Source organism: Clupea harengus, chromosome 7 (assembly GCF_900700415.2).
Source record: "Clupea harengus chromosome 7, Ch_v2.0.2, whole genome shotgun sequence".
Lineage (NCBI taxonomy): Eukaryota > Metazoa > Chordata > Actinopteri > Clupeiformes > Clupeidae > Clupea > Clupea harengus.
In genome coordinates this window covers 17,485,455-17,557,543 of record NC_045158.1, presented here as the reverse complement: position 1 = coordinate 17,557,543, position 72,089 = coordinate 17,485,455, and the positions used below count along the sequence as shown (strand labels likewise).

The following is a 72,089-nucleotide window of genomic DNA, read 5'->3' as shown; positions in this document are numbered from 1 at the left end:
CAGGTGAGGCTCTGCCGAACTTTTCCCGAACAGCTAGCTGGTGGGACAGTTTGTAATTATATTTGTTTGTATGCCTATTGAATGATATATCAAATATAAACATTTAAAAAAACATAATATTTCTGATGTTCGTATTTTTCAAATTTCTCGCAGGCACATAGTTTTCGTTTAGCAGCTGATATGTCATGCTAAAACACCTCTTGTTTCGTTACTAATACATAATTAGGCGCACTTTACGCATCTTCTCCCATCTCTTTGCGACGAACACCCACCTTTCCCACACCCACTTGCCAGCAGCAGTAATCTGCGCTTTTACTCAGGTGCGCCTCCTTTGGAAATACGGTTTTATGTCTTTACCCGCTATTTTATGCCTGAAATGGGCGCAATCCTGTTAGTAAATGAGGCCCTTAGTGTTTCCACCTGAGGAATTGTGTGCTAGTTAGGTTCGAGCTGTGATGACTCAATTTAAAGAAATCGAATGTAATGCCAGCGCTTATTAAATAAGCACATGGTGCAGCCAGTGATATACTGTATGAAGGGATGTGTTAGTAGAGTTTATCACAGAAAGTTCAACAAATCTGAATCAGATGTAAAAAAGAAAAAGGGGGGATAGTGTTTTGTAGTTTGGGAAATTAGTCTTCTGGAAGATGGCCTCATGGTTTGGGATGTTAGGTTAATAGGCCCAGTTATAGTGTGTAAGCTATCGAGAACATCTGTAATAAAGGTAATCTAAAACAAACCAAGGTAATTTAACAAATTACTTCCTTCTGTTTTATTTGCATATTAATTAACATCCCAATTTAGGGTTGTAAATACATTCTAAGTTTGGCCTCAGATGTCAACGGCAGAGGGTTGTTTTCTTCCCAGACCACCGCCACACCAGTGCGGTACACTTGCAAATACGTGGGGTCACCCCAGCGCTCCACCCCAGAGTCACAACAGCTTCACTGGTGATCTAATGTCTAACCCTAAACCCAGGGTAGAGAGGCTGGGTGAATGAAGTCTGGATTCAGCATCTGTACATCTCAGTCATAACAGCTTAACTGATGATCTAAAGCCAACCAAAAACCCAGGGTAGAGTGTGTGAGTGAATGTGGTTTGGACTCTGTGCAGGAGGGTCATTGTGTCAGAGATGCTGTAGAAGGCCAGAGTTCCTGCCCCGTGATCCACATACACTCCTATTCTGGAGCTGCGTACTAGAGGGAGTTCAGTCTCTTTATCATCGTGTCTGAAAAAGGAGCTGGAGCTGAAGAGCTTCATACTCCAGGACTGATCATTACATCCAATCACACTCTTATTCTCTCTTGTCCTGCTGATGCTTTTATATGAGACTGCTATATCAACTGCATTCTCCCCACCCCACTCAACCTCCCAGTAGCAGCGTCCAGTCACACCCTCTCTACACAGCACCTGAGGCCACCCATCAAACCTCTCTGGATGATCAGGATATGACTGGAGCTCAGCTCTCCATTCCACCCTTCTGTTCCCCTCTGACAGATGGAGGTATTTGTCTGCTGTGTTTGTGTCCAGTGTGAAGTGACAGAAATCTGATGGAGAAGAAGCCAGGACAAATTTAGGTCTTTATGTTGGATGTGTGAGTGTGTGTGTGTGTGTGTGTGTATGTGTGTGTGGGGGGATAAGTGCATGCCTTACTTACACCGTAATAACACCTCTCTAGTCAGTGGTTCTGGAAAAACAGCCTGGACTTCAGACACGGCGACAGAAAACATTGCATTATAATCAATCAAACTCAGTAAGACGTGCATTATAACCAATTAAACTCTGTAAGAAGTGCATATATGAGAATAACAGCATGTTCATCTTTAAACCCCAACAGTAGAGATAAAAAAAACAGGTTAGGTTATGTCTTGAGTCTCTAACTGTTTAAATCCTAAAGGTCTCCAACCTCCCACTGATAAGTAAAGATGGAGATGCATTCATTCAAGAGTCGCTTATCTTCAATAGGATGGTAAGGGCATGTTTAGAAGTCCTTCAGTTTTTAACCATCTGAATCTGTTCATTAACATCAACTACAGAAGTAATGGGTGAAACCAGTTGGTTTAGTGCATATGCATTGGTATGTTTAGGTATGTGGATATGTTTATGTAAATCAACATAGAAATGCTTGTTTCTCAACCAGAACATTAAATTAATCTTCTATCTCCACCAGCTTCATTTTCTGTCGAGAAATGTGTGTGTGTCTGTTTGTGTGTGTGTGTGGGTGTTTTTATAAGAACCTGTTGTTTTATGTGGCATTGTGACTCTCCAGCTAGTTACATGATGTGCCCCCTTACCACTGATAAGATGGAGAAGAGCTTATGTAAGAGTCAATCAACTTCATTACTTGGACTGTAGCATGCTCTGGCTCACAAAAGCACTCACTACGCAGAATCTGCCTGCATTACTGCCATACTGTGTGTATTTATATAGCACCAATAACAATTGAAATAGTCTCTAGGCACTTTACAGAGCCCAGAGGATAAACCCCCTAAAGCGCTAAGGTGACTAAGGAGAGAAAACTCCCTTGGAAGAAACCTTGAGCAGCTTGAACACTTTTTTTTACAATCATTCACCATCCCAATGTATTCATTAATCCATCCCAAAGATAGAAGAAGCACTGTTAGTAACTACATGCATGAGCAGAGTAAACACACTGAAAGAATGTGACCAACCAGCTGATATCTTCATGACCTCCTGCTGGCAGAAATGTTCCAGCTGCCCCTCTAGTGTGGAGACAGATTTCTTCACAGCTTCAAAAGAGAGATTTTGGTTGATAGTGATGCTGGAAGAGTCTTTAGACTGAGGTGGGTCACTAACAGTCTGGGAAAACTGGAAACACAAGAGAGAGAGAGAGAGACTGGATATTGGGTATTTGTTAGCAGGGCTTTCACCATGAATATTATATCTGAAAGACACCCTTTAAGAATGACCCGATGAGGACACTTTAACATCCAAACGAGATAACATCATTATGTCAAAACATACCAAAACTAAAGTATACAATTATACCAAACATTTTGTAACTAACCATGCACCAACACCTACCTTGAGGAAATGGATGTGATCCTCTGTGTGTAAAAACTGCCCCAGCTTAGCATCTCTCCTCTTCAGCTCAGCAATCTCCTGCTCCAGTCGCTTCAGGAGTCCTTCAGCCCGACTCACCGCAGCCTTCTCCTGAGTTCTGATCAGCTCTTTCACCAGAGAGCGACTTCTCTCAATAGAGCGGATCATCTCAGTGAAGATCCTCTCACTGTCCTCCAGTGCTGTCTTTACAGAGCTCTGTTAGGAGACACACAAAGAGAAGGGGCCCATCTCAAGCAACCCACTCACTCAGCTCTTCTATACAGCCTTTTACCAACAGCATGTCACAGAGGAAGTTTAAAGTGACTCAGCATTACAGACTCCTCTCTGGCTGACTGCAACCAGCTGTCCTCCTCTCCTCTGGTCAGTGCTCACCTTGAGAGTCTCCACAGCCTTCCTCAGATCCTGCAGCTTATTCTCTCTCTCCTGGATTATCTGATGGCTTTTACTCTGGGTCTCTCCCAAGTGTGTCTATGTTGAAGAAATACATCACATCCACACTACACAGTTATAGTGGTACCATAGATGTATTATTAGTTTTCATGGCATTTATAGAAAGAATGAACCAGACAAAATACTGATAACTTATCATAATCACAATCAAAGTTTGTCTTGTGGAGTGGAATTGATCAAAATGAACCAATCCAACCCATCCTTACTTCCAGTCTAGTACCCTAATCACCAGGTCCCTGCTTATTGCCAGTTCAGCACCGTAATCACTGTGCTAATCTGAAAGGGTCTGGGCATCTTTGCCACAAACAGCATAGGGTGACCAGATGTACGAGTTTTCCAGAGACAGTTCCAGGTTTTAGTGGCCTGTCCTCGTTTTTAACTGTGAATTAAGAACAGACCGGAAAGCCCTAAAGACCAGGCAGCAGAGCAGAACTCTCGTGTTGTGCTTGTTTTGGCCAACAGAGGGGCTGGCTGCTCATTATAGCTGCTTCATATCACTCTTCTTCTTCTACTAACCACTTGCTCGCCTTGTTTGAGAGAAAACTGCTATGTAAAACTCAACCAGAAGTGTCATGTGAATCCACGACATCACCACAAACGTCTTCTCAAGCCAGGAGGTAACGCATGGGTTAAAGCAGGGGTGAGGTTACAGGATTTGGGAATCGTACTATCAGGTGATAGGTATCTAATTTGTATAGGCATTCGATCTAGTATACGTTACTGTTGGTGTCTCAGTTACAGTGTGTGTATTAGTCTGGTATTGTTGCCTGCCTGTCTTCTCTGTCTTGTATGTAGCTTACATAATTAAATACATTGTATTGAACCATAGTAGTTTGACAATTTTTGTTATGGGGTGTTCCATAGTTTAGCATTGCTTCATGGTAGGCTGTATGATTTTCTGACGCAGTCTACAAAGTTACTTAGTTCAAAATACATGAAACAGGAACTGCCCCACATTTTTATTTCATAAATTAAATACATTGGAGGTTGTAATGATATATTGACCACCGAATTGGAAATGTCGCCGCTTTTAATTTCAGAAATCTGGTCACTTTATGAGCACCTCTTATAATAAATTAATGTTGAATAAGACAAGTGTTACAAAATATCTGTTGAACATAAAACAGCCAATGTAGCAAAATGCTATTAGCCTACATATCAAGTGTAGTTTTGTAGTAGAAAATTCTCTGGTACCTATAATGTCGTGTTTTCAACATCATAATTTTTCTGGTAGTCATTTTCTGTCTCGCTCTATACCGGGACTCAAAAGGACGAGACGAGAGGCGGTGTCATTCCAATTGTACACCCAATAGCCATATGCTACTACGTAAGTGGAATACTCCACAAAGAGAACTCCTGTCCTTACCCGTTTCTCCTTATTCTCTGAAACGGTGTCATGGCCTTTCAGTTCATCCACAACGCGACACGTAAAAAGGTCCTGGTTACTTGAAATCGCATCTGCCATTCTTCTTAACTGCTCATAAACACTTCGCGAAGCTATTGCACAACTTTCCTCTTAGTTTCGTTTCTAATGAGTTTGACACACAGCTTGGAAATTACTTCCTTGTGTGAGGGTCAATGTGCAAACCGCCTTTTGTCATGGACAAAAAGTAACATGGATTGCTGTACGGACGATGTGATCTGTTAATGCTTATGAGAACACCACACATTCATAAGCCTTTCATTTCTTGAGATTTTTTTGAATATTTTAGTCTATCTAACGTATTGCTATTGGTAAACATAAACATATAAAAATGTGGGTTAATTTCGAACTAAGAAAGATTTTAAGTGCTTGCATACTGCGGGACACCGTCTGTTGGATATAAGCAGTAATGGTGCCATCTAGTGGAGTTCATTTGCAGTATAAATTAATTCAAAAGAATTTTACTGAAAAGCCTTTAATGCACTGTAGGATAGAGACCCCTCATGACTAATGTTTTTTCTCTGCTGAAATTGAATATATAAGAAAATAAATGGACGAAGGTGCAGAGTTGTTTTCTTCATGGATTTTTTATTTCTTTTTTAAGAGGAGGCTGCAGAGCATGTGTGTATGACTTGTGTGAGCGACAGAGGTTAGGCGACTCATTAAGGCAGAGGATCACCTAGTAGTGTCTAAAAGGGAAAACTGAGCATAACAGGACCACTGTAAGGATGCCATTGATCTGTCATAAGAGAATGCAAGTTTTGAAACTCCTCATATAAAGGGGTGAAATGCATATTATAGCAATGAGCAAGAGTCAGGTTTTCTCTTTGAAGTTTATTGCATCTCCTGTGGCTTCAGCATCATTATCTGGGATTCCAACAGAGAGACCTATACATGCATGCATACATGCATACATACAGTACCAGTCAAAAGTTTGGACACACCTTCTCATTTTTTTAGACGTTTTTTCTTTACTTTTATTATTTTCTACATTGTAGATTAATACTGAAGACATGTAAACTACGAAAGACCACATGGAATTATGTACTAAACAAAAAAAGTGTTATCTACAATGTAGAAAATAATAAAAGTAAAGAAAAAACTTCTCAAAAAATGAGAAGGTGTGTCCAAACTTTTGACTGGTACTGTACATACATGCATGCATGCATACATACATACAGCTTCAGAATATGACAGTATAAGCAGTTTTTCGTCGTTTTTTTTCCAGATGACAAATTTTCTAGGCTACCTTGTAATGCCCGATGACTGCGAGGAACTTTTATTTTGAAAAACGCGGAACTTTTAGTTTGATGACTGTAGCTGTCTGTCGCTATCATGCCAGGAAACTGACTAACGTAGCTCGTTACATTCAACATTTGTCAACACGTGAAACGGCCACCGTGAATTGACTTTGAACTGTTATATCGAAAACGATAAAACGTCACTGAAAACGATAAAATGTGCTGTAGATTACGTATAATAACTGTAAAGAGACCTAACGTTATCTCCATCGCGTGCTCTAACTTGTATTTCTGACTTGGGCAACTGTATGATGGCCAGTAACAGTGAGTGGCAGGTAGCAGGTCGGCGTAAAGGTGCCTCGGGTAAAAAGAAGAAAACACGGACTGTTGATCATCCAGTCGTCGAAGCTGGAGACAGCTATCGAGATCAGCGACGTGTCACGGAGTCTATGTGAGCAACACACATATAACTGTATTCAAAACGTCTCTCCAGTTCAGATAACAGCAGTATCCTGACTGCTGCTCAGACCTACACACATTCACACACAAACACATAGCTTACATGCACAAACCATAACTCCGTTTCAATACTCCATCTCTTCCCGCAGGAATGAACTGAGAGTAGAGGACTTCTGGTTAGAGTGGAAAGGCTAGTGATGTCTCTTGTCTCCATTTTTTTTCCCATGCATAGTCTAGCTACATTGGCTTGACCTAACCGCTAAATTGCCAGCCTGTTGTAGATGCTGAAATTGTCCCATGAAAGATTTATTTTTAGCAATCTCCATCTTGCTGTTTGCAGATCTTCTAGGACGGTTGTCCAGTGGGTCCTGTACAGGTCAGACAGGTGTCCAGAGTGAATGCCTACAGGACTGTGTGTGTTACGGTCTGGGCAGCTTTTCCACGTGTGTGTCTGCACGATATCAACTGGCCCTGCTGCTACTCCTGCTAGATGCTCTCAAGGTAGGCCATGTACAAAGCCAGCTAAGCTAACGCCTGGCATGCAGTCTGGGCCATGCACATGCTTGCAAACACAGCATGTCTTCCATGTCACTCACAAGCTTTTCTCTGTACAGATTCCAGTGGAGCGCTGCAGTGTGTATGATCCTGTGTTCTCTCCAACAGAGCGTGAGACACTTACAGCACTGGGCTTTACGGTTCTCACAGAAAATGAGGTAAACACACACAAATGCATGAAAACTGCAGGTGACACTCGTTTTATTGTTAAATTAATTTAATCTTTTTTGTTTGTTTGTTTGTTTAACATTTTAAGTGTTATTGTATTTACTGTCTTAAGATACTCTTCAGAGGAAGTCTCAGTAAAATCTGAATCTGTGTATATAAGTTGTACAGTTTTAAGGGGCTTTACAGACAGTGCTTGTGTGTGTGTTATTTCTTTTTTGTTTATCAACCCCTGTGTTTTGCATTGTGGATTATACCCGGACACTCATCCTGTTACATGTGTTTGTTTTAGGAAGGCAAGCGAGCTGTGCATCAGCCGACACTCTTCTACCTGATGCATTGTGGGAAGGCTCTGTATAACAACCTACTCTGGAAGAACTGGAGCTCTCAGACCCTGCCCAAACTCCTTGTCATTGGCAACAGTTTCCTTGGCATCCAAGAGAGGTATGTCCTTACTGATGGTGCCAAAAATTCCATACTGTCCAGGTTCAGGTCAACAATTTGGCTTGAGAATTCACAAGTTGTTGATTTCAAAAATATAAGCTGGGCTAAAGGGAACAATTCTTATGTTTTATAAGATCCCTTATTCCAGGTTGTTTGTAGTGCTGAGCAGAATCCTATTTAAAGCATTTAATGTAGAGCATCAACAAATGAACAGCAGTTTATTCTTAAATCTGCCACTTAAATTGCCATTTAAACTGTGTGTATGTGTGTGTGTGTCCATTTTCTCCATAGAACGCTGCAAAGGGAGCTTCAGAGAGACTATGCCTACCTGTCTACTGTATCCTTTCACTCAAAGAATACCAACATCAGCTTCTGCTTCTAGTTCTTTACTGTTAAAAAGCAAAGATCTAAAAAAGATCAGTTCTATCAATTCTATTATAACAATACTGGAAGACTTTTGCAGAGTAAGGGGATCACTAGTGATGCTTCATCTTGTAAGCTTTTATCTCTCACAGTTTCGCTACAGGGGTGTTTGTTACGCAGAATTGTGTTAGGACCTTGACTACTCCCACTGTTGCCAGGCGATGAGTGTGTGTGATGAGACGACACTGCCGTGCTCGCCACGGTTTTTGGATGTGTTCAACGACACGGCGCTGATCCACTTCTCCCCTCAGAGCCTCAGCAAGCTCCCAGAATCCACCTGGGCTGACCCAGAAGAGCCTCAGTACCAGCATTGCCAAGACCTGGAGATCATCAGGAGAGAGCAGAGATGACACGTGTGTGTGTGTGTGTGTGTACGCGCACACGCACATATTGAATTAGGAGGTGTGGGTGTGTGAGTGAGGGACAGGTGCATGTTTAAGAAAAAGAAAGTGTATGTGTGAGAGTGTATGTAATGGGACCTACTATGTGTGCCATCACTGGGGGGTTATTAGAGTATAAAACAATGTTATGTGAGAATATTATTGAAATAAATGTATTTGCACAGTAAGTTACCATGATGTCCTGTTCACTGATTTAATCAAAGTCATAGATTTTGACCATGGTGTAATAACTTCTATTGATATTTATATATGTTATGAAAACATTAAAACAAGAGGTATAAATTAAAGGATCATGTGGCAGTTATGTGAACAAATACTATTGGGGGCTGGGCGAGCGTAATGCAACAAATTAAATATTTGTTTTTATGTTTACACACCACTCCCGTGTTTGTTTCAGTTAGACTGAGCTAACCCCTTGTCTGCAAACAGATAATATCTACCAACCAGATATACCTACAACATTAATGTTAGTTTTTATTTCCCACACATTTTCCCTCTATCTCAGTAAATCCTATCAAATGGCAACTACCTTTTTCCCACAGTAATTTCGATAACCTTTTCAAACCTTTTCACAATGCAATAAAGGTAACATTTGATATGAAGCCAGGAATTGCCACCTGACCTTTAAAACCTGTCAGCAGATTATACTTTACACTACAGGGTGTGTACAGTGAGTTTTCAGTGATGCAGACACACAGTAATATGAATATTGGTATTTGAACATACTCCACCCTCAAAAGTCAAATTGGTCTTCTCTTCCCAAGTTGTCATTACAGTACCACAATCATCTCAGGGTAGGCTTGTCATTACATTTAATAGTTTCTCATACTACTACTGTTAGTATGACTACTACTACTTATAATAATGATAATACAAATGTCTATTTGGTAATTATGGGTACATGCAGACAAGCTGACAGATATTAGCAATTGTATTTGCTGACTTTTTTTCTGTGGTATAATAGCGATCTAATAACCTTACGTGAAGTTGGGGCAAGCACTAAATTAAGGCATTAAACATTTATAATGGATATGCCATTTATGTTCTATTTACAGATCAAATGTATCTACAGTAGAAATATTAGGCTTGATGTATTTTGTTTTTATTACTTGAGGTGCCACAGAAGATAAGTAACAGGTGGTGAATGTGTATCTGGACTGAAAATGGCATCATCAAAGGCGACATCACCAAATAGTAAGCTAAAAGTTCACCAACATTGCTAATATTGCATACAAAAACATTTACTTGTTGCTCTCTTTGGCTTCGTACTTCGGGTTTGCAGTTCTATGCAAAAGTTTGGGTGTATTTTGTTGGTTATTAAAATGAAAAGAAGTACAGTAAATACAAACCCAACAGGAAACAGACATCCAGGTGTTCAAGACGACTCCGACTTTATATTGTCTATTGTACTTTTTCTGGTAGGAGGTCAGAAAAATCACGACTTCCGAGTTGTCTGAAACACAGCAGTTAAGACTAACGTTAAGATTAACCTTTCAACTATTTTACAGAAAGCTAACATTAAATAATGATGACAACAGTTAGGAGAACGCACATTTTTGGGCCCATTTTTGGTAAAATGGGCCTGAGAAAAAGCTGGTAGGAGTAGCACAAATCTTAAGCGCCACATTAAGCCTTACCTAAACAAATTCCAGTGTATGGTTTTGTAGGTAGTAAGTTAATGTGTAATTCGTCTGATATGTAAAATGGTAGACCAAAATACCACAGGTATGTTAGTCTACTGCCTTTTTTTCTACAGTTATTCTGTTGGCATCCACCTGTGTGTGACTGACCAAGCCTCGGGTTACCGTCGATACGTGAGTGTGGCCAAAATGCTCTAAGACAGAGTGAGGGTTTACAGTTATATGGTTTATTAACCTCTTCAAAATATCCAGAAACCTGCTAAGCCTCTCAATAAGCAGAGGACAATAATCAGCAGTTTCTGAAAAAGAAAACCTGCTAGGCCTCTCTATAAGCAGAGGAAAACAGCATCAGCAGCAAAATTATGAACTTCAAGAGGGCAAAGGGGGATGGTTTTAAGCCCAAATCACTTTTAAATCTGCAATGCTGTTGATTACAGTAATGTTTGTCAGCTCACATGTCATTACATAAGAACTACATCAGAATGACAGATGAGGTCTAACGAAGCAATCTTTAAACGCTTTGTGATACCCTTTAAATGTAAGCTACCATGGCTGTCACTTGATAACATGGCACTAGGTCAGTCATTCCACCAATGAGGCCCCACTAATGAAAAGAGCCTTGCTTTCCATTTCTTGTTGTGGAGAAAAGACAAAGACAGAATGAAGAGTTCCTACTAGATCTCAATAAGGTGCACTGCACAAACTGGTTTTGAACATTGACTGATTCATATTTTAATAGCGTGTGTGTGTTCTCTGCCTATGTGTGCCAGAATGTCAGTGGGTCTTTGGTGTTAGAGAATCGCTGCTCTGCACCATTTTAGATGATATGTATTGCTAATCCATAAGGTGGTAGAAGAGGCAAACCTTGCTTTCGTAGGGCGAAGTGTTTGCATCAGTGACGTAACATAGTTACGACTGCCCAGGTGCAGGCTATTATGACGGGCCCTAGTCAGTGGCGTAAGGCAGTGGTTCCCAAACATTTTACAGTCTCGTACCCAATGTTTGTAACCGCCGCCGCCACGGCCCCTCCCCCTGCGCAGATATCCAGCCTACAACACTTAAAACTGCGACATTTTTAAGGTATGTCACTAACCGCCGCTGCCACGCCCCCTCCCCCTGCGCAGATATTTTTCTTGGACACGAAAAAACCCCGGCTACGGGCCCCCAAGACCCACGGGTCCAGGTGCAGCCGCACCTGCTGCACCCCTTATAGTTACGCCCAGTGGTGTATAAAGTACCCAAAAGCCATACTTGAGTAAAAGTAAAGATACCTTACTGGAAAATGACTGAAGTAAAAGTAAAAGTAACCTTTTAGAATACTACTTGAGTAAAAGTCTTAAAGTATCTGATCTTTACTGTTCCTGAAGTATCAAAAGTAATTTTCTGATCATAAATGTACTTAAGTATTGAAAGTAAAAGTACAAGTAAATGCTGTTAATAAAAAAGCAAAGGGTCAGAATTTAGAAGTTTATTCCAACTAGAATGAGCATACTTATAAACTGGGCCTTATTTGAACACAATTTGAACACAATAGGCAATACTAAAGCAGCACCGAAAGTAACAACCCAGTCATTACTTAAAACTGAAAAATATTTTGTTCATCTTCAAACAAAACGTCCCAAAAAGCCGTTAAATTTTTTTACATTTGAATCTTTGTAACATTTTGTGAATGGGCTCCTGAGTATCCCAAGATATGCATAAGGCACAACCTGAGAACAATAACCTGGCGATCTGATACAAAGCCATAGCATTACATCAGGATCATCAGTTTTACAAGCAAGTTATTGGTACAGTGACTGTGAAATACTTTCAGCAACATGCACACAGATCCCTTGAACAATAACGTTACTAGCAGCTATTTTGCTCCACACTGCTACGTTACTGTACTGTAGATTGACACCATCCTAGCTAGCTAGCTAGATACCTGGCCAGAGACGGAATAAAGAATAAGAATAAATAATCTTTGTATGTTATTAGCTAGCTTGAAATATTATATACAGATCTTACCCAGCGGTGAAAGAACATGACTAGTCTAAAAGGTTGTGCTGGTGGCATTTAATGAAGAGGTCATGTTGTTTCTCATTTTTTGATTAAGACCTGTGTGCTTTTGCTTCGATTATTGTTGTGTCCCCTTCGTTATTGATCCTAATGTTTTGGATATATCCTTCCACTGCATATTGCAGTCCATTTTGCCTTGATCTGGAGGATATCGCGGAGATATTACTCCAAAAAGAATCACTGACACGTAAAAAAGACGTAGCAACAGTAACTAAGCGGACAGGGCTTTTGCGAACGGTCAATAGCGCATTAACGTGCGCTAGGACCACTGATTCGCCAAACCTGCTTGCAGTCTGTGTTCTACCACGGTCCCCGACGTTGGTCTCGTCACTCTCATGATTATTTTTTTTTCTAAAGATGATTTGATTTTGTAACGAGTAACGAAGGTTTCAGGGGAAATGTATCGGAGTAAAAGTATCAGTTTTCTTTGCAAAATGTAGCGAAGTAAAAGTAAAAGTAAACAGAAATATAAGTAGTAAAGTAAAGTACAGATATCCAAAAAAACGACTTAAGTACAGTAACAAAGTATTTCTACTTCCGCCCCTGGTTTGCATCCACTTCATTGCATTTGGCAATGGCCGACTGCTGCTGCAGTTGCAACACATTTGCATTTTCGGGAACGCTTTAGAATAACCCTCGTTAATAAACCGTTTATGAAGCATTTATAAGGTATTGTCTAATTCATGAGTGAAATCATATATGTTAGCACATGTAACACCTCAGCTAATGCTTAATATAGGTCTTTAGAAATCATTTATTAATCATTAGTAAAGTGTTTTGCAGGGCTTGATCTAAAGCGGGCAGTGTCTATACTTTGTAAACATTTAGAAATGGGCCGTTACTTAGGGACATACCATTAGTAGACACTCCTGCAGCAAAGTCTCCAAAAAGATGTTAAACATATCAATAGCAAAAACACAAAACACAGCGTCGAGGAAATAAAGTGAAATATTTAATTGGGAAAAATACAAAAGTACAATCTTAAAAAGGACACAGGGACATAGGCCTATAGCCTACAGTGGTCGGCTAAAGTCTACACACAGTTTCAAAATGTCCACCCTTTGTTGCCTCACAGCCTGAAATTAAAACATATTACACATGCACACCAGTCACATGCAAAAAAAGCTACACTTTCTAAACCCCTGAACACCATGAAGAGAAGTCATCGAGTGATTGATGAATCGGTTCGTCTACCAGTAAGTAGCAAGTCAAGCTACTGTTCCTTAGTGAGCTGCAGTGGTTAGCTAGCTTAGAAAGTGTAGCTTTTTTTTGCATGTTACTGGGTGGGTGTAATATGTTTTAATTTCACTTTATTTCCTCGACGCTGTGTTGTGTGTTTTTGCCATTGATATGTTTAACATCTTAACGTCTGAGGTCATTTTTGAAGACTTTGCTGCAGGAGTGTCTACTAATGGTATGTCCCTAAGTAACAGGCCATTTATAAATGTTTATAAAGTATAGATAGTGCCCGCTTTAGATCAAGCCCTGCAAAACACTTTACGAATGATTAGTAAATGGTTTCTATAGGATGTCCCTCAGTAACGGGCCATTTATAAATGTTTAAAAAGTATAGATAGTGCCCGCTTTAGATCAAGCACTAGAAAAACACTTTACTAATGATTAATAAATGGTTTCTAAAGACCTATGTTAAGCGTCAACTGAGATATTGCTACATGTGCTAACATTTATGAATTCACTCATGAATTAGACAATAGCTAATGCATGATAAAGGTTATTCATATCGACCGATAAATGGTGAGTAGACCATTATCATATACTTTTTACAAATCATTAGTACATCATTTATAACTGGTTGATTTGTCATTTCTAAAGGATTTATTAAATATGAGCAGACCATTATCTTATACCTTATAAACAATCTTATAAACCATTAGAAAATAATTTTAAACATGTTCATAAATACATTACAACTCATTTATAAATAGTGAACTAACATTTATACATTTTGTAATAATGATTTGTAAATGATGAACAGACTATGAACAAATGCTTCATAAACGGTTTATTAACGAGGGTTATTCTAAAGCGTTACCGCATTTTCTTGTGGAAATGCATCTCTAGTCTACTGTATGTCCTTTCTCCTCTATCCTTGCTTTTCTTAACTCTACAGTGTCAAAAGCTGGTGAGGAACTGAATCTTGTCCTCCTGGGGAAGAGTGGGGTTGGGAAGAGCTCATGTGGGAACACCATTCTGGGGAGCGATGTCTTTCAGACCCGTCTTCCTTTATCCTCTAATCCTGTCACTCTGAAACCACAAATCGCCCGTGGAGTAGTCGACAGCACAAATGTGGTCGTCATCGACACCCCAGACCTGTTTGACTCCCAGCTTACCTACAGGGAGCTACAGAAACAGATGGGCTCCATCATCGCCCAGACATCTCCAGGGCCTTGTGTGTTCCTCTTGGTGCTTCCCCCAGTTGACGTTGGTCACAACTTTGAAGAGATGCTTGCATCTATCCGCAAGACTTTTAGAGAGAAGGCAATGGATTTCACCATTGCCCTTATCACACACAGTGACCACAAAGAGAGACCTGTTGACACAAGGGATTAGTGAAAAAATACACATTTTCGACAACACAAAACCTGAAGATCAAAAGCAAGTTATAGACCTTTTGTATAAAATAGATAGAATGCTAGAGAAGAATGAGGGTTTCCATCTCAGTCAGACCCTCAACACTAAACCAGCTATCAGGCCAAAACCTCAAGCAAAGTTTGCACAACAAATGGCTGGACACACTAAACAAAGACAAAAATCTGAGGAAGACAGATTGGAAACACCTCTTTGGTTTTCGGCAAACATTTCAGTGTGGCTTTGTGAGTTTCATGTATCGGTTTGGTTTTATAGCTTTATTAACAGATGTATGCCATATAGAATACCGGTATGTAGATAGATAGATAGATAGATGGATACTTTATTAATCCCGAGTGAAATTTAGGTCATCCAGTAGCTTATACACTTAACTTAACTCACAAACATACATACACAAATCACAGTAGAATCACAGTAGAAAAACAATACACATAGGGAGAACATGTTCACAGGGAGTGGGGTGTATACAGATATTATACAGATATTACAGTGTGCATTGGTTGTGTCAGTGTTGATGTTCACGAGGAAAGTAGTGCAAAGAGTGCAGAGAGATAGTGTTCATGTGCTTGTGTGGATAGTGCAAGGATTGAGTACTTGTGCTTGTGTGTGTGAGGATAGTGCAAAGTGATATAAATAGTACAGTCTGTGCAATGGGCTAGTATAGCCAGTAAAAGAGTAAAAAGATAAAAAGATGGACAGTGGGATGGAAAAATTAAGAGCTGAGAAGAGGAGGGGAGACTGAGGTAGACTCATGCAGAGAAGTCCATCTCCCTCCCCCTCCCCTTCTGCGTGGCGTTGTAGAGTTGTATTGCCCTGGGGACAAAGGACTTTCTCAGCCTGTCCGATGAGCATGACAGTGACAGGAGTCTGCCACTGAAAATGCTCCTCTGTCCGTTAAGAGTACTGTGTAGTGGGTGGTGGTCATTGTCCAAGATGGTCAGCAGTCTACTCAATGTCCTTTTCTCCGCCACTGATGTTAGGCAGTCCAGTTCCATGCCAACAACAGCTCCTGCCTTTCTCACCAGCCTGTCTAGTCGCCCTGCATCCCTCTTCTTCATGCTGCCTCCCCAGCACACCACAGCATAAAAAAGGACACTGGCAACAACAGACTGGTAAAACATGCGCAGGAGTTTGTTGCAGACATTGAAAGACCTCAGCCTTCTCAGGAAGTAGAGCCGGCTCTGACCCTTCCATAAGATGGCATCTATGTTGGCTGACCAGTCCAGTTTAATGTCCAGATGAACTCCTAAGTACTTGTAGGTTTTGACCACCTCCACACTGACACCCCCGATGGAGACTGGTAGCAGAGGAGGCTGAGACCTCCTAAAATCCACCACCATCTCCTTGGTCTTGGTGGCGTTCAGCTGCAGGTGGTTATGCCTACACCACAGCACAAAGTTGTCCACCAGGCTCCTGTACTCACCCTCCTGTCCATCCCTGATACACCCCACAACAGCAGAGTCATCAGAGAACTTCTGGATGTGGCACGACTCCGTGTTGTAGGTGAAGTCTGATGTGTACAGGGTAAACAGGACAGGTGAGAGCACAGTCCCCTGTGGAGCGCCGGTGCTGCACAACACAGTCTCAGATACGCATGTGTGTTGGCTGGAAGCTTGTAGGTTTTAGTGTTAACATTTAACAATCTGGTCCAAAAAAAAAACACTCCCTAGGGACAAATGAATGGGTTTCAGCTAACATTGCCTCTTACACCCCGTGCAGACGGACTCTAGTTTGTCTGGACCCGGTGAAGCCCGAGTCCGGATAGCCCTATCGTGCAGACGAACGCACTGTATCCGCACACTGTATCCGCACTCCCTCGAATCGGGGGTCCAAAGTGAGTAACCTCCGAATCCGATTGCTGTTGGTGTTCGTCTGCACGCTATCCGCATACCTAATCGGATTGCCCCACGTGATTGCATCATTAGACCAGCCAGAACAACGACACAACCTGCATTATTTAATAACGGAATGGGTTGCCATGGCGCAGTGAGTGTGGCAGCCAGTTATAACAGCTCTCCAGTTTAAAAAAAAAAAAATCTTCCTATTACCTTGCTCCTTTTCCACGTGAATTTCCCTAACTGGATTAATACAAATGTATCTATCTATCTGTTGTTAGGAAAGGGATGACATTAACAAGCCACACTTTAATCTATCACTGTTTAATCTATTTGCATCAGACCATTTTTCAAAAACCATTTTTTAAAAGTGTCAGCAATAGCCTATATGAGCAAATCTGACGTGAAAAGATTTTTTATTATAGATGGAAGTTTCAAAACAGATGAATGCTACGTTAGCTTTAGTCCTGTCAGACAACGATAGCGATAGCTACTAGCTAGCGTTAACGTTACTTCAGAGGTAGCCTACAGTACGTGAAGGACAAAGCCCTCAACAATAGCCTACATTTGTTGTTAGTAATAAAACCATGAAATTGGAAGCAATTGTAAACCATGAAACATCCAGGATCCACAGCACTTGCATTGTGGTCTCTCGTGCTCAAGCTCAGCATCTCCATAAAGCACAGGCATTTAAACAACTCAGACATGTCATGTTGCACTGTTCTAAACTCTTTATTATCAATAACAAATACAATTATTTTTCGCTTAACCTACAGTCTGCTCTTACCACTGATTTTATAAACCACCATAATGTGTTACTGTGCAGATCAAATGTAGGCTATGCGGCTAAGCTAAAGGTTGCTAGTTGGAGCTCAACTACTGTCATATGTTATTTTGATAGCATGCTCCTGTCTTCTTCTCCGTTTTCTTCAGTTGTCTGTAGCACCAAAGCGCCACCAACAGGCGTGGGGGATGTACTACAGCTGAGTCAATCGGATTCACTGGGTTCATGTGCACGCGATGTAAAAAGTGGGTAGGTGTGAAATAGGTGTGAAAACTGAACCCGGGTTCAGGCAAACTAGAGTCCGTCTGCATGGGGTCTTAGTCTCTAGAGTGTTGTGCATAGTAGTTACCAGAAAACTCTTAACTCACACCCGGTGGTTTCTTATGAAACGTTACAGCTCTAGCACCTAAAAATCGTATTTATTCTAAGTAACAGGTTGCAGCAATGAAATCCTTAGGTAATCAATGTATTCACTGTGTGTGTACTTCAGTTAAGTGTATGATTCTTGAGAGAACACTTGTGATCCCCATACGATATAGCTAACAATGGTTAGTTTCTGTTATTTTATACTGTTAGCAGAGGCATATTTTAGAGACATCATTTGTCTAAAGTCTATACGGAGATTACATGCACATGCGTTTTATTGAACAGAATTGAATGTGGGGTCTCTCAAACAGTTATTTAACTACCACGGACAATACTTTTTGTTTATTTTTATTTTCTCAGAGGAATTCGCTAATTTGCTAAATGCTAATCCGCAGCCTAGAAAATGATGACACGGCTTACACACTCTATAGCGAAAGTGAATTTTGTTGATATTTTTCATGTATGTACAGTATGTGTGTCTGTGTGTGTGTGTTTCTGTCTTTCACTCCCTTTCTCAATAGAAAAAAATCACACAGGTACTGCATTGCATGTTTAACACCTGTTTTAGTCTGTAATACTTTTTATCTACATATAAACAATTCTTACAAGAAAACATTTTCCTCTACCCTAGTGGACTGCGTGAGGCTGGTCCTGATTGGGAAGACTGGAGTTGGAAAGAGGGCCACAGGAAACACCATTCTTGGAAAACAAGAATTTAAGTCATCTGCTTTAATGGTGTCTGTTACAAAAAAAATTGAGAAAAAGACGGCAGTAATTGGTTCAAAAATGGTGCAGGTCATTGACACCCCAGGTCTGTTTGACACGGCTGTCTCCCATGAGAAGATCAGAGAGGAGATTGGGAAATGCATCACCATGTCCTCACCAGGGCCTCATGTGTTCCTGTTGATGCTCTCTGTGGGACGCTTCACCCAAGAGGAGAGAGAGACGGTGAAGATGATCCAGGAGATCTTTGGCGAGTACTCCAAAGCCTACACAATTGTCGGCTTCACTAGAGGTGAGCTTCTGAGGGAAGAAGGCATTGCCATTGAGAAGTACATTGAAAAAAGCCCAGCGATTTTGAGAGATCTGATTGAAGACTGTAGCGGTCGGTACCATATCTTCTGCAATAAGGACAAAGACACACAGGCGCAACAGCTCATGTCTCTCCTGGAGAAGATTGATAGAATGATTCAGCAAAATGGAGGAAGCTCCTACACCACTGCCATGTTTGAAGAGACAGAAGAGAAGATTCGAGCAAGAGAGATGAGACTCTTACAGCAAAAACTGGAAGAACTGGAGCAAGCAAATAAAAACGAAGATGTCTCATTTTTAGTCAGTGAAATATCCAAGATCAAGCTGGATCTGGAGAAGAAGTTCAGGAACTTGTGTGGCGAAGCTGTCAAGGAGAGGGACGAAGACATGAAGAGACTTGAAGAATTACAAGCCATCCTGGAGAAGAACCATGAGAAGAAAGTCGATGAAATAGATGGCAAAGTATTCACTGAGCTCGCTAGAAGTTGCGATAGTATTCGCAGACTAGCGGAGAAAGCTGAGGCTAAGGCCATGGCTATGAGCTTACAACACAATCAGCAGAAATGCACTATATCATAACAGTAGTGTGAGTAGTAGTACAGAGTAACAGTAGTCCTCCCATTAACAAATATGTTATACAGTGAACATTTTGAGCTCTCCTTTTGATAGTTGTTTCTTCTATAAGGCACTGATTATAAATTGATCCTGGTCCACACAATTAAAAGCCATGCTGTATATGGCGGGTAATGTTGTACTGTAAAATATCTGAGCTCCAAGATGCGCAGTAGGAACAAGATATCATATATATATATATATATATTAGTGCTGTCAGTTTAACACGTTATTAACGGCGTTAACAACGGCGTTAACGCAAACCCATTTTACGTTCTTTTTGGCCTCGCAAACTGTGTAGTAGGCTAACGTTACGGTTTGAGAGTGAATGGTGAGCGCCATACGGCGAAATGGATGATAAAAAGCTTCTGAATGGAAAGTTTACTTAAAAGTTGTGTTGTGCAAAAGAAGCAAGCTTCACTGTTGTCTGAAAATGTCAACAGGCAGCTGGCTGAAAGCAAAGAAGTAGTAGGCTTACCTTTTATTGGTAACCTAACTGTTACGGTTCATTATTTCTGAAATAAGAGGCCTGACTGCTATGTTACCAGCAAACTTGAAAAAAAAAAATACAATGTTAAGCCATGGTTTAACTGCACTATAGGCTGAGTCCTTGTTTACCTGAAATTTTATTTTGTACCGCCCTATTTGGCAATGTTGGTTTTCAATAAAATAAAACATTGGCATAAAGCAAGCCAATTCACTTTTCCATGTTGATAAGGGCATTAAAAAAAAAAAAATTATGGAAAAAATAAATAAATGAAGGGACATTTAGAATAGATAAAAATGTGCGATTAATCGCGATTCATTTTGAGTTAACTATGACATAAATGCGATTAATCGCGATTAAATATTTTAATCGTTTGACAGCACTAATATATATATATATATTCAGATAGGAAAGAAGAAAGAAAGAAAATGAAGGAAGGAAGCAGGACCCTAACTCTCTCTCTCAGTAACATCTAGTCAACATTTAACTAAAGCTGTCTGATTTGTCACACGACTATTTTAGATTTTAGGCGAATAGATGATTAAGCCTTGACTCATCAGACTAGCTGTTGACTTGACTCATCAGACACTGTTAACAACACACTTCTGTAGGCTGGAAGAGTAATCTATTGTAAGGTGGTTGTTACCTCTGTGCTCTACTATATTAACCATCCAACATTTACCTTTAATAGATATAATCTGTTTATTGGCTTATGTGTTGTGATCTGACAAATTGTTTAATAGAGATTGTTGACTGGATGTCAACAAAAAAATAACTTGCAGTAATGTTATTGGGTTTACGGGCTAATCATAACATTTTATTATACTGTATATGTTAAAATTTTGGTAATCACTCTTTGGTAATGTAATCACAGTTTACAAGTTTACACATACACAGTTTGCAGTGACTTTAAATGATACCTACATCAGGCTTCCTAAGGATTTTATAGCACATTTATAAGCACTGGGTAATTTTCTTTAAAAAGCAGTATATGTGTGAAGACCATATGTCAGTATTTGCAAGATGACAACATTTGTTAATAACATTGTACTGGAACAAGGGACACTCGCGTCATGGGTAAACTGTGTGTGATGATGAAATGTGTATCATACCCATAACATGAATAGTTCACGGTGTCATATCTTCCCTTGCTGTCAATGCTGTGTGATTTATTCCATTATACATCTTATGTGATTTTGCAATTACTGATGCAGGGTCTTACACAGGGATAAACACATACTGTATAAATAGTTTTTTGAAAATGTTACTCTGCGAATATGAACTATATATCAACTAAAATGTTCCCCATGCAATGATATGCTTGCTGACATTACATAATGTAGATATCACACAAATCGCCTCCTAGATTGCAGATGTTACTTTACAGTTAAGACACTATGATGTACCTCTCAGTAGGATTGCAGTGATGTACAACATCATCAACCTTCATAATCATAGGAGATTGTATTTTTTTCTCAAATTATTTGTATACTTTTTGTTTTGCATTATTTACTGGGATGGGTGGGGAACGTTTGTGTCGCCTAATTTTTTGTAATAAATCTGTGTGTTTATTGCACAAGTCACATGCAGTAGTTGTTGTTCAATAGCAATGTTGAGATGCATGGTTTGTGGGAAAGGAATGTGTCATTACTTGAGAGCAAATGGACAACAGAGGGAATTCCCGGGACAAAACCAAAACTCGCAGGGGTATAGCTGGAGATATATATATATATACAGTATATACAGTACAGATGTGGACAGATCATTAAAGTGTTCCTCTCATTGTTATTGGCACTGATTGACACACTGATTTCTGATCCGTAAGTGTACCTTCCTGTCTGACAGGAGACTGCACATGATAGTAAGTGTTTTGGCCACACCAGGTCACCAGTTGGTCCAGTGAGGGTGGTGTCACAAATTCCAGAAGTTTGACAGACTGATGGCTAGACGTGCAGCTGTTTGTAATACAGGGAGAAGAGTAGAGGGGAGGGAACACAGCCTTGTGGGGAACAGGTAATGATGGTTATGGGGTCAGAGCTAGGTGTGCTTCCCCAGCTTCATGTTCTGCCTCATGTGCTCCTAGCTTTACATTTGGTGAGACAGATGTATGGAACATGTACAGGCAGGTGTAATCCAGGTAGCGTGTTTGCAATTCAAGGTAAAGGTGTAGTCTAGGTAGCCTGTTAGCTTTTTATACATAACGCCCCTGTCAAAACTATTTTATAGAAGGTCAGTCACAATCTTGCAATGAAATCTGCATTCATCAAAATCTTGATAAGGTGTGAAAATCTTAAGGTTTTATCAAACAAGAAATTGCATTGACACTTTCTTAGATCACGTGAATTGATAAGCAAGTCAAGCACGGTCAACAAACTGAGATAAGATACATTTTCAGATTTGCATGTTAATCATAATCAGTAACAGCAGTGGCGCACTGTTAGGGCCTGCTAAGCTTTCTCTGAAGGTCTAACCATTTTCAAAATGTACATAATAATTGTTGAGAATTAAAGTAACAATATGTAACTTTTTTACCTTAAAATAACAGCTTGAAAAAAATTGTGCCGCTACAATTACTTTTAATATGGAGAATGGCCTCTCCGGGGTCTGTAGGGAAAATACTGCGGTATAAAAGATTTCTGGAGCCGCCCGGTCCTTTGTGTCTGAGCATGTGCGACTAGGATCGGGTAGTGACAGTAACTATCGGAACAGCTTTTACTCGTTGGCGAGAGCTGAAAGACACATTTGGATACAAGTTCGATTCAGAGCTAGCCATCTTTTCTTGACTGTGATAGCAAAGCTAGTTTGTCATAAACGAGGAAAGCAAATTTCAACAGATTTCGCAGCTAGGGGGAGCTACAAGCCAAAAACTACTTATTGCTGCTTTAAAAACTTTAAATAATTGTAAGAAGAGATTTTTTTGTGTGTCCCAATATTTTATTAATTACAGCCTGTCATGCACACGTGCAGTGACTCCATGGTAAGAAGATCCAGTTTGTTGATCCAGTGAGTTTCTTGTTCTCTAACCACCGTTGCAATCTCCGTTGTTACACTGGGGGTTAGACAATGACGCTATCGTGAAGCACACCCCTGGTCATACAGTTCTACTGGTACATAAACCAGGCGCAAGCCATCCCACTTCTGATACCATGTGCAGCAAAGGGGAGCAGTAACACCACCCGGTTTTGAACCATTTTCCTCATGACCAAAAAACATGGCATCAGGTTCTGCGGGTGGTATAGGATGCTGCCATTGGGTTAATTGATTTACAGTTTGACATTATGTCAGGTAACACTATGATAATCAAGCAACCAGTTTTGATTATGCTCTTTTTCTTCCATACAGAGTCAAGTGCTAGCAGATCCCCTTATCTGAACATTGTGCTCCTGGGGAAGAGTGGGGTTGGGAAGAGCTCGTGTGGGAACACCATCCTGGGGAGAGAGGCATTTGAGACTCGTGCCTCCTCATCCTCCGACCCTTTAACGCTGGGAAGTGAAATGTCCAGTGGCCATGTCAGAGGCAAACGTTTGGTCGTCATCGACACCCCTGATCTGTTTGGCTCCCAACTCACCCATGATGACTTGCAGAAAGAGATTGCAACCATTACCTCTCTGTCCTCCTCTGGTCCCTGTGTGTTCCTGTTGGTGATCACGCTAAGGGAAGTAGGCCCTGACCTTGAGGGAATGCTTGCTATTATCCAGGAAGCTTTTGGTGAGAAGGCAGTAGACTCCACTATGGCTCTAATCACCCTTAGTGGCGTGGATGAGAAGAATATCAGCTTGATAACCAAGAGAGCCAGTAAAAGGCTTCCTAAGCCACTGAGAGATAAGTTTGTCGTGTTGTTTAGGGATAACCGGCAAGATCAAGTTAGCAATCTACTGGAAAATATTGAGGCAATGTTAGAGAAAAACAAAAGCTTCTGTGAGACAGCCAATGAAAAGCCACCTGTAAAACCAAAATCCCAGGTAGTGAAGCTGTTCCAAGCAATGAAGACAGAGCTAGAGGACGGACCGAAACAAGAGAGGGAGAGCAGGGGAAACATCTGGAAGGAAGAAGAAGGAGAGATACGATGTCTTCAATTCTACAGATGTAAGTATTAATGCAGATTTGTTATGTGTGTAGTAGGGCTGGGTCGATTAATACAATTTCAATTCCGATTATGGCTTCCAACGATTATGAATCGATGTAATCAAGATCATTATGTTTCGCAATGATGCTCTCATTTTGTTTGTATTATAAGTCCAGCCCACCCCTTGTGCTCTGTTACAGTGGTGCACTTTCACTCCACCCTAAAGGCCGAAGTCACTAGCCATGCTGTGGCAAGTTTACCTCAGCTTGAGCCAAGATGACAGAAAGAGAGACTTTGAATTAGTAGTTTCAATGCTGAAATGAATGGTTTATTATTCATGACGAAACGTACTATTACGTTCGTAAGCGAGCTAAAGATACAGTTAATGCTAAAGGCCTAATCTACAGCCAGCCAGGAGTTATGTCAGTGAGTACTCTATCAGATAAAACACAATACTTGCACACGGAAGTATTAATTTAAGTCAATAAATTAAGTTAGTCCCAGACCTAGCGTCAGCATCTCATTTCAGTTTGGGTTGATGCAAAAACGATGGACTTTCCAGTATCATGTTGACGTCACAACCCCATATGGAAACATTACCTAAACCAGTAGCTTTTTTTGAAGTAGCGGTGCACCTCCATCAATAAGTGTAGGCATATGTCATCTTACAGCACTTATCTTTTCAACTGAGTATGAAAAAATCTCTCAGTGCACAGTACTAAGTAAATAAGTAAGACAGACAAGATATAGGTTAAGATATTATTATAATATATGAATATAACAGGTGACAGTTTGGGTTCTGTATGATACTGTGTATGCCATGGTACACAGGACACAAAACACTACTGCTGTTCTCTATTTCATTTAGTTTGTAAGAATAAACATTTTGGCATCAGGAGGACACATTCAGACTCAACAAAAGTGCAAGATATAAAACACAAACTACATGTGGCCTTTTCTTGTTTTGTAACAAAACTGCAATGAGATGCAGTTTGAATATATCACTAGAAATATTAAAGTAAAGCACCACTTAGTAAATCATGATACACATGATGTCTTCAATATGAAATTAAACCACAAGGATCAGGTCAGGGGACAAGAAACTGGAAACTCTTGTTCCCCTCCTCTTCTTTTGGCTCTCTTCTATCTAACTTGATGCCATGTCAACAATGGATTTTTTTGGCGTGTCATAGACGACATTATCTGATCTTGCACCTGCATACCTGATGAATACCACACCTTCCATTGTCATCATTGGAGCAAACCCAGCAGACAAATCACATTATTTTGATAGTCACAGTAATGGCCCTGTGTGTTTTTTGTGCATCTCCTTCTCACGCACATGCACGATACAGATAGACTCTGGCTTACACTCAAGCTCATACCTCCTATCCATGGACAGACACATGCCTGGGGAGATATGTCTTCGTTATCGATATATGACCTTCGATTAAATGAAAAAAGCAGAATATATTGGACAGATACACATCAGGGTATATTAATGTCAGGGTTATTTACACATCAGGGTAAATTAATCTCAGGGTTATTTACACATCAGGGTATATTAATCTCAGGGTTATTTACACATCAGGGTAATTTAATCTCAAGGTCTTGGGCTACAGGGTCCCCAGTACAACCTGGCAGATGAGGATTGATGACACTTCATTTCTAAGCGTGGTCCAGGCCACCCTGTTAACAGTCTCAGGCAGTGGAACACCTCTGGCCCTTACCTGCCACAGTCAGACTACACTGCATGTTAAATGTACAGTACATGTTGTTTGATCAAAGTTCACCTAAGAACTTTGTCAGCATTCTTTGACTCTTAACTTTCTTTGGACAGCAGACTCAATCAAATTGATCAAATTTTACCACAGTCATTAGTGTACTGCTAAATGACTGAAGAGCATTTAAGGACGAAAGAAGGGTGACACTAGTGGTTTGTGCAGAAGTGAGACCAGAAGAGAAGACATCCTCATCTCACGGTAGGCTTTGATTCTTGGTTGGAACCGTTTTATTAACTTAAGACACTAATATTACTGAGAGTATACACTTATTGTACATCCTGGTTACATTTAGCACAACTTCTATTGTAATGTCACTGCTAATAATATAATTGGTATTATAACTTTCTCTATAATTACCACTGCTGCTATTACTACTACTACTACTACTACTACTACTACTACTAATAATAATAATAATAATAATAACAATAACAACAAGCCAACATATTATTATTATTATTTATAATTTATTATTATTAATAATAATAATAATAATAATAATAATAGCAGTATTATTATTAGTAGTAGTAGCAGCAGTAGTAGTAGCAGCAGAAGTAGTAGCAGCAGTGGTAGTGGTAGTAGTAGTAGTAGTAGTAGTAGTAGTAGTAGTAGTAGTAGTAGTATGGATTTAATGTCAAAAGAAAACTGGCTATCCAGATAGTTAGTAAGTCATTTACTGTATATTTTTATGTATTTACAGCCATGTAAACTAAACTGTAATAAATGCAAACTGGCTTTTGCCTTTTGTGTTACAGAGGATACACATTTCTGAAGGGACGAGAAGCCATCTACATTACAGTAAGCTACATCTAGAAATACTAGTAGAAACTAATGTGTGTGTGTGTGTGTGTGTGTGTGTGTGTGTGTGTGTGTGTGTGTGTGTGTGTGTGTGTATATTATGTTATATAATTCACTTGTGTATGTGTTTGTGTGTGTGTTTGTAGGGCTTCAAAAAGACAACACGCAGAGAGGTACAGTTAAACATGTTTTTGACTGTATATTTGAGAGAGTATCTATGTTTTAACAACCAAACTGCAACGACACCTTCCTTCTGCGCCTAGTGGACTGCGTGAGGCTGGTCCTGATTGGAAAGAATGGAGTTGGAAAGAGTGCCACAGGAAACACCATCCTTGGAAAAGAAGAATTTAAGTCTGCTGGTTTGTCACGGTCTGTTACAAAAAAATGTAAGAAAAAAACAGGATGCATTGGTTCCAGACAGGTGCAGGTCATTGACACCCCAGGTCTGTTTGACACGACTGTCTCCAATGAGAAGATCAGAGAGGAGATTGGGAAATGCATCACCATGTCCTCACCAGGGCCTCATGTGTTCCTGTTGCTGCTCTCTGTGGGACGCTTCACCCAAGAGGAGAGAGAGACAGTGAAAATTATCCAGGAGATCTTTGGCAAGTACTCCAAAGCATACACAATGGTTGGCTTCACTAAGGGTGAGCTTCTGAGGGAAGAAGGCATTGGCATTAAGAAGTACATTGAAAAAAGCCCAGCTGTCTTGCAGGAACTGATTGAAGACTGTAGCGGTCGATACCATACACTTTGTAAAAGTAAAAGTAAATAATGTGAGACGAGGACAACGGGTTTCACTCTGCATGATCCTTTAAAAAAAAAAAAAACCTCCCAAACCTGTCTACAGACTCTCCTCTACAGAACAGGGTGTGTACACTCACAAATATTGATATATTGGTCTGCTCTTCCAGAGCTGATTATCAGTAGAGTGTCGGCAGACTGTAAGAGATGCTGTGAGATCAGAGAGAAGGCCTCTGTGAAGCTGCCATTTGGCCCCCTGGTCAGAGTTTGGAAATCTGAGTGTCCATTTTATGATTTTTATCATTTTCATGAGTGCATTCTGCCTTTCAGTGTCAGCAGACTTTAAAGGCAATCACCTTAAGGTAGGTTCATCATTTCTCATGACTTTCACAAAGTACCAGTGTAATTGTTTTTCTTTGGTGTAACACTTACCTCAGAATCACATTTAGTCCATTTGAGGAACACCATCAAATGTTTTGGGCTATTTTGGCGATATATGTTCTATTTACATATATGTACTGTACATTTAAGCTGAAGTACAAATGCCTGATCAAACTTTTCTGATATCAGTAACACAGAATATATACCACAGCAGGTCAATGTGTTTCTGAACGTCTAAAAGGCATCATCAGTAATTAGTTAGCAAAATCTTCCCCAACGTATTTCATGCAAAATAATAAATTAAAAACTGATTCACATTTTTCTACTTGCTCTGTTTAACTTGATATTTAAGGTTTATTTAGGAGAGTTTTGCAATTGTTGCATGTTTCACACAAATGTGTTTTAGCTACCACTGTGATATAGCCATGATATGTAATAGGGGTGGAAAGGTTCACAAATCTGATGGTTGGATACATTTCAGGATTCTTTTAGTTTGTAAGAATAAACGTTTTGGCATCAGGAGGACATATTCAAACTAAATAAAAGTGCACAATTAGGAGGAAAAGAAAGGCGTGGCCTTTTCTTGTTTTGTAACAAAGCTACATTGAGATGCAGTTGGAATATATCACTAGACACATGAAAGTAAAGCACCACTTATTAAATCATAATAAACATGATGTCTTCAACATGAAATTAAACCTGTCCCTTATATGGGTCTCCACAAGGGTCAGGGTCTGGGCACAAGAAACTGGAAACTCTTGTTCCCCTCTGTCAGAGACTTCAGGCGACACAAATACGTACCTCGGCAGAGTTTATTTGAAGCAGCCAGAACAGGGGGCACAAGGGAATAAACAGGGACAACCCAAAAGCTGATCACAGGCAGTGGACCAGAATGAACACATAGGAAAGGGAATAAACGCTCAGAAGATATAAATAACACAACGCTCAGAAGTTTAATGTCCAAAAAACAACAATCAGAAGTTAACGACAACAGGAAGGCAGTCTTAACACTTCCAGCACCAAGGCTGTTTTTTTACTCTGTTAGGTAATCTGCCATGCCTGATACTTTTGTATATTTCACCTAACTAAAAACCATGAGGCAAAAGTGTCATTTAATATTATATTCTAGAACACCCCAGCAATAGTCAAATGAGAGTAAAAGGAATGTAGTAAAAAAAGTTTTTTATTAAAATTGAATCTAAAGACACTAAAATTAAATCTAGTTTTAGAGGTGGTTCAGACTCAGTACAAAAACACATTGTAAATATTTTGGAAGTTTTCTTTTTTACTCTGAACCTTGTAAACGTAGGTGTTTTCTCCACAAAGGTGAGTTTAGCATTCAGAAAATGTGTGTGGTTTGAATAGTAATTATAAGTAAATTAAGAAGTGACACTTTTCTTCACCTTGACTACAATGCATATTGATGAGAGAGGTGTGAACCGCCCTGTTAGTGCCCCTCCCCATTATGGCCCACCTGTCAATGGTCCAGCTGTCAATGGCCCTGGAATGTCATTGTAGCTCTCTCCCCACAACCATCAGTTTTGAAAGTGCATACAAGAAAGTGCAAACAAGCCAGGTGCATAGAAGTAGGTGCATTTAATTAGGTGCATAAAAGTAGGTGCATATTAAATAATGAGTAGAAAAAAGTATAAAAAATAGTATAAAAAAGTATAGTATGAAAAAGGCCACTATAAGTACTACACATAACATAAAAACACACATGAGAGAAGTACTTCAGATAAAACACAGTATATAGGATACAATATATATAAAAAAATGTATATAAGAAGTATGTCAGAGGTAAAATGCAAAAAGCAGGGCAGGAGTGCAAAAGTGAATGTGCAATGTGCATTGTGCAATGTTATGAAATGAGTGCAGGGTACAAAAATATGGCCTATGGATGCCAAGCATCATAACAATTTCTCTCAGGGAGAACGCAAAGGTAGACATCGCATACTTTGCACATCCACGGGGTTTTGACCTTCTTTCCCTGAGTCTTGCAATATACACATACCTTGCGGTAAGCACGAGGCCCACAAAATGGCTTGTGAATGGGAACATTGCTAACATTTTTTACAGGAGTCTTTTCTGTTTTCACTGTCACAGAACACAGCTGAGCAGTGAGCTCCTCAAGGAAAGTCTTGTGGGTCATGCTGTCCTTCTGCATGTTCTGCATGAGTTCTCTGTGCAGAAGGTAGGCATTTGTGGCAGCAATGTCCAGGAAGTGAAGAAAGAGTTTCCTGTACCACTTCACAGTTCTGTGCTGTGTGGTGTAGTACTGGATTAACTGGTCTGATAAATCCACACCTCCCATGAACTTGTTGTACTCTACAACAGGTGTGGGGCATGGAAAGGATTGTGAGGACCAGACACCCTGTTTGGATTTCACCCTTCTCTTGGCTGTATCCCCAGTGTGGGCTGGATGGATGGTGGAACAGACAGACACCTCTCGTGAATCCATCCATTTCACAAACACAAGATAGCCATCCCTGATCCAGCGGAACGTTCCCCTAGGGGACTTCTTGCTCAGTGCATTGACTGCGGTGCGTGGGCACTCCTTTCGGAAGTCTCTGTATGTCCCACAAGCACCAAACTTATCAGCATACAAGTCATTGAAAAGCTTTGGGCTTGTGTAAAAATTGTCCATGTACACGTGGTATCCAGACCCCAAATAAGCTCTGTCAATCAGTGACATGACAGAGTTATAAGAGAGGCCTTGTCCTGTGGAGAAGTGGTTCTTTCCAGTGTATATAGAAAAGCCAAAGTGTACCCATTGCTGGAGTCTGCAAGCACAAACAACTTGAACCCCCACTTGGTTGGTTTGTCCTTCATGTACTGCCTCATAGTATGTCCTTTAGAAGCCACCATACGCTCATCCACCGCAATGGCCCTGCGGGGATGATAGAATGCCTTGCAGGCATTCTGTATGGTGTACATGAGGGGTTTGAGTCTGAACAGTTTGTCATGTGCTGAGGTTCCCCTCTTGGCATCATTCACCCTGTCCTCGCTTGGGTCACTCATGTGCACATTCCATGATATTGTTTGGTATCTGTTTCTTGCCATCACCTCTGCCACGAAAGGGATGGAGAAGATGGTGTTTCTCCTCCAGTAGTCAGATATATGATCCAGCTTGATCATGCACATGTAGAATACCAGTCCAATGTATCGGTAGAATTCATCCACTCCAACATCCACCCATCTGTACTTTGCACCTCTGGCTATGTTCCTAGCAGCTTGCTTGTTAGTGTTCTGGCAGAGGGTTTTCACAGCATCCTCTGAAAAGAAGAGTTTGAAGAGGTCCAGAGGAGTGTGGTTGTCTGCTGCATTCAGCTGCACACCAGGCTCCCTTGCAGGAAAAAACCTCAGTGTTGACGGCGTGGCATCATTGTCACCCTCTGACTTCCATGACAACAGATCTGGTTTAGGCTGACACCGTGCTCTTTTCCTTGGCGGTGTAGGTGCAATGTTCTCCACGTTTCTGTAATATAGTACATTAAAATAATCAGCAGTTGCTCTTTCATTTTATGTTCAGGCATTGTAACACATATGATTTTAGCTCTGTAATTACACCAGTTTCGATCACTAACACCTGCCTAGTTTCGATTCACACCTACCATAAGCGTCATAATAACACTAACGACTAACGACAACAATCGTTGATATGTGTAGCCTAATATCATTAACGCAACTCTGAGAATTAAATATGTATTCTACTATACAATAGTTTTAGCGGCATAAAGTTATTGAATCGCTATGCAAACAGTATAGCACTAATAACACATAATAACACTAACGACTAACGACAACAATCGTTGATATGTGTAGCCTAATATCATTAACGCAACTCTGAGAATTAAATATGTATTCTACTACACAATAGTTTTAGCGGCATAAAGTTATTGAATCGCTATGCAAACAGTATAGCACTAATAACACATAATAACACTAACGACTAACGACAACAATCGTTGATATGTGTAGCCTAATATCAGTAACGCAACTCTGAGAATTAAATATGTATTCTACTATACAATAGTTTTAGCGGCATAAAGTTATTGAATCGCTATGCAAACAGTAGCACACTAAAATATTCCATTCAACTCAGAGCATAATGACATGCGTTTTACTCCTATAAGTTAATCAACAGCATTCTTTACAAGAGCTAGTCAAACGAATACAACTTACTCAACACGAATATCCTCAGCGGGGTCAAGACGAAGCTCAAAGTGCATGTGTTCATCTTCCATATCGTCACCACTTTCATCCGAGGACGTGGTTTCCTCCTCACTGACCAGGTCCTCCTGGATTTGGCGCAGAGCTTCGGCAGCAGAGATCCGTTTCGCCATGGTGCATCTCCTCAGTCCGTATGTAAACAATCTTACATGCTGCCTTGTTTATACGGAAAAACGGGGCGTTTTCTCACGTTTTCCTGCTTCGTCATTACCCTATAGCGATCGGCGATTTACCATGATCTTATCATATGAATAGCCCTAATTTGCTAATGGGAGGGCCATCACCGGTTGCTTTCACACTCAGAGAGAGAAATATGCAAGGCTTTAGCTCCATTCTCTTTACAAAGTGCTCATTTATTTATTTGTTCCAAACTGCATATATTTGAAAACTAGAAGATTCAGGGTTTCTCAGGGTGTTGGTTTTATGTTTGTAGGACAAAAACTCGCGGAGATTTTTAATTATATTTATAAAAAAAACAAAAAGTTCCCCACGGGGCACCTTGGGGCTTGAAGAGTTAAACGCGCAAACTGGGGAACGAACACTGGAACTTCGAAACACGGAAACTAGGAGTCGGAGTAGTAGACGGAAACAAACGCCGGGAGCGAATAGCCTGAGTCTTGGGGAATAAAGTAATTTTAGAAACGAGGGCAGATGAGGAAGTGAGGAGTTTGAATAGTGGAGTCTGTGACAGGTGTCTGTGACTCGTGTTCTGGTGATTAGGAATGTGACGGAGCTGGGTGAGTTGTGGTCGGAGGGGGCGTGACAGGCAGCGCTGGCGTGACACCCTCCTCTTCGTTTTGCTCTCTATTATTAACTTGATGCCATCTCAACAATGCATTGTTCAGTGGCGCAAACCCATCAGACACAACACGTTCTTTTGATAGTCACAGTGATGGCCCCATTTGTTCTATGTGTATCTCTTTCTCACGCACATGCACGGCACAGATAGACTCTGGCTTACACTCAAACTCATACCCCCTATCCATGCATAGGAACATGCCTGGAGAGATGTTGTAAAAACACCATCATCACTGTTGAGCTGAATTGTTTCATTTTCTCTCCATCATTGTTTTCATTATCGATATGTGAACTTCAATTAAACGAGGAATGCAGAATTTATTGGACTGATAATATCTCATCGGCCCTAAGAGCCCTGTGTTTATGTCTAGTCATTTCACATCACTTTATAGGATAGGAATTGAAGGCAATAAATATGTGTTTGTTTGTGTCCTGAAGAACAAATAAGAGTGGATGCAGAGATGGTTTGAGATCATTGCAAACAGTATGGTGTCAAGCTTATATTTGCCCCATGTAAAACCTTTCACACATTTTGTTGATGTATACAGCATATATTCCAAACAAGGATTTGCAGTTGTAGAGAAATACAGAAATGGATCACCTGAGCAGAAATGAGTTTGCCTATGTCGAGCCATCTAACGTCACTATACAGCATAGGAATCGAAGACAATGAATATATGTGTTTGTTTTGTTCATTTCAGCATTCATGTTCATCTTCTGCCACATAAATATTGGACATAATTGGAAATATTCTGAACTATTTGTACAGCACTATTATACTGAACTATTTTGGTATCACTTTGTCTGCAGATTCTTATCCTCACACTACAGTGCATGTTACATATGTACATGTTGTGTGATCAAAGGTCACCGAAGGAAAATTCTTTCATTTTCTAAATGTTCATTCTCTCAACAAACTCCAGAGCATTTAAGGACGAAAGAAGAGTGACACTAGTGGTTTGTGCAGAAGTGCGACCAGAAGAGAAGACATCCTCATCTCACGGTAGGCTTTGATTCTTGGTTGGAACCGTTTTATTAACTTAGAACACTAATATTACTGAGTGCATAATCCACAGCTTCTATTGTAATGCCACTGCTAATAATCTAATTGGTATTATAACTTTCTCTATAATTACCACTGCTGCTATTACTACTACTACTAATAATAATATGAATAATAACAATAACAAATATAGATGCAAGCAGCGATGCGGATTCCTCCTAAGAATGCGAAACCAGGGGAAAATGTATATTCTTTACAATTTTGGAAAGAAGAGTAAAAGAAGGAAAGAAGAGTGGAAGAAGGAAAGAATAGAGGAAAGAAGAGTGAAGAAAGAAGTGTCTTGCTAAAGGACGCTTTGACAGGGAATTGAACTAACAACCTTCTGATTAATAAACGACTTCTCTACCCCTGTACACTGACGGTCAGCTTTATAAGTCAAAGATTTGCATAGATATTACTTCACTACCTGTTTTGGCGGCTTTTCTGCTGAATTTGAGTGGCTGTACCGGACAAACGGTTGTGAGGATCAAAATTCTATTTATATTTTGTGAGGCTTGGTCTGAAGATCATCTCTAGTGATTTTGAAGAAGATTTGACCAAAATTGTAGGAGGAGTAGGCTTTCAAAGGTTTTTTGATAAAACCGGGAATAACAGAAAATCTATACAACTGAAAATTGTCGCCATTGAACGTCGAATTCGTCTTTATCCAAGGAATCCAATGGTACCTCATTTTTGAAAATCGGTCAAACGGTTCAAAAGTTACAGTGTTAACAAAAGTCCAACTTTGACCCGTTGGTAGCGCTAGCGTGGTCTAGTGGGAGACATGAAACTTGGTGTGAGTAAAGAAGGGACTGTCCTTAATGAGTGTGCCAAATTTCAGAAAAAGTTACCATATGGGATTTGAGAAAAATTGTAGGAAGAGTAGGCTTTCAAAGCAGTTTGATAAAACCGGTAATAGCGGAAAATCCATACAACCGAAAATTGGCGCCATTGAACGTCGAATTCGTCTTGATCCAAGGAATCCAATGGTACCTCATTTTTGAAAATCGGTCAAACGGTTCAAAAGTTGTGTGTGTTAACAAAAGTCCAACTTTGACCCGTTGGTGGCGCTAGTGTGGTCTAGTGGGAGACATGAAACTTGGTGTGAGTAAAGAAGGGACTTAATGAGTGACTTAATGTCCTTAATGAGTGTGCCAAATTTCAGAAAAAGTTACCATACGGTTCTAGGGGCTGCCTTTGACTCCCATGGTACAAGAATAATAAAGCCTACAATAACAATAGGTTTCCTCCTGACGGAGGAATCCTAATAATACCTACAATAACAATAGGTTTCCTCCTGACGGAGGAATCCTAATAATACCTACAAAAACAATAGGGTTCCTCCTGACGGAGGAATCCTAAATAGTAGTAGTATGTGACCGTGCGCATGGCTACCGTCACGGCAGCCGAAGTTTTTTCAGCTGTGCTCCCCCGAATGAGGTTTCTTAAATTGGAAGCGTTCTCGTGCACCTGGATTTGCATACATACACGCCCCGCCAGCTCCTTATAAGGGCACGCAACCGTAGTGACGTGTGCAGTCGGAAACGACCGAATCCACGCGAAAGCAACTCAAAAGTGAGTCATGTCAAAGCGGAAAGCGGGCACTGGTCGAGTAACCGCAGATCTAACTTCACCGGTGCAGAGGTAGAGGTACTGTTGCAGGATGTAGATATGTCCATTCTATTCCACTATGGCTGTGTTGCCATTAAGGCAAAATGTTTACGGGACTTTTAATTTGACAAGCTGTCCGGGAGTTTTGGGGTTAGAAACGGCCATTTTCCGGTAGAGTGGAAAGTAAATGGACAATGTATGCATGTCAAATCCATCGGTTGTTAGCACTAGAAGCAATGTCGTAAGTACAATTTCATTGTTATGAAATAATAATAAATAATAATAATAAATAATAAATATAATAATAAATAAGTTAATGTTAAAATACTGTTTAAAAAGGAAAGACTACAGATATTTACAACGTTTTATTTACATATATTTACAGGTATATTCCATTACGAAATGTATGCTAAAACAGTCAAACTTTATTCCTTTGTTACAGTTTTCACTCTGTCATGTAAGCTGATGTTTGAAGCCACAGTAAACAGCAAGTAAACGTTCACTACGAGTTGTCATCATTTTGCATCAGAGTTTAGCTGGTTGTATAGCTATAGTTGCTACACTGCAGTGAGGACAACACAATGGCTATATGGAGTTTAGTGCTTATTTATTTATTTATTCACTTACATTTGCAGTGTTTGTGTAGTTCTTTTATTTATCACTATGCCTCGTAGAATCATGACTATAAATCTGAATAGTAATTGTTAATGATACAAATATTCTCGTATTTATTATTATTATAATTATTTAAATCCGAGGATGTCTGTAGAGTTGATGTGAACGCAATCACCAACGATTTCTCACAAATTCAGCCCTTAACCCTTCTTACACGGAGGAGCCCCGTGGGGCATCTGGTGGTTTTTTGAGGAATTGCATTTAAGAAAACTCTGGGTGATTTACGACTGCTATTTTGCGTTCTGAAATTCTTCTGAAGTTCAGAACAAATCCCAGATGAGAAAACTTTCATGGATGCCAAATTTGTTCCTAAATCACCGGTATTGGAGTTCAGAAGAAATTCCTTCTTAAATTCGTCTTAGCTGCGTTCGAGAATGAGACCCATTGTCCCTTCTGTTAAAATAACCACGCGTTTCAATGTCACGTCCCCCCCGGGATCTCCGCCTATGAGTAGGCTAGTTGTGATACTCGTCATTGAGTGCTCCACAATACTTTAAACATAGGCGATCACACAGGCAAAAATGCATTATCTTCATTGGCAGGGCCATGTGACACGTGTAGGTAAGGGATCCTTATTTCTGCTGGGATCGGTATTAAAACCGGAAGTGAGTACTTAATTCAGTTTAATGTATGCATTTGTAATTTGCTGCGGTATGTGGTGTACTGAATAGCATTGATAAGACTTTATAACTATTTACATGTGAAAAAAATGATTTGATAGTCTGCATCTTGTTTTTGCACTTAGAGCACATCACCGCTAAACTCTTGGTCTAGCTAGCTTTTTAGCTATCCAGTTGCTCGCCAACTGACTAGTTCGTTACTTGCTGTTACCACAGGCTTTTCTTCTAGAATCAAATGTGCTGACATTCGCATATTTTACACAACGGGTGTGATCACTTGTCGGAATTACATACTCACTTCAGGTTTTAATACCGATAAAATAAATACGGATCCCTTACAGGGGCGGCGCCAGGGCGGAGCCAGGGGGTGCTCTATCTCCCCTTGGATTAGCCATAGCACCCCCAAGCAAAATAAGGGTTTATTTATTATTGTTATTTAATTTCATTCTGCGTTATTTATTGTGTGATAATAATATTTAACTCACAAAAGAAAATTATAACAGATTGAAATTAACAGATTGTTTTAGGCACAGAGCAATCATTCTGTCATAACCTTTGACCCAATTTTGACATCGAACGCGTGAACGTTGACGTTACCGGACGGTTGAAGCGAGCTAGTGCGTGGTATTTTCAAGTTAACATCAACAATGCATCGGTTTTTGCTACCTAAATGTCCACGTTTAGAAGATCGATTAAGAAACGAGAGTGACAGAGAAGAAAAAGAAATGCCAGGGGTATCTGGTGTGGATTTTTAAGGAGAGGAACGTTGTGGTAAAGGAGGTCAACCCACTACCACTACTGAGGGTGCTAACCATGGTGCTAGCAGCATCAGTGACATAAGAATGAACGCTCAGGATGGTCCGAGAAGACCAAAACTCCAGAAATATCCAAATTGCATGTTTGGAGAACAACAAAGGAGTTTTTGTAAAAGCTGGTTGGAACAGTTTGCGTGGTTGGAGTACAGTGTAACTAAGGTGTTGTTAGCTGTGTAACATAAATTAATGCTGTCTGATTTGTTGCATGCATTGATTGTTCTGTGTCGCTGAAGACTCGTTTTGGTTGATTAGCAACGAAGAGGCCCTTTTTTGTCGAAGCTTTTTCATTTTTGCCTTTTTCCTTGTTTTTGGAGACTCTTTAGCCTAGGACAAGCAGTCTGTCTGTGTGCTAGGTATACATAAGGTTCTATGTGATCATTGATGATTGTGAACTGAAATAATATATACCTTTTTAACGCATTTCTGACTCTTTGACTGTTTTGGTTAATTCTATCTGCTATTCCAAGATTACTTTCACACTATCTGACATGGTAGTGGTCACCTGTCGCCCAACTTTAATCCTCACTACCACAAGTGTTTTAAAGTAAGTTAAGTATATTTGGGATTTCGGACTCTATAACATGCTGTATGCATTTTGTCAGTGACCATCGCAGATGAACGCGGCTATGTGCGCGTCTGTCGGAAGTAGCCTAGATAATGATAATAATAATACAATCGGTTTGTTTAGCGCTTTTCATGAACCCCAAAGGCTCTTTAGAGAGCAAACATGTAAACAGATGATAGACAATATGGTGGGGAGGTGTTGTAGTAGAGAACCATGTGACATATAGGCTATCACCCTCATTTCATAGCACCCTCGCTAAAACGCCGAGCTCCCCCATAGCACCTGCCGAAAAAAATGTTTGGCACCGCCAATGATCCCTTACCTACAACACGTATCACACTTTGCTGATGAAACTTAGGATTGTGTCTCAATAAATGGGGGTTGGAATATGTCTCTTCTGTTAAAATTACCACGCATGTCTTAAATGTCATAAATGCTCCGTTTATTTAGTTTAATGTCTTAAATCAATGTCATATTTCATAGCGTTTGTCTTACCGGTGTTCAGTGTCTTGTCTTCTGTTTGTTTGTTCGTGTAGAGAATGTCCGACGCCTCAACATGGATTTTAAAAGACTCTGCGACTTCCGGGTTAACCGGATTGTTTTAATAGGTTTTAGGCTGTTTAAATGATGTGTTTAAGCCTAATGGCTGTTTGCCTGCCTGAGACACCCCTGTATATTGCTGTTTATTGGCATTCGCCAATTATAGGGGCATGTTCAGGCCTTATTTAAGCTGGGCTCTTTAGTCTTTCGGGAGGGCTGGTGATGACAAGACATAAGTCTTATAGCTCTGAGAATGTATCTCTTGACCAGTAATTGTGGATATACAAGTCAGTTGACTGCTTATTTGTTTCATTGTTTTGACTATCATGTCCATCTATTTTTTTAATTGAAAAGTGTTTTAATAACAGTGTGTTTTCATTATTATTTCTGCCTTTTTGGCCTTCATTGGGAAAATAAAAGATTCCCATCTTCAACCCTTAACCTCCTAAGTACTCCTGAGAGTTTTCCATCTTGCTCAAACCGCACGAACACATCTACCCTTAACATAGTAGTAGCAGTAGTAGTAATAGTAGCAGTAGTAGTAGTAACAAGAAGAAGAAGCCAAAGAAGTTATGCACACTACATACTACAGCTGTATACACATTGGAATGTCATTGAAATGTAAGATTTAATGTCAAAAGAAAACTGGATATCCGATAGTCTCTATATCTGTATGTATTTACAGCCATGTAAACTAAAAATGTAATAAATGTAAACTGACTTTTGCCTTTTGTGTTACAGAGGATAAACATTTCTGAAGGGACGAAAAGCCATCAACATTACAAAACAGTATGATCTAGAAATACTAGTAGAAACTAGTTTGTGTGTGTGTGTGTGTGTGTGTGTGTGTGTGTGTGCGCGCGCGTATGTGTGGGTGTTTTGGCACTCCTGGGCACATGCCACAGTTAAGCTTCCGTTGATTTGGTTTTGAATTTATTTAACTTCATGAAATAAGACGTAACATTATATTAAACATTTTAAATATGTGAGTCCCCCACAAAATAGGTGTCTGTAAAGTTTAGTTTAGTGTGTTTTTACAACTTATTTTGTTTTTGTTGTTGTATTGTTTTATTTGACCAGTCTCTCTGATGCTATGCATTATCAACATAAGGTGTCAGGACTTTAAACTGTTGTTACATCTATCTCAGCCAGACACTCAACACTGCACCAGCTGTTAGGGCAAAACCTCGGACAAAGTTTTTACATGAAATGGCTGAACACAGAGGACAGAGACAAGAATCTGAGGAGAGACAGGAGCCAGAATCAGCAAAGACACCTCTTCAATTTTCAAGAAACCTCAACAAATGTAAGGATTTTAACATTTTGGTGAGGTTTTTAATCAATCTCATATGAGTTTGGTAAGCTTACTTGAATTATGTATGGCATGTTGCAATGGTGAATTGTGTAAATATTTTCTTGCACCTCTCTCTCTCTCTCTCTCTCTGTAGGGCTTGAAATAGAAAAAAATCAGACAGGTACTGTATGACAATTTTAAGACCTGATTAAGTTCGTAATCCCTAACTCATTTTTAAATCTTCCAAACTAAAAAACATAATTAAGCATTTTCCTTTTCTCTAGTGGACTGCGTGAGACTGGTCCTGATTGGGAAGACTGGAGTTGGAAAGAGTGTCACAGGAAACACCATCCTTGGAAAAAAAGAATTTAAGTCCTCTTGTTTGTCAGGGTCTATCACAAAAAAATGTAAGAAAAGAATTGGATGGATTGGTCCCAGACTGGTGCAGGTTGTTGACACCCCAGGTCTGTTTGACACGGCTGTCTCCAATGAGAAGATCAGAGAGGAGATTGGGAAATGCATCACCATGTCCTCACCAGGGCCTCATGTGTTCCTGTTGATGCTCTCTGTGGGACGCTTCACTCAAGAGGAGAGAGAGACGGTGAAGATGATCCAGGAGATCTTTGGCAGGTACTCCAAAGCATACACAATGGTCGGCTTCACTAGAGGTGAAGAGCTGAGGGAAGATGGCATTGCCATTGAGAAGTACATTGAAAAAAGCCCACCTGCCTTGAAGGAACTGATTGAATACTGTGGAGGTCGATACCATGTTTTCTGCAATAAGGACAAAGACACACAGGCACAACAGGTCAGATCTCTCCTGGAAAAGATTGATAGAATGATTCGGCAAAATGGAGGAAGCTTCTACACCACTGCCATGTTTGAGGCGACAGAAGAGAGGATTAGAGCAAGAGAGATGAGACTCCTACAGCAAAGACTGGACGAACTGGAGCAAGCAAACAAAAATGAAGATGTCTCTTTTTTAGACAGTGAAATATCCAAGATGAAGTTGTCTCTGGAGAAGAAGTTCAGGAACCTGCGTGGCGAAACTGTCAAGGAGAGGGATGAAGACATGAAGAGACTTGAAGAGGCGAAGAAGAACTATGAGAAGAGGATCAATGAATTAGATCACAAAATGTTGACTGAGCTCGCTAAAAGTCGGGATAGTATTCGCAAGCGAGCTGAGAAAGCTGAGGCTAAAGCCATGGCTAAGAGCTTACAACACAAACAGCAGAAATGCACGATATCTTAAGAGTTGCCTGGTAGAATTCCCAAAAATAACTTCTGAAAATAACTTGCAGTGTTGGAGTTGGGTTTATGGGCTGATGATAAATATTGATAATCACTCTTTGGTAATGTAATCACAAACCGTAAAGGGGACTTGAAAAGGTAACACTTTAGGTTAATGGAAGCTACATAAGGATGTTATGACACATTTATAAACACTGAATAACGATTTGTGTACTTTGTTTGATTTTCGTTTTTATAATAAATCTGTGTGTTTGATTCACAAGTCACATGGAGTAGTTGTCATTCAATATCACTGGTGAGATGTGTGCTTTGAGGGTTGACAGACACAAATATCCATTGTCATAATATTACATTTAAGGTTATTTAAATGTGAAGGTTATTAACTCCCTATATATATATATATATATTTATAAAACTCCCTGCTTAATATATATATATATATAAAAGAAACTGACACGGATTGGGTATGTCTTCCCATTGCACATGTTACACAGGCCTGGCTGTGGTGTTGTTTTGATCACTTAAGACAAAAGGTCCAGGTCCTCTCGGCATCTTATGCCAATCACAGAACATTTGTTTGAAATGTAGTTACAACAATGGCACTGCTAGAGCTAGATGAAGCAATAAAACCAGTAGTAGCAACGTTAGCCAACATCGCAGAATTGAAGCAAGAGCAAGAAGAATGTGTAAAATTATTCATTGAGGGCAAAGATGTTGCCTTATAGTCCAGGCAAACTAACCCCTTTTGGAGCCAAAAGTAGAATAAATTGTAAAAGAATTTTTTGCAGCTTAGATTATTTCTCTGAGGTGTCCAGAACAGCATACTAAAAGTCCTAAGAAATCCTAGTTAAGGAAATATGTTAAATTCTCATCAATCTGAGATGTGTGCCAATAAGGCCAGGCAACATTACACCCCAATGGGGCTATTTTTTTCCTTTACTCCTATCAAAATTAAACTTTACACAATGAAATTACCCATGAAAAGTAACATTTTTTGTATTACAATTTTCTTTGAAAATGAATTTTAATATGCAAATGAGCTATACACTAATCGAATATGCCCAAAATACACCCAAATAGGCTTCATTTTTTCCTTTACTCCTACCACAATAAAACTTTACATAGTAAAAGTATACATGAAAAGTAACTTTTTTTGTATTACAAGTTTCTTTTGAAATGAATTTGAATATGCACATGAGCTCCACGCTTATTGAATATGTCCTAATTTGCATAGGCAGAAACACCATTCATATGTATAACAAATACATCGGCCCAATCTTCATCCAATCATCCTACTGCCAATGGGTGATGGCAATGCTGCTTTTAGACTGGACTCTAACCTGAAAACTGCCTGGCTTGGTAGTACCTGCCAGGGGTATAACCCCCCGCCGGTATAGTCTTCAGGGTCACGGAGGCACACAAGCCTCCCCACCACGACAAGGTAGCAACAACAGGGCAGGGCTTTTTTTGGTGTTATATGTTATACATTATTATTATTATTGTAAATATGAGAGAGCTGCAAGACACCAGAATTTCCCCACGGGATTAATAAAGTATTTATCTATCTATCTATCTATCTATGAATGGTGTTTCTGCCTATGCAAATTAGGACATATTCAATAAGTGTGGAGCATGTGCATGTGCATATTCAAATTAATTTCAAAAGAAACTTGTAATACAAAAAAAGTTACTTTTCATGTATACTTTTACTATGTAAAGTTTTATTGTGGTAGGAGTAAAGGAAAAAATGAAGCCTATTTGGGTGTATTTTGGGCATATTCAATTAGTGTATAGCTCATTTGCATATTCAAATTAATTTTCAAAGAAACTTGTAATACAAAATGTTTTACTTTTCATGGGTAATTTCATTGTGTAAAGTTTAATTTTGATAGGAGTAAAGAAAAAAAAATAGCCCCATTGGGGTGTAATCTTGCCTGGCCTTATTGGCACACATCTCGGATTGATGAGAATTTAACATATTTCCTCAACTAGGATTTCTTAGGACTTTTAGTATGTTGTTCTGGACACCTCAGAGAAATGATCTAAGCTGCAAAAAATTATTTTACAATTTGTCTGTCGAAAAACGCTACTTTGCCTGGCCTATTAGTGCCGACACGGTTTTGGGAAAAGCCTAAAATATCACCTTGCAACGTTAGTCGGAAGTGTAGCAATCCCATAGTGGTCAATTCTGATTGGTTAAAATCTGGTCCAATGGTTTCAGAATTAACCCAAAGTCTACGCCCATTAGGATGCAATTACTGGAAACAATCCCTAATGGAGCACGGAAAATATGTACGTTTTCAACAATCTTGGAAACCATCAATGCTATCAAGGAATTCTTTAGCAGTCTTTCAGGTTCTAAAAAGCAACAGCTGACTCAATCAACTTGATCTGAAAGGATTAGGATTTAAGATTTAGTTTATTAAATATATTCCATAGTCAATAATTCAATATATCTCATTCCTAGTGGTAATGTTAGTGTTATTTGGAGAATGTGAGAAGTGAAAAACTTCTCATGTGTATTCTGGACCTGGCCTACATGTCTCTGAGTTTTCCTCAGCCTCATGCATAGATCTTGAGTCTTTGATCATTGCTGGAGTTCTGACACCCCTGTGTTCTCTGTGAACAAATGGGGTCCCAGATCCCAGGTATAATTAGCATTAAGAGATAGGATTCATTGGGTGAAAGCCCGATTAGATGGATGCACCTGTCAAACTTGGGATCTCGGGGGTTGACCCCAGGTCTCCGGAATGGTAGTCAAACACTTATCAACTATAGCTGCCAGACTGGAGGTGACTCATCATTTGAGGAATGTTTGAGCATTTCATTATGTTATCATGACAGACCTTAAATAATGAGCTTGTGACATCTTGCAATTGTTATACTGTTTTATTAACACAATCTCCCCTTTAAACACAGGCACAAGTCGACACTGATATGAATCCAGGAATTTGCCTTCTGTCATGCTACCTGACCTTCCAAACCTGTCTATAGGCTCTCCTTTACAGAACAGGGTGTATACACTCACTCATATTGATATACTCAAACAGAGTCAAATTGGTCTTCTCTTCCAGAGCTGATTATCAGTAGAGTGTCAGCAGACAGGCAAAATACTGAAAGAAGGACAGAAAATGGAGTGAAGCAGAGAGATTGATTGTGAGGGAGGATGGAGGACTGTAAAGTCAAAGAAGGCTGACAAAAAAGTAGAAAAAGAGTAGGAATTGATGGACAGAGTAATTGATAGAAGAAATGAAAGAAGAGTGAACAGGAGTGAGAAAATGAATCGGACTCTCACAGACTGCTTGCTCTGTGTGATACTGATCCTTCTGCAGAAAATCTTTTTTGTAATCTAGCTTTCTGTGATGAATATTCACAACTGTGCTAATATGTAATTCAGCTAACACTACTGTGGAAACATCAAAATTAGTTGTTAATTGTTTTATGTATATGTGAGATATGGAGTATTGTGTGATGACAGGAAGATAACTGCCAGTCATTGATTGGAAACTAATAGCGTTGAGTCTAGATGATTGCTAGCTCCTCTGGTTCTTGGCGTCAGTGGTCTGTGCCAGGGAGATTGGAGACCTGTGTTTACTACCCGGTGTTGTCCCCCAAACGAACCAGAGATGGACTTGACAGAGTTGAAGTGCTCCTGTGCTTCCAATTCCTCTGAACTTGTTGTGAGGCAATTACATTTTTGAACCGGAGCCAGGAACATTGTGTTCCACAGAGCTAGTTAGAAGAGTGGGACGTTTGCTGGAATCCAGTAGGGTGGCTGGAACGTTGGAACTTGTCTGACCAGTCCGACTATAAGGTTTTACCAATGGCTTTTTCCATGGGACCTGGTTCCACAGTCAGGCGTGTTGGTTGGTTGGTTGGTATGTTGATGTTTCAACAGCGTTGTTTGTGTCTCTGTGTGTATGCAGTTACTCTGTCCCCTCTACACTGTAAAAAATAAAAGCTTGCGAAAATGCAAAATTCACGGTTTTATGCGTTGGCCAAACTACAAAAATGCTGTTGTCTTAACAAACAATTGTTCATTCTACCAGTGGGCACAACCTAAAATTCATCATTCTGCCAATGTAAGATTGTCTGTTGAGTTAACAGTAATGTGATTGCCCCAACTACAAATACTGTTGTCTTTACTTACAGTTTTTAGCTCAACTTAGTACAAAATGTTAACTAGTAATATGATGACTTCTTTGTTGACTAAACCCATTTATCCTGCATTAAGCTACAGCTATTACCAAAGCAAATCCACATACACAAATGCAAACTTACGAGAAATGTATTCTGAACTTTGACCAAGACTGAATATTTTATATATATATATATATATATAAAAATATAAATAAAATATAAAAAAATATATATATATCAAAAGAAAACAGGAGCTACTTCAGAGGCTTTCTTTTCAAAGTTTTTCAAATTCTTGGTCTTGATTCTGCATTAACATAACAACAAACTAGCAACAACTACATATACTTACAAATGGGTGTAATTTTACCAACTTTTGAGTTATTAACCAGCAATTAGTCAGAGATGACCATGAGCATCAAAAGAATTAACACAAAACAATTATTTCGCATGTAGTTCTTAGCTATTCAGAGCTGACTCAGAGAGGGAAAACCTGTTTCTTCATTTTACAAGACAAAGCTTTTTCTTTAGAGATAACACACGGTTAGAGCATTTTGGGCCAATCTCCATGAAAACCTTCTGAAGTGTTTCCAAGGTGTACTTAAGTCTTCCGGATAGGAAATATTGAGTGCATAAAGGAGGCCGAGAAGGTAGGCCAAGGTCCTTTACTACTATTGATTCCTCTAAGATGAGTGCAATGTTTTGGATCTTGGGGGATGAGGCTTCAGCCACACAGTCCTCAAGGACATACAGAATTCCCACAGTGACTCCCTTGGCAGCCACGTCATCTGGATCAGTTTCCTGTTTGAGGACATAAAGAAATATGATTTTCAATTCAAACTCACATCACACAAACACACACTAGCTACATGTCTTGCAGGGAGCCAGGCATCCCCTCTACATCTCAAATTGGGTTGTCATGTCCAATATGAAGTTGTCTGTCATTTTATCTTTGTTCTTGAAGGGCAATTCCGGTATATACTGATCCATAGCCCCGTAGTTCAAGCCTATCTGGTGCTGTCCATGAGAAAAATAATGAGAGAATTTGGCACACCCTAAACCGAGTTATAAAGAGGGAGGTAAAGCTGACTTAATGGGATAAAGAACCTTCCGTTTCTGTGCCCCATTTGGTCAGCTTTACTTCTCTGTCCATAACTTTATCCATGTTGTATCAAATTTTTCAATTATTTTTCCTATGGACAGTATGCAATTACCTCAGACAACAGGGCTATGAATGACATTGGCTCCTCACTCTACTCACAAAGAACAAGGCTCTGGGATTCAACACCTCACTATACAATTGGATAACCAGCTTCCTAACCAAACGATCACAGGTGGCCAGAGTAGAAAATGTGACATCTACTATCCCTCAGCACAAGTGCTCCCCAGGGCTATATGATGAACCCCCTGCAGAGCAGCAATCACACCTCCATCATCACATTTGCTGCTGCAATGGGTTGGTGCACCTGATCAGCAGAAACAAACAAATGGGCCTATACCTTAAAGGAGCCCTATGCACGAATAAGCCATTTAAACAAATAACATTTCCTTTAGCATTCAGCTAATATCTCCTCATGATCCAATAGCTGTCCGACCCCTGAGGCTGATAACTATGAAACAAATAAAGTGCACAACCTGTTCCCCAAACATTTGGTGATGTTTTTTCTCCAAGGCTATGGAAGGTATGGGTAAACTACACTACCGGTCAAAAGTTTGGGATTTCACTTCTGAAGCAGGAAAGCTCCCATACCCATGCCATGCTACACCCGGTGGATACTTGATTGAAGGATAGGAAATGGATGAAACTTGCCCAAAACAAGTGCTGTCCACAGGGTATGGCATGACGTGGATTTGGTCTCCTATATTTCCTATGCAGGATAATCTCATGTGTGATGGAGATAATTTCCAAACACTGTTAATGACTTAAGAATATAATAATCAGGCATGAAAACGGGTCAGGGGTGAAAAAGGTGAGAAGGATATTACCCCTCTAGGAGGGTCCGGGGGCATGCTCCCCCGTAAGAACATTTTTAATATTCCATATTTTAAAGCATCAATCTGATGCATTTTGAGATGCTTTTTTTGCCAACCTGGGGAGAGCTGGAGAAACTTAACTTCAGCCATGAGTCCAAAATTATTATGGCCTCCTTACTAAGTATTATGCACTGATGTCACTGGGTCTAACATACAGTATAAGAGGCACAATGTGGTAAGGGCACCACAAATGGCTTAATGCATAGCCCCCACAAGAGATGGTGGACATGCTGTAACTTAACTTGTCTACTCTTCCATCATGATTGACAGCCAATACAATGTTATGTAATTCAGACTTTAATTAGGGCTGTCAATAGAGACAAAAAAATTAACTAATTAATCTCACATTTTGAAATTCATTAATCTCAATTAATCGCGATTTAAAGTTGGTTTGACTTCTAAAGACTAAATCTTATAAATTAACGAGTAATCACTTTCAGACAGCGTGTATTTTAGACACTGTTGTTTAATTGTATTTTTTTTTTAACACAAAACTACACGCAGAACTGTGTTTTCAAAGAGGCTCAGGCCTATAACTCATACCTATAAAGTGCCAGCCAGGTACAGACTGTGCGCCGCGCAGGGTAGATGTTAAAATGGAAGTAGCCTAGCAGCTGCCAACATAATACGGGCACTATCAGTGCCTAAAGTGGTCAGTTTGCCACTTATCTCCCATCTGTTTGAGACGTCGATGAATTCCTCTGCACGTCGCGAATGTTTTTTTTTTTTTACTTCCAATGCAAAAGATCTCAATTTCCATACATTGTCAATAAAATGAACTGTGACACCCAGGTAATTGTAATTTCTGACTGACGTCCAGTTGTCACCAGTAAGGGCGACGCTGGCAGCTTGTTCGTGCTCTCTCGCCGTCATACAACGGTAAATCGTAAGAATTGTCCCCTGAAGCAATTCGAATCACCTCAGACAGCCCACCGTCCTCAACTATGTTGATGGGCCGACAGTCACCGGCAATCTAAACTGCGTAATGCTAGATTTATAGTTATCCATTTGGACGGAGACGGACACATAGCCACGCCTTGGCAACACCCTTCCCCGTGGTGGAACGCCCATCCGAGCCCATCCGAGCCCTTCGGAGAGCTGGACGGACACCGACGTGCACCTCTCGATTTTTTTAACTTTTTCGGACACGAACGGATAGCGACGGATACCCCCTTGGCTGTGATTGGTCCGCTAACGAAATCATTTCCTAACGACATCATTTCCGGAATCTCACATTTCCTGTTTCATTCCCTATCTGTTCCTATTCTGTTATAGAGTGTGGATCAGCCGAATATTTCTGTCCGAACCCGGCCTGCGTCCGACAGAGTAGTGCCCGAGCCAGACAGCCATTCAAATATATTGTCGGAATCCAACCAGACATAGTCAATGTCTCAACTGTTCATACTAATGACACATTTACGTATGTTTTTTATGAATAGCCTGTAGACCGTCTCACAAGCTTCTTCTAGTTGATTATGAACAAACATAACAGAAGAGGTCTGAAGATATTTCTGAAACACTTATAAGGACGCTCAAATGACCGCGAATTCATAGGAGAGAATACTATCCCATTCTCACAGGAGACATCACAGCAATCGGAGCATATTTGTCAAACGCGATAAAAGATAGCCCTACTGCTCTGAAATATTCCCATTCCATACTGAATATTCTGTTTAGATCAAAGGTTTGTTTTTCGACACCGTGATATTTCAGATGATGGAACAGTTGAAATGAATGCTCATATACAAAAGCTAACATTAACGTGAAGTGGAGTTAACTTGCAGCCAACACCATTGCATTACAAACCCTAACACACACACATAATGAGAAAGTAGGCTTATTACACCTGGCGATTATCTCGCCTTTTATCTTCCATCTTTGAATAATGTAACTTATAAACACGTCGTTTTAAAGCGCTGTGGCCGTCCTGAAAAGATGTGTCAATAAATGAATTTAATCCATAGAATCCACGTTGACTTCACTACTTATTAAGATATTGTAACAAATCACGGAAGTGTGGAATATTTGTTATGGCTTTTAATTAAACACTAAACACAATACAATGTCAAAATGGCACGGGCTTTATGCCCTGCTACAAGTTATCACGAACAGACTGTGCTACCGTCACACACCTGTATAAACTCCGTCCCAACACAGAACAACGACATGCAATTAGGCGCTGCATCACATCGAGAAAAGTATGTGCCCGCCGCACGGCATTATGGGGCGACTATGCCGGCAAGTTAAATATGGAATGTTCAATGCCTTATCGCGCTGACTTGTCCCAGCCCTACCCCAAGTAAAATATTTAGTCCGAACCCCAATGAGTCAATGTCTCAACTGTTCATACTACTGACACATTTACATACGTTTCTTAAGAATAGCCTGCCTTTATTAAACTCGAGCATCAACAGATGAATGATAAATGCACTGGCTCACACAAACAAGCCCCGTTAAACGCACAAGCGCGCACAAAAGGGATATAAGCATATTGAAATGAATTATTCACATTGCAAGAACGGAATGAAATGGCCTACACATTACAAACGCTATGCATCTGATATGTGTAGGTACACCTGGAATGGTCCATTGTGTTTGACTTTAATCAGTAGCTTGCGTCTGATTTCAGCCGGAACCTACGTCAGACTTTACCTGTCATAAAAATGTAACCGGATGCATTTCTTAACCACGCCCACCTGAGCGTGGATAATAGCCGCATCTCCCCAGATGTGACTCTCTCTCTGTCGGCGCCCACCTGGCCAGGACCTCTTCAGCTCTCCCTCCCGGCCTCGACCGAGGAGCAAGCCTCTTTGACCTCCTCTCACCTCAGGTATCGCCTGCACACGGTGAAGAACTACTCTCTTTGTTCTCACTTCTTACGGCCGACATATGCCTAAGATCTCAGTCACCGAACTGATAAGTGAGACGCAGTAAGTTTAGCGAAAGCAGCTAACGATAGACCTGCTAGCTAACTCCACACAACGGGAACAAAAGGCAGACTGCAACGTTCTGAGCGATCAAATCCTCCAATCTAAACTGCAGGGACACAGACATCACAGCAAGGACAACTTTCTCCATTTACGGACGGCATCATCTCTTCTCTGCCTCATCCACGTCGGACCAGCCCAACACTTTTCCCAAAGGACTGGTAACTGACATTAACTGGGCATTTAGCTATCCTAGCTATTCACAACCTGGCTAAGCATAAGACTGTTTACATGCCATTGTTCATGTGTTTCATATGTTTTGTTTACTGAACGTAAATGTTTATATATTTTCATTGTTAGTTGGTAGTTGGCTTCGCCACACCATCTGGGTTATCGTTAGGATTGCTTCTCAGACACATCGGGTCTTGCATGCATCACTAACCATTTCCCTCTTTTCTAACATGGCATCTTAATCGCGCACGATTACACATACATTGGCCTTCACATAGCCTCACACGCGAAGAGAATACTCGAACTTCGCACTGCATATAGGCTCGTCCTTGTTCACATCACATGTATGTTCGCGTGCGTGCACACACATGCACGCGGAACTAAGGTGATCAGACAAAGGAACACACACCCACACACATTCTTTCTGGCGCGCTCCTAACAGCGCAACCCCGAGCTCACAAGCTCACACACACACTCCCTCTCGATTACACATACACCTATTCCTTCAATTCATTGGTTAGTTACATTTAGCTAGATTACATATTGTGTGTTATTTTCTTATCATTGTGTAAATAAATACTTTGATTTATATACGCTGGTTTATTTAATGTTACACAAGAATGGACGTTGCCAACCTCTTCTATTCAGAATTCTAATGACCTTCAACCATACTATTAGTAAGGTAACTTTGGTTGTAGTTATTAATTTAATTATTAATCAGAGTTCCAAATTGATAGTATAATATATTTTATGAGACTGATATATTTAACGAGACTGATTTGTGGATTATCATTATTTTGACCACGTGGAGGACACTACACTTTGTGTGGCGCCCCCTAGGTGTTCAACTTAATTGATCTGCCTTTGTGTTGAATGGTTGATGCCTGTCCAATCGGGTGAGATTACCAACATATTGTTGCTGTTGCAAGGACAGCACCAGTGTGTCTTGGTGGCCCTCGCAAAGACGGTATCACAATTTACACACAATTGCACCCACATTCACCCGGCTCCTGCTCACAGGGTAAGTTACCTACATAGTCTGGTACTCCCATGTGAGGCTGGTACCAATTTCACCTACATATGCCTAAATAAAACTCACGTTATATGCTACACCAGAAGAGGCGCGAATAAAACAAGTCTTACCATTGAAGATTATCTTTTTTCTTGAAAAATGTAAGTACACGGACACATTCCTTATAAAAGTATCTACATAGTCCAACCATCGATGTTTAATCCATGTTGTGGAGAAAGAGGATGGCATCAATCATATTTCATTAAAGCTTCACACTTCTTACATTGGACATATCAAACAGCCTCATTAGAATCCGCATAGAATATGATGCCATCCGACAGAAATATCTCCATAGGCCTACAGTAAATTTCCCCTCGAATGTCGTTTTAAACTCTCCAGATGACAGTTTCTTTTTTTTTAAACTTTAAGTGCACAAAGTTCGTTATAAGACGATCTACATAGTCCAACAATCGAGGTTTAATCCATTCACATTTAGTCATTTAGCCGACGCTTTTGTACAGGGGAGAAGCATGTGAAGCAAACACGTTTACTTGACTACTTATTAAGATATTTAAATATGGAATGTTCAATGCCTTGACTACTAAGCAGAAATATCTCCATACAGTAGATTCCCCCTCGTTTTGTATTGTTTTAAACTCTCCAGATGACAGTTTATTTTTTTAACTTATTCCCTGATACCAGTTTGCCTCCTGTAATCGCGTTGTCACAGCTAGGACATAAAAAAAATCCCCGCACACAAGAAGGCTATTATCCTAAATGTGATTTATTTTACTCTCAAAAACGAACTTCTCCATCACGTGAGGCAGACACGTTGACTTGACTACTTATTAAGATATTTAAATATGGAATGTTCAATGCCTTATCACGCTTATGTTTGAAAGCCATTGTTTTCAGCTTGCAGGTGCTTTTGCCTCTGGCCCAGTTTGTCGGTTTTGACGTTCATCTCTCTCCCCCAACCATCCAGGTTTAATAAATCCGCGTTGACTACTAAGCAGAAATATCTCCATACAGTAGATTCCCCCTCGTTTTGTATTCTTTTAAACTCTCCAGATGACAGTTTATTTTTAACTTCTTCCCTGATACCAGTTTGCCTCCTGTAATCACGTTGTCACAGATATTTATTTGCCCAGTCAGCTTGTTGGTCTTGACGTTCAGATGTTGCGCCTAAACTATCATATCGTCTCGTCACATGATCAAATAGAGACTTGACATTGGACAACAGCATACATATTACCCAGCAATCATCATTACAAATCTGAATATGACAAAAAATACCAAAGAAAATGAGATAGTATTCATTTCATTGAATCGTTTTTAATAGTTTCTATAGTGTATGTAAGATAAGCATATCATTTTGTTATAGATTGCTACTATTTTTCACACAAATAATACCTACCATGATGGAGATAACTTTTGCCTTTTCAAGTGAATATAGCGTTAGACAGACTATCCATTGTAATGTAGTGTGTCTCAAAGACCCATGTGACTACACCTGTTGCTCTTGATGACGTGACGGCTGGGAGGATGGAGATAAACAATCGACGAATTCTATCACTCAAAGAGGTCGCGTAGTAGCTCGTCTGTGACCAAAAAAACGCTGCTCCACCTACTGTTCTGGCAGTGAATTGTTTTCAACACCCACAGCCGTCGGAGAAGTATAAATCAAAAACAGTACGTCCGAATCCGTCCGAATCTGTTTCCCCGCCCATCCGTAAAACGGACGGACACCGACGCAGATCTATAATTCGGGCTTAAGCGTTGGTAACCTTTTCACGGACTGGTCTAGTTATTTTCCTAGTGAAGTCGTGGATTGTGGGTTGGCGACCATCTAACCTGGGACTGCTTTCTGTCGGGTGCTTTGCATTAAGGTGATAGCTAAATTCAGCTTGACAAATGCTACATACAACTTTAGTTTTGTCGGTTGTTCCGTCATTTTCACTCTTAAACAGAAACTTTCCGCCCAACAATCCCTCTGCTCTCTCCATCTTCAACTACCGTCTCGGTCTCTCCTATTCCTGACTGCAGGCACGCGGCGGTTTCGTGCCATGTGTCAATGCACATCGGAAGTAAACAAAGTTGCGTTAACTGCCTTAAAATATTTTATCGCATTAATCTCGGCCACAATAATGTCATAGATTAACGCGTTAACTTTGACAGCCCTAATTTTAATACATTTTATTGGCAAAGATAACAATTTACATTACAGTTCGTAATACTCTCAGAACCAGATCATTTTTTCTTCTTTGCCTGAACCACCAGTGTCTTCATGGCCCGCTTTCGCTGTTCTGCCACGTCTCAGCCTCGACCTTTTCTCTTCTTCAGCAGGCGAGCTTTCAGCTTCTGTTAGTGGTCTGCACTGGTGATGCAAGGCAACTTCGCGTTAATATTTCCATGCACTAGCGCTCCCTTCTGGCACGCGCACCTGTTCGCAATTCACTGAATCTCGCGCTCCCTTCTGGCACGACCTACACCCCCCCCCAAAAAAACATTTCTCATCGAATCTACACGATTCACGTAGGTCACCTATTTTGGTTTCAAAACGGCGATTTTCGCCGAAAGGTGAGGGATTTTCATGCCTGAATAATCAAGTGCTTTGTATTAATATATTCCTTGTATGAATCATGTGCTTATGAAAGCAGGAACATGGCTTTTCTGTGTTTCTGCGTGTGTGTAACTTAGAATATTAGGTGCCACTTAGTCTGCATTTGTACAAGAGCATGTTTAGACCAGAAGTGATAAGAAGGTTCGAACTGTGCTTCTTCCGACCTTGCAAAACTTCCATCCTTGCCTCGGACATCAGAAATCCACCACGTGGTTTTTCCTGCTGAACGCTCAACTTCTGTCTATATAAACCTTGTGCGATGTGTTTATCATGGCTTCACTTTCAGCCTTGTGCTGGGAGTGAGCCCGATTGCAATTGTTGTTTGTCTAATAAATATACTTATATGCAGCTCCGGAGTCCTGAGGTAACAAGGGTGAATTTTCACCTATCAATGTGTGTTTCCATTCCAACAAGAAAATTCAAAGTGACCTACTCTACCTCTCCCGGATGGTGAGGCAAAATATAAAATAAGTTCTGTTGGGCAAAAGCATCAACGAAGAAATTTAAACATAATACAATAACAATAATAAACAATAATACAAACGGAACTTCCGCCATCATGCATAGCGCACATTTAAACAGATAAAAGAGCAGAGAGGTGCCAGCTCAACAGCATAACCTGCAACAACTCGTACATCAGTGCAGCATCTTCCTCATGGTATAATCTATCTATGATCTATGTATCTATCTATAATCTATGGTATAATTCACTACTTTGAGATGCGTGCCAGCTCACCAGCATAACCTGCAATGTCCACAAAACCAAGGAAATGCTTCCAAACTAATGTAGAAGAGTTGTAGTTCCTTATCGCAGTTCACTGCGATATAACACAATTGTACATGACGTCAAGTCATGGCTACAAATCGAAGCATTTATCTATTCACGCCTGAAAGGCCGCGAGATCTGTCAGCGCGCGCTACTGGCCCCGCCTTTCTAGGAGCTCTATAATATCATTTCGCGCCCTCAGATCTTCCTCTTTTGAAACTTCGCAAGACGGAGTGAACATCTCTGAGTATATTTCAAACGCTCTACCACAGTCAAAAGAGTTTTGTGTGCTTTTCGCTCTCTACGGGTTGGTGAGTTATCGGGTTCCTTAACCCTCACTAGCTCAGGGCGCTACGAAATTCATTGGCTTAATTTCATTTTGAAAGTAGCGGCTGCTATCCTTGCTGCCTGGCTGGCTAAGTCTCTGACTAGCCTGCTAGCTTGCTAACAACATGTTCGTTGCAGATAGTGTGCTTGTGTTTTAACATTCTTCTCTACTTTCAGATTGATAAAAGATGGCCAGACACTACCCCGACTGCGGTCACGTCCGTCCCAAGGGCGACCGCCACCGTCGGTGCGTGACCTGCCTAGGCAGGGACCACGCGGAGGGCGCCTTCTCGGGCGAAGCCCCTGTCTGTCCCATCTGTGCTAGCCTCCCGCTAGCTAAGGCTACCAGGTGCCTTGCGTTCTGGAAGCGCAAAGACGCCGAGGAGGCGGCACTAGTTCCATCCGGGGCTGACGCCCCCGTAGGAATGAGTGCGTCTTCAGCCTTGGACTTGGTGAGCGTGAGCAGTCGCCCTGCGGCGGCAGCTCCGCTCCCGGGTCTCTCCCCTTCTCCGCCGCCTGTCAGCCCTGGGGCTGCGGGCAGCGAGGCTGAGGAGCTTCAACCAAGCGGTGTCCAGCACATCCCCCACGATGCGCTCGAGCTGGACATCAGCCTGGATGATGATAGTCTGCTAGACTTCTCCGATGAGCACAGCTCAATCGCGGAAGCAATGCAGACGAGCCATGACGTCAGGCGACATGGGCGATACCCTACTCGGGCCGAGCCCCGGTGCCGGGGTTCGCGCCCTACATGCAGCTCCACATGGCTAAGGAGAGGGGCTACCTCTCCTTTCCTCAGGTGGAGGATGCAGTAGCGGGCTACCTCTCGTCCGCATCCCCCACGATGCGTCTCGGCCAGAAGCCTCTCCTGCCCACGCGGGTGGGCAGACACCAGGCTCAGCTGGCGGAGAAGTCCTACTTGGCTGCAGGGCAGGCTGCCTGCACGACCAATACGGCTGCATTGCTACAGCGCTACCAGGCCAAGCTTCTGACTGAGCTTGCCTTGTCGCTGGGGGAAGATCACCCGTCTGTGGCAGAACTCCGTCGCGCGACGGATCTGTCGCTCAGACTAACCCGGTGCACGGCACAGGCACTGGGGAGGGTGATGGGTGCCGCGGTGGCTACCCAGAGGTCTCTGTGGCTATCACTGGCTAGGCTGTCAGACAGAGAAAAAGCACCACTCCTCGACGCCCCGGTCTCTGTCCAGGGCGCCTTCGGGGAAGCAGTGGTCACAATGGCTGCCAAGTTCGAAGAACAGCAGAAGAGCAGAGAGGTATTCCAGGCTTGGATGCCTCGCTCTAGTGGCACGGGTGAGACGTCCTCCTCAGGACACACCACACCCGCACCGGGCCAGAAGAGAAGCGGGTTCCGCTCGCCAGCGCCTCCAGCAAAGGTGTCCACCGGGCGAGGCTGGCAGAGACACCCCTTCCGCCCTCCAGCGCAGCCCAGGCTCCGCGGCAGCACTCCGCTCGCCGCGGGCGAGGCAGAGGGAGACCACAGGCTTCCTGATCGTGACAGTCAGCCACTCGTCACACAGGGGGGAGCGGTGGAGTCCACACCGCCTCCACAGAAATCAGCCCGTCGCTCACATGTGGAAATCATGTCCAGCACGGTAAGCAGGTTTTCACAAGCACCACAATCATATGTCCTAACTCCTGTCCCAGATGGCGCAGTGCCCAGACATGCTTGTGTAACTCCCCCCGCGATGCATCGCTCCCCCACATTTTTTTTTCAAAAACATGAGGGGGCAGCCCCAGATCTCGTCTCCCTCCCTAGGCGGAGTGGGTGTAGATCTAGGTTTAGACTCATTGACCATGAGCGGGTTAGTCCCCGACAAATTCAACTCAGAGCACAACCTCCCTGGTTGCACGGAGAGTTGGCGCGCATGCGCAGTGTCACCATGGGTGCTAAAGACGGTCACAAAGGGTTACGTACTGCAATTCGCCCGTTCCCCTCCGCCATTCAGCAGAGTAATACAGTCTGTGATGCAGCGAGAACAGTCTCACTTCCTACGGGGAGAAATAATCTCCCTGCTCAAAAAGAAGGCCATAAACAGAATCCCTCTCAAGGAGGGGAATGCAGGCTTCTACAGCCGTTACTTCCTCGTACCCAAAAGAGACGGGAATTATCGGCCTATATTAGATCTACGTGTGTTAAACAAAGCACTCATGCCGCTGCGGTTCAGAATGTTGACCCCACGCAGGCTTGTGCAGTTTATAAGGCCAAACGATTGGTTTATCACGATAGACTTAAAAGACGCTTATTTCCACATTCCTATCCACCACAGACATCGGAAATATCTGAGGTTTGCGTTCGGAGGAATAGCGTACCAATTCAACGCACTCCCATTCGGCCTGTCCCTAGCGCCGAGGGTATTTGCAAAGTGCGTAGAGGCAGCTATCGCCCCATTACGTCTACGCGGCTTACGCGTTTACAATTATTTGGACGACTGGTTAATTGCTTCTCATTCAAAAGCTGCAGCAGTGCAGGATGGCCATCTAGTGGTGGCACACCTGTATTGACTGGGTTTTGTTGTGAACAGAGAAAAAAGCGTTCTCTGCCCCAGGCAAGTTACGCATTTTCTGGGTATGATCTTAGACCCCACCTCCATGGAGGTCAGGCTGTCTCAAGAACGGATAAATGCCATCAAAACATGCGTGCGCCAGTTCCGACGAGGACAGTCAGTCTCGTCGCTGCGCTACCTACGCCTGTTAGGGATGATGGCGTCTTGCCGCTATAGCGCTCCCGTTGGGGATGTTGCGTATGCGGCCATTCCAAATATGGTACCTGTCTATGAAGCTCAACGCAGTCACAGACAGGCATCGCAGAGTAGTGGTGTCCTCCAGTTGCAGGAAAGCCCTAGCGATCTGGAGAACCCCCTGGTTTCTCGCCGCTTCGGGCACTATGGGCATAGTGTCGCGTCGCGTGGTGGTGACCACAGACGCTTCCACCAAAGGCTGGGGAGCTGTCGGCGAAGGGAGAGGGTCTGTGACAGAGGCCGCGTCTCACATAAATGTGTTAGAGCTGCGAACAGTAGTCCTAGCTCTACAACACTTTCTGCCCAGGCTGAGTGGTCAGCATGTACTAGTGAGGACGGACAACACTGCGACCTTGGCATATATAAATCGCCAGGGCGGAGTGCGCTCCCCGTCATTACACCATTGGGCGACTCGGCTGCTCCTGTGGGCAGCGAGGCACGTCCTGTCCCTCAGGGCAGTTCATATATCAGGTCACCTCAACTACGGTGCGGACCTGTTATCAAGGGGCGATCCTCGAGCAGCAGACTGGTGCCTTCACCCACAAGTGATAGGTCAGATCTGGGTGCGTTTTTTTCAAGGCGCAGGTGGACCTGTTCGTGAACAGGCAGAACACCTGCTGCCCGCTCTGGTTCTCGCTAGGGGGCGACGATCCCCCACTAGGCATAGACGCGCTGGGCCACCAGTGGCCAGCCCTACCCCTATATGCTTTTCCCCCGATCCCGCTCATCCAGCAGGTGCTGTGCAGGATTGCGGACGAGGGCAGGGAATTGATATTGATAGCCCCCCACTGGCCCAACCAGCCGTGGGCGGCAGATCTGGTCAATATGTCAGTGCAGCAGCCTTGGGAGCTGCCTCTACGGAGAGACCTCCTAACGCAGGCGCACAGGACAGTGTGGCACCCCCATCTGGAGTGGTGGCGTCTCAGAGCCTGGCACCTGAAAGGTGCAGGCTCATAGCGTCAGGCTTGTCGGACGCGGTGGTGGCTACAATACAGAGTGCCCGAGCTGTATCAACACGGGCTCTGTATACGCTGAAGTGGCGCAGTTTTGAGCAGTGGTGTGCTGCGCGTCAGCACGACCCCGTTAACTGCGCGCTGGGCGTTATTCTAGAATTCCTACAGCAGTTGTTTGATGAGGGGAAGGCGGCTTCTACTCTCAAAGTGTACATGGCTACCATTTCAGCCTGCCACGCAGGCATTAATGACAGTTCTCCTGGCAGTCACCCGCTAGCGTCACGCTTTATGGCGGGGGTGAGACGGCTCAGGGTGCCAGAGAGACACCTCATACCCTCTTGGGATCTGCTAGTGGTGTTACGTGCTCTCACAGGGCCTCCGTTCGAGCCCCTGGAGACAGTGGACATAAAGTTTGTCTCTTTAAAGACCGCGCTGCTGCTGGCGTTAATGTCAGCAAAACACGTTGGTGACATGCAAGCCCTGTCAGTCAGTCCATCGTGCCTTCAGTTCTCGATCGCTGGTGACAGAGTGGTTATGCGACCTAATGCTGCTTACACACCTAAAGTGGTGGTAACCCCATTCCGCAATCAGGCGATTGAATTAGCAGTTTTTCTCGCCTCCTCCTTTGCGTCAGCAGAGGAGGAACGTTTGAATAAACTCTGTCCAGTGCGCGCTCTCCGCTGTTACGCAGAGCGCACTAGAGCTTTCAGACAGTCAGATCAGCTATTCGTGTGCTTCGGTGCACCCGCAAAAGGCAGACCTCTATCAAAACCGAGCCTCTCCCGTTGGATGGTAGAGGCTATCGTGTTGTCTTATAAGAGCTTGTCTTTAGATCCCCCGGAGAAGTTGCATGCGCACTCTACGCGGGGGGTCTCGTCTTCCTGGGCCTTACTAAAGGGCGTCTCAGTGGAAGATATTTGCAAAGCTGCAAGCTGGAGTTCTCGCCACACTTTCATTAGATTCTATATGTTAGATGTGGCTGAACCTAGTTTTCTTCATAGCGTTCTGCGGGCAAGCGATCTCTGAATCCCTTGGCCTGAGAACGATAGATATGATAAGTGTGTTCATTAGTGTCTACATGTTATGTTGCACATGAAACATCCCAGGGTTTTCTTACGGGCGCAGGATCACGGATCCCTGTCGCCTATGATAAAGGTGGCCCTGTTAAATTCATGGTGTTCTGCAGGCAAGCGATCTCTGAATCCCCTGACCTGAGAACGATGTATATGATAAGTGTGTTCATCGGTGTCTACATGTTTGTTGCACATGAAACACTCCAGGGTGGTTTCCTACAGGCGCAGGATCGCGATCCTTGCCGCCTATGACAAAGGTTGCCCTGTTAATATGTTCACCGCCAGCGGCCGTATGAACCTCTATGAGGGCAAAGGCTTCAGTAGAGCTGGTGTGTGTAATTGGCTGCCACTGTATTATCACACGGGAATGTATAAGGTCCCATTGTGTTATATCGCAGTGAACTGCGATAAGGAACGTCTCGGTTACTTACGTAACCTCGGTTCCTTAAGCAGGAACCAGATATAACAAGGTTGGCGTGTACAGTGTTACCTTGGATTGATTGTCTTGCTCAGTTTCTTTCCGAGGAAGATCTGAGGGCGCGTAATGATATTATAGAGCTCCTGGAAGGCGGGGCCAGGAGCGCGCGCTGACAGATCTTGCGGCCTTTCAGGCGTGAATAGATAAATGCTTCGATTTGTAGCCATGACTTGACGTCATGTACCATTGTGTTATATCTGGTTCCTGCTTAAGGAACCGAGGTTACGTAAGTAACCGAGACGTTATGTGGCCCAGAACATTTGACTCGGACTGCAAGAAAGAAAATAGCTTTGACATGTGTAACCTAGTGGTAGTTAGGTCTTGGCTCTGGATGCGACTACGCCACCTGGTGACTTTCACACCAAGATATATTGTTCGGTGTAAATTGTACCTTTCGACAGAGACAAGCGGGCTCTCACACAAGTACGTTCCAGTAACGACAGAGACGAGGTATTCCAGTATAAAAATAACAGTATTTATTAATACACGGCTAAATGATGATAGGATATTGAAAGAGAGGGGGTAATTGATATCGCTCTAGCACCGCGGGGAGGAGAGGGGAAAATAATAAAAAGCAGCATGCTAAACCTAGCTCACACCTAGGTTTAGGCTAAGTCAACCAAACAAATACAAAAGCAAACAATATAAAACAACAGAGTCAAAAGCTGAAATCACCCTAAATTTATAACAGCAGCAGTGGCAAATCTTCCTACAGGAAGAAACCAATAAATGAACGTCTATTATGTACAGGATGATACATAATAAGCATGTCAGGAATGCATCATAAAATAAGTCAGATTGGCTAATGTTACCTTCATGCGGTACGGACAGAGCAAACACTGAGAATAGGGCTCCCTGGCAGCTCACAACCAACACCTAGTTGAGCACACAAACATAGTTCACGTAATTATTTGAATCATCCAACATTCAGATAATCAGCTAACAAAGATGAACAGATGCTATGTCACATCTATCACACAAGCATTTCAATCCGTTAACGTGAGCTACGTAGGGAAAGTTTACCTGGACTTGTCTTCCTATAGAATACAGCAGGATGTGTTAGCTCGTTGTCTTCCAACCGAGACCTTCGGCAGCGAAACGCATGCTACCCGGAAGCGTCTTGTGCATTACAAACACCTGTATCATCCTACCTGGTTAGCTTGTTATATAGGAGCAGCACTTTGGCTAATGAATGAACAGCCAGAGTGCTACTCAGGGGCGTGGCAGAGCAGGACCGGGGCTACGGTGGCTGCTGGGAGACAGGACCGTAATTCTGCCGGTTACACACGCATCATTCTAACCCCTGGCACTGGCTGTTTCTGTAGGCTACCCACATCTGCAGTAGGCTGCATCTTGACCATTTTCTCATAGAGCCAGGCCAAACGTAGACCACCAGCCTATTGGCTCCCATTGTCAGGTTTAACAATAAGCTGTATTCTGTTTGCTTCCCTTGCCTGTAGAGGCCTAGACCTAATCACTAGTACCAAAAGAATGACCTGACTGGTGGTGAAGAGTGATATGGCTGTGATCTAGCCCCCTAGTTCTAGCCAAAGCGAGTAGCCTCGGTCTAACATCTGCCGACAACAACCTGTATATCAAAGCAGCATATTCCTCATGGTATAATCTGAAACCCCTGTCAAATGCGATAGAGGGACTCACTTCACAACAACCAATAAGCTTTTATATAAGACAGGCGATTAACTCAAGCAGTCCAAGGGCGAAACAGAAATAAACTTTCCGATTTTCTACTTTTCAATTATCAAATGTTTAACTTCAATCACAGTATCTACATTTTACAATTATATCTCTATGCTTGTAAAATCTAAGTTCTATTAATGACCATTAATACTTACAAGATACTGCTTGAAAAGTAGATTAGGATCTTCACGTAGGAACACATGAAGTCCTTTCATGGCTGCTTCCTCGCGGTGTCTGACGATGTTGGCGGTCTCAAAGAAAAAAAATGAAAGATAGCTCTAATAATAGCAAGACTAGTTGTAATTCAACAAATTCAATTTCATCATACTGGGCAAAAGTATTGTTTGGTACTGTAGTGTACTGTGCACACACCTCATCATCAAGCTTTCTCAGTATCTCCTTTAGGTCCTTGCCAAACTCTGTTTTTCGGGTGCGGAAGGACAGTGTGTTAACAGAATAAATGTGGTATAAAATCCAGTAAAAGTATATCCTGCACCGTTTCTGATGTATGTTTTTCCAACATTATGTGTTAACTCGTTTTAACTGAAGTATACTATATTTTACTTAATCATAATAACTTTTTTAATGAATGCACTTAATTTAACTATGATGTTAGTGAAAATATATATTTAATTTTCCACAAATGTCTGTTAATCTTGGCCTACTACAACTTTTTTCTACATCAGGGTTTATATTTAGCCTTGAGCCCTGGTGTCATAGAACATAAACACACATAGAAAGAAAGAAGGAAAGATAAATAAATAAATACACATCAAGCCTTTTTTAATATATTCCTGTCTCATAATGACATATTGTATTCGCAGGTGTTTACAAGATCGACCTCAATTATCTCTCTTAAAAAGCAGAAAACCTTTAGTTTCAGATAGGAGGGCATAAACACATAATGATAATAAATCTCAGGTACGGATCATATGACATTTAGTTTTTAATGAATAATTCTCAAGCAGAGTATAACACGGTTTACTATGCATGATCATTTATATCAAACAAGAATGGATTTCTTGGAACATATTTTCAGGGTTTCTTTTTGTTTAGTTTTTTTGTTTGATCTCCATTATCAAACTTAATGAGACATCAACGATGCATTTCTTGTCATAGACGCACATATTCAGGCAATCATGCACCTGCCAACACGAATACCCAACAGTCCATAGTTACGTATCTCCCTTCAGAACCACAGCAAGCTTCCAGAATCCACCTGGGACTATAACCCACCTGGGATGTTATACCATGATCAAGATATTGCATAAAAACATAATATTTGCTTTGAAGAGACATACATTGGGAGAGAGGTGGGTGAAGAAATCATGTAGGCACAGAGGTGATTAGATCATTTAGTGTTTCTCACATTCATATGTGCCTTTGTACAATATGAAGGATTGACAAACTGACCTCTGATTTGCAACAATCATACTTATGAAGATGTTGCAACAGCTCTCAGGTATTCTGCAATAACCTTACACTTTGTAAAAGTACAAGTATAAAATGTGTCATGCTTTTATGTATTTCTCCAAAACGACATCTCAAAGTTTTAACTGATTCATCCTTACTTTTTTTGCTTTTTGATTTTCTTTGAAAACACTTGAGAAGAGAACAACAGGTTTCACTCTACATGATCCTTTAATAAAAAACAATATACTTCATGTCTTTGCACATACGTTAATTAGATGGAAGCACCTGTCAAACTTGGGATCTCGGGGGTTGAACCCAGGTCTCCGGAATGGTAGTCAAACACTTATCAACTATAGCTGCCAGACTGGAGGTGATACAAGTGCATCATTTGAGGGATGTTTGAGCATTTCATTATGCTATCATGACAGAACTTAAATAATGAGCTTGTGACATCTTGCAATTGTTATACTGTTTTATTAACACAATTCCCCTTTTTAACACACCTCAGGCATGTAAACCTTTTCATAACACAGGCAAAGTCAACACTGATATGAATCAAGCGATTAGCATTCTGTCATGCTACCTGACCTCCCAAACCTGTTTACAGACTCTCCTTTACAGAACAGGGTGTGTACACTCATATTGATATATTGGTCTGCTCTTCCAAAGCTGAATATCAGTAGCGTGTCGGCAGACTGTAAGAGATGCTGTGAGATCAGAGAAAAGGCCTCTGTGAAGCTGCCATTTGGCCCCCTGGTCAGTCACCTTAAGGTAGGTTCATCATTTCTCATGACTTCACAAAGTACCAGTGTAATTGTTTTTCTTTGGTGTAACACTTACCTCAGAATCACATTTAGTCAATTTGAGGAACGCCATCAAATGTTTTGGTCTATTTTGGTGATATATGTTCTATTTAAATATACTATATTTAAGCTGAAGTACAAATGCCAGATGCAAAATGTCTGATATCAGTAACACAGAGTATACACCACAGCAGGTCAATGTGTATCTGAACGTCTAAAAGGCATCATCAGTAATAAGTTAGCTAAACCTTCCCCAACATTGCAAGTATTTCATGTATATTTCAAGAGGAATTTTCTACTTGCTCTGTTTACCTTGGTGTTTAAAGTTTATTTAGGAGAGTTTTGCAATTGCTGCATGTTTAACACAAATGGGTTTTAGCTACCACTGTGATATATGCCATGTTATGTAATAGGGGTGGAAAGGTTCAGAAATCTGATGGTTGGATACATTTCAGGGTTCGGGGTGACAGTTTGGGTTCTGTATGATACAGTGTATGCCATGGAGACAAAACACTACTGCTGTTCTCTATTTCATTTATTTTATAAGAATTTACATTTTGGCATCAGGAGGACACATTCAGACTAAACAAAAGGGCAAGATTAGGAAAAAAGGCGTGGCCTATTCTTGTTTTGTAACAAAACTGCATTGCAGTTGGAATATATCACTAGACACATGAAAGTAAAGCACCACTTAGTAAATAATAATACACATGATGTCTTCAACATGAAATTAAAACTATTCCTCAGATCAGGGGACACTCTCTGTCAGAGACTTCAGGCGACACAAAGTCATACGTTGGCAGAGTTTATTTGAAGCAGCCAGAACCGGTGGCACAGGGGAATAAACGGGGACAACACAAAAGCTGATCACAGGCCGTGGACCAGAAGGAACACAAAGGAAAGGGAATAAACGCTCAGAAGATCTAAATAACACAACGCTCAGAAGTTTAAAGTCCAAAACACAACGCTCAGAAGTTGACACTCTGAGATTCTTCTGAATGAAGAGTGCATTACAAATTAAATGAATTATTATTATTATTATTATAGAAGTTAACGATAATAGAAAGGCAGTTTTAAACACATGAACTGGGGAACAAACACTTGAACTATGAAACACGGAAACTAGGGAGCAAACGCGGAGAGAATACTTGACCTGGAAGTCGGAGACGGGAACAAACACTGGGAGCGAATAGTCCGAAGCTTGAGTCTTCGGGAATAAAGACCTTTTAGAAACTAGGGCAGACAAGGAAGTGAGGGGAGTGAGGAGTTTAAATAGTGGAGTGACAGGTGTTCGCGCTGGCGTGACACCCTCCTCTTATTTTTACTCTCCATTATTAACTTGATGCCATGTCAACAATGCATTTTTCTGGCATCTCATAGATGCACATTATCTGACCATGCACCTGCATGCATACCTGATGAATACCACACATTCTATGGTTATCAGTGGAGCAAACCCATCAGACACAACGTCTGATAGTCCCAGTGATGGCCCTGTGGGTTCTATCTGTATCTCTTTCTCACGCACGTACACAGTACAGATAGACTCTGGCTTACACTCAAGCTCACACCTCCTATCCATGGACAGAGACATGCAATTGCACATTGTTTAATTGTCCCTCTATCATTGTCTTTATTATCGATATGTGAACTTCAATTAAACGAGGACTGCAGAATTTATTGGACTGATAATATCTCATTTGTAGCCCTAAGGGCCCTGTGTTTATGTCTAGACATCTAACGTCACTTTATAGGATAGGAATCGAAGGCAATGAATATGTGTTTGTTTGTGTCCTGAAGAAAAAATAACATACAGTGGATGCAGAGATGGTTTGAGATTGTTGCAAACAGAATGGTGTCAAGCTTTTCATTTGCCCCGTATAAAACCTTTTACACAGGTTGTTGATGTATACAGAATATATTCCAAAAAAGGATCTGCAGAAATGGATCACCTGAGCAGAAATGAGACATCTAACGTCACTATAGAGCGTAGGAATCGAAGACAATAAATATGTGTGTTTGTTTTGTTTATTTCAGCATTCATGTTCACGTTGTGCCACCGATTTAAATATTGAACATAATTGGAAATATTCTGAACTATTTGTACAGCAAGGTCAGGTTTGTGGTATCACTTTGTCTGCAGATTCTTATCCAGAAAATACCTCACACTACACTGCATGTTACATATGTACATCTTGTGTGATTAAAGGTCACTGAAGGACTTTGTCAACATTCTTTCTTTTTTAAATATCCATTCCACAACAGACTCCAGAGCATGTAAGGACGAAAGAAGAGTGACACTAGTGGTTTGTGCAGAAGTTTGACCTGAGGTGAAGACATTATTATCTCACGGTAGGCTTTGATTTTTGGTTTGAACCGCTTTATTAACTTAGAACATACATTTTAATGAGAGTATACACTTATTGTACATTCCGTTAATATTGTATGTGTAAAATGAATTTAAGCCACAGTACACGTACCTGACCAAACAGACCAGGTGCCACAGAAGGGAAGCAGCAGCTGGTGTGTATCTGGACCGAAAATGGCATCATCAAAGGAAACATCTATAAATAGTAAGCTAAACGTTCACCAATATTGTGCATGCAAAAACTATTTTGCTCTGTTTCCTTGGTGTTTAAGGTTTATCTAAGAAATATGTCATGTTTGACGTAAACTGGTTTTTGTTGTTTTATACATAATGCACATATTAAAACTGTCATATTGAAAGGCAGTCACATTACCAAATCTTTCAAATCTGGGGTGTGAAAATGGAAGTCTTATTAACCCTTTCTTAGATCAAGGGAATTGATATGCAAGTCAAGTACAGTATTGTTGTAATATAAAGTACATTTTCAGAGCGCATTATTCAATCACAATCAAGAATATCATCTGTTAGTGTATCATGGCAACATACTTTTAAAGTGTCAGGTCTTGTGCACTTTGTTCAGTGCCTTGAGCATTTTTTGTCACTGGATATTCTCATTTGTAGCCTTTCTTTTGTTTTATATTTTCTGTTTTGGTTTTATTTGTCTCTTCTTGGTGTTGATGGTTATCACCTGTGCCTTATTCTAATTGACTATTTCCACCTGTGCCTTATGTATTCTCTGGGGTATTTAGAGAGATTATTTTCTCCTTAATGAGTTCTCCTGTCTGCCACTTGCACTTTTAAGTCATATTGGTTTTCTTGTCAGCAAGTTATCTTTGAAATTTCAAATTTAAGGTGTTTTTTTTTTTCTGGTGACTTTGGACCTTTTGCCTGTGTCTGTATTTTTGACCAAGCTCTGAAGAACACTTTTTGGGGGATTTGTCTGCCTGATCTTTTGGACTCAATAAAGTCTTTAGGTTTACTCCATTTCTGACTTTGTTTTTAGTCATAAGCCTCTTTGTGCATGGTTCTCTCTCTCACAGCCAAACATAAATGCAAACAAACATTAATATCACTTATGTGTAAGCGTGCAATTCTGTTTGGCCTTAGTCACACAACAGCAGCAATCTCAAACCCAGGTGATCAGGAGTATTATCCCTGCACCCTGACCCCAATGCCAAAGAGCCAGGATCATTGTCATGGCTGTCTGAGCACATACTCAACCGTAGTGACATCATCCCATCACACTGCCGCCCGCTTTGGGAGGGCACACCCATATGCTTCCTGTCCAACCTGGCATCCCGCACACATCTCCCCTGCTATATCTGTCACATCTCCCACTCCCTAGTGCTTCACCAATCTGTGGGGTCCACCTATCCTGGTCATACAGTTCTACTGGGCATACACCAGGTGCACTTGTGCTGTCCTTACAGCAAGCCAGCCCGCTTCTGACACCATTTGCAGAAAAGGGGAGCAGTCACACCACCCGGCTGTGAACCCTTTTCCTCATGACCAAAAAACATGGCATCAGATTGTGCGGGTGGTATAGGATGCTGCCATTAGGTTAACTGATTTATGGTATGCCATTATGTTAGGCAACACTAATATGATAATCAAGTAATGAGTTTTGATTATGGTATTTTTCTTCTATACAGAGTCAAGAGATAGCAAGAGGTCCCCTGATCTGAACATTGTGCTCCTGGGGAAGAGTGGGGTTGGAAAGAGCTCGTGTGGGAACACCATCCTGGGGAGAGAGGCATTTGAGACTCGTGCCTCCTCATCCTCCGACCCTTTAACGCTGGGAAGTGAAATGTCCAGTGGCCATGTCAGAGGCAAACGTTTGGTCGTCATCGACACCCCTGATCTGTTTGGCTCCCAACTCACTCATGATGACCTGCAGAAAGAGATTGCAACCATTACCTCTCTGTCCTCCTCTGGTCCCTGTGTGTTCCTGTTGGTGATCACGCTAAGGGAAGTAGGCCCTGACCTTGAGGGGATGCTTGCTGTTATCCAGGAAGCTTTTGGTGAGAAGGCAGTGGACGCCGCTATGGCTCTGATCACCCTTAGTGGCGTGGATGAGAAGAATATCAGCTTGATAACCAACAGAGCCAGTAAAAGGCTTCCTAAGCCACTGAGAAATACGTTTGTTGTGTTGTTTAGGGATAACCGGCAAGATCAAGTTAGCAATCTACTGGAAAATATTGAGGCAATGTTAGAGAGAAACAAAAGTTTCTGTGAGACGTCTAAGGAAAAGCCACCTGTAAAACCAAAATCTCAGGGAGTGAAGCTGTTCCAAGCAGTCAAGACAGAGCTAGAGGACGGACAGAAACAAGAGAGGGAGAGCAGGGAAAACATCTGGCAGGAAGAACAGGAAGAGAGACGATATCTTCAATTCTACAGATGTAAGTATTGATGCAGATTTGTTATGTGTGTTGTAGGGCTGGGTGATTCATCAAATATCAATTCCATTTATGGCTTTCAACGAATATGAATCGATGTAATCAAGATAAAACGATTACTGTTACAGTTGTAAGGAAGCTTAAGATACAGTTAGTGCTAAAGGCCTAATCTGCAGCCAGCCAGGAGTTAAGTCAGTGAGTACTTTATCAGATCAAACACAATGCTTGCACACGGAAGTATTAATCTAGGTCAACTAATTAATAAGTCAATCCCAGACCTAGCGTCAGCACCTCATTTTAGTTTGGGTTGATGCAAAAACAATGGACTTTCCAGTATCATGTTGACTTCACAACCTCTCCCTTGTACGTCGCTTTGGACAAAAGCGTCTGCTAAATGACTAAATGTAAATGTAAATATGGAAACATAACCTAAACCAGCAGCTTTTTTGAAGTGTCAGTGCACCATCAATAAGTGTAGGCACTTATCTTTTCGAAAAATCTCTCAATGCGTAGTACTAAGTAAATAAGTAATAAAGTCAAAATATATGTTAAGATATTATTATAATATATGAATATAATATGCATTGATGATAATACTGCTTATTATAAGATAAAAAATATATTCTAAAAGCGCTGAGGGTGCACCATCAGGCTCATGTCCATGTATACATCCATACCGCTGCTGAAAAAAATTATAGGGAAAACATTGAATGATTAACGGTGTTTAATAATCGTGATCTTAATATAATTCTGATTATGATTTTTCCTTATAGAATATATGACAAATATTCCACGTCAATGATTAATGATGAATAGTGTGTGATTATGTTATTATGTTATTTTATTAACTTGTGTATGTGTTTGTGTGTGTGTTTGTAGGGCTTCAAAAAGAAAACACGCAGACAGGTAAAGTTAAACACATGTTTTTGACTATATTTGAGAGAGTATCTCTGTTTGAACAACCAAACTGCAACCACACCTTCCTTCTGCCCTTAGTGGACTGCGTGAGGGTGGTCCTGATGGGGAAGACTGGAGTTGGAAAGAGTGCCACAGGAAACACCATCCTAGGGAAAAAAGAATTTAAGTCCTCTGGTTTGGCACAGTCCATCACAAAAAAATGTAAGAAAAAAACAGTATGCATTGGTTCCAGACAGGTGCAGGTCATTGACACCCCAGGTCTGTTTGACACGACTGTCTCCCATGAAAAGATCAGAGAGGAGATTGGGAAATGCATCACCATGTCCTCACCAGGGCCTCATGTGTTCCTGTTGCTGCTCTCCATTGGACGCTTCACCCAAGAGGAGAGAGAGACGGTGGAGATGATCCAGGAGACCTTTGGCGAGTACTCCAAAGCTTACACAATGGTTGGCTTCACCAGAGGGGAAACTCTTGAGGAAGAAGAACAAAACATTGAGACGTACATTGAGAAAAGCCCAGTTGCTTTGCAAGAACTGATTAAAGACTGTGGAGGTCGCTACCATGTTTTCTGCAATAAGGACAAAGAGAAGAGTAACCAGGTAAAGTTGCTGTTAGCAAAGATTGATGAGATGATTCACCAAAATGAAGGTCGTTTCTACACCACGACCATGTATGAAGGAACAGAGAAACGAATTGGAGAAAGGGAGATTAAACTCCTACAAAGGAAACTGGAGGAGTTGCACCGTAACATGAAAAAGAAACAACATGATGAAGAATGCAAATCAAAGAAAAAGTTTGATCAAGTTCGCAAAGAAAAGGAAGACGCTATGAAAACGTTGGAGAGATACAGGCAGCAGCTGGATGAAAATCAGGACCAAAGGATCAAAGCAGTTGAGGAAAAGATCTTCACTGAGATCATAAAGGAGAGAGACTTTTTGCGTAAAGATGCAGAGAAAGCTCAAGCTGCAGAGACAGCAAAAACCATAAAACCTCCCGAAAAGAAATGTGTCATTTCATGAGAACTAATGGGCAGCAGATAGGGGGTTTGAATGATCAAAAACTAAATATGCTTGGCTATCACTGCAAAGACAAATAATACCTTAGTAGTTTTATGTGCTGTGTGAAGCTATATGAAAATATTAACTATATGTATTTTTAAAACATTGATAATTGGTGTATTTGAGAAATGGCAAAGGGAAGAAAATAAAGTTGTACAAGTTGTGCCAACACTAGTGGATGAAGGGAAAATGTAACAATATTTGTTTTGTGTTTTTGCAAAAGGAACAAAGGGTATTAAAAGGGATATTATTTCTTATTTCTAAATGCTGATTATCATACTCTATGACATGTTCAGAATATCGTAGTGTACTGGGCTCTACAAACCTGTTGACTACACAATAAAGGCATTGCTTTTGCTGGACTTTTTTAAATGTCTCTTTTTTTAACATTGAGCTCCATTGGCACCTTCTTTAATTGCATGGTGAAGACTCAGGCATGTCAGTGAGCAAACTACGATCTTGGACACTATCAAAGTTGCAAAAATATGATTGGTGTTTTGTAGAAACATTCACTTAGGGACAGAAGTGTGTAGATCAACTACACATGCCGAATGGAATGATAAGTTGGTTGACTTCTGATCAGCATACATCCTAAACTATTGTTTCAGTAACAAACTGGGTATGAAGAGCATTGCAAACTCCAAGGTTTCTTGAAAAAGTTTGGTACCAAACCAGTGGATGTTCCTAAGTCTCTCATAGGTCAGTATAGACAAAGTGCTGATATTGCTCCACCATAGAAAATAATGCATGACAAGAGGCCTAAATAGAAAACATAAACATACATTAGCTACCAATCATTAATTATATAAAAAACGCTATACTGAAGCTTTGCT

At 41.2% G+C, this 72,089-nt stretch overlaps 4 protein-coding genes across 4 annotated transcripts; 3 read left to right on the top strand and 1 right to left on the bottom strand.

Moving 5' to 3' along the window:
* Positions 1 to 299: 299 nt before the first annotated feature.
* Positions 300 to 5,118, bottom strand: LOC105902967 (tripartite motif-containing protein 16-like). Its single transcript, XM_012830653.3, has 6 exons — positions 4,901 to 5,118; positions 3,457 to 3,552; positions 3,046 to 3,279; positions 2,673 to 2,829; positions 1,658 to 1,705; positions 300 to 1,547 (listed from the first exon to the last, which is right to left on the bottom strand). The coding sequence occupies exons 1-6, from the start codon at positions 4,997 to 4,999 to the stop codon at positions 1,030 to 1,032; spliced, it is 1,152 nt and encodes a 383-aa protein (XP_012686107.2). The 5' UTR covers positions 5,000 to 5,118; the 3' UTR covers positions 300 to 1,029.
* A 1,054-nt stretch (positions 5,119 to 6,172) lies between these two features.
* srrd (SRR1 domain containing) lies at positions 6,173 to 8,812 on the top strand. Its single transcript, XM_031570705.2, has 7 exons — positions 6,173 to 6,649; positions 6,807 to 6,847; positions 6,998 to 7,158; positions 7,272 to 7,370; positions 7,670 to 7,821; positions 8,113 to 8,158; positions 8,403 to 8,812. Exons 1-7 carry the CDS (start codon positions 6,507 to 6,509, stop codon positions 8,592 to 8,594), a joined length of 834 nt encoding a protein of 277 aa, XP_031426565.1. The 5' UTR covers positions 6,173 to 6,506; the 3' UTR covers positions 8,595 to 8,812.
* Positions 8,813 to 23,301: 14,489 nt separating this feature from the next.
* On the top strand, positions 23,302 to 41,287 carry LOC122133008 (immune-associated nucleotide-binding protein 9-like). Its single transcript, XM_042708178.1, has 3 exons — positions 23,302 to 24,155; positions 26,864 to 26,890; positions 40,320 to 41,287. Exons 1-3 carry the CDS (start codon positions 23,348 to 23,350, stop codon positions 41,285 to 41,287), a joined length of 1,803 nt encoding a protein of 600 aa, XP_042564112.1. The 5' UTR covers positions 23,302 to 23,347.
* Positions 41,288 to 68,514: 27,227 nt separating this feature from the next.
* On the top strand, positions 68,515 to 71,226 carry LOC122133007 (immune-associated nucleotide-binding protein 9-like). Its single transcript, XM_042708177.1, has 2 exons — positions 68,515 to 69,283; positions 70,160 to 71,226. Exons 1-2 carry the CDS (start codon positions 68,515 to 68,517, stop codon positions 71,215 to 71,217), a joined length of 1,827 nt encoding a protein of 608 aa, XP_042564111.1. The 3' UTR covers positions 71,218 to 71,226.
* Positions 71,227 to 72,089: the final 863 nt, after the last annotated feature.

Excerpts from the sequence above, each read along its gene's own strand:
- srrd (XM_031570705.2), top strand. The coding sequence starts at position 6,507 with ATGATGGCCAGTAACAGTGAGTGGCAGGTAGCAGGTCGGCGTAAAGGT. Across the intron at positions 7,822-8,112 it reads TTCCTTGGCATCCAAGAGAG|AACGCTGCAAAGGGAGCTTC; the intron begins GTATGTCCTTAC and ends TTTTCTCCATAG. Across the intron at positions 8,159-8,402 it reads ACTATGCCTACCTGTCTACT|GCGATGAGTGTGTGTGATGA; the intron begins GTATCCTTTCAC and ends CACTGTTGCCAG.
- LOC122133007 (XM_042708177.1), top strand. The coding sequence starts at position 68,515 with ATGGTATTTTTCTTCTATACAGAGTCAAGAGATAGCAAGAGGTCCCCT. Across the intron at positions 69,284-70,159 it reads ATATCTTCAATTCTACAGAT|GGCTTCAAAAAGAAAACACG; the intron begins GTAAGTATTGAT and ends GTGTGTTTGTAG.
- LOC122133008 (XM_042708178.1), top strand. The coding sequence starts at position 23,348 with ATGTCAGGTAACACTATGATAATCAAGCAACCAGTTTTGATTATGCTC. Across the intron at positions 24,156-26,863 it reads ATGTCTTCAATTCTACAGAT|GGCTTCAAAAAGACAACACG; the intron begins GTAAGTATTAAT and ends GTGTGTTTGTAG. Across the intron at positions 26,891-40,319 it reads AAAAGACAACACGCAGAGAG|TGGACTGCGTGAGACTGGTC; the intron begins GTACAGTTAAAC and ends CCTTTTCTCTAG.
- LOC105902967 (XM_012830653.3), bottom strand. The coding sequence starts at position 4,999 with ATGGCAGATGCGATTTCAAGTAACCAGGACCTTTTTACGTGTCGCGTT. Across the intron at positions 3,553-4,900 it reads CAGAGAATAAGGAGAAACGG|ACACACTTGGGAGAGACCCA; the intron begins GTAAGGACAGGA and ends TCTTCAACATAG. Across the intron at positions 3,280-3,456 it reads AGGCTGTGGAGACTCTCAAG|AGCTCTGTAAAGACAGCACT; the intron begins GTGAGCACTGAC and ends GTCTCCTAACAG.